The sequence below is a fragment of the Cornus florida genome, unplaced genomic scaffold (assembly GCF_030987335.1).
Source record: "Cornus florida cultivar Cherokee Brave unplaced genomic scaffold, ASM3098733v1 CherokeeBrave_3.0.0_Hap2_Chr01, whole genome shotgun sequence".
NCBI lineage: Eukaryota > Viridiplantae > Streptophyta > Magnoliopsida > Cornales > Cornaceae > Cornus > Cornus florida.
The window spans coordinates 1,480,235-1,552,323 of NW_026775571.1; the positions used below are offsets into that span (position 1 = coordinate 1,480,235).

Genomic DNA, 72,089 nt, shown 5'->3' on the forward strand with positions numbered 1-72,089 from the left:
ATCATATAATAGCATATAACTTAAATTGATCATGCAATGGGGGATTTAAATTAAGCTTAAAGTCTCTTTTTAGTTTTGGTGTATGGCAGGTTCATTCTTCACATTTTCGACCTGTTTCGGTCGACCGATGGCTTGTTTCGGTCGACCGATGGTTTGTTTCAGTTGACCGGTACATATTTTGAATTTCAATTGAACAGTAAAGTCCAATTCTAGTAGCCATTTTCAGTTTTAAGCCACAAACCGGTCGACTGGTTTGTCATTTCGGTCAACCGAAATGAAGGCTCACTTCCCTTCTTTTCTTGGCTCACTTCCCTTCTTTTCTTGGCTCACTTCGGTCGACCGAAGCGGCTCATTTCGGTCGACCGAAGCATCATTTCGGACAACCGAAATGAGTTGCCTTGTGTGTTTCTGTTGGTTTGTAGCCTAGATAGGTTAACTTTGTTCCATTCATTCCCACTTGACCTTGTTGATCTTGTTCAAGCCATTTAATGGTGTACATAGTCTAGTTTGAACTAGATTTTTGTTCCTTTGGTTGTCATTGGTGCCGTAGAGTGCCATTTGACCCTTTTCATTTTAGCTTTCGTATTAGGTGATTTCTTTGAATTCCGTGACTTCATAGAAGGTTACTCTTGTGTCTTAGGGATGATTTATATCCCTAGAGACTTGGTTTATCTTCTGCTTCCGCATTTTGGATCCGTTATCGAGTCAACTTTCAGTTCATCACTGATGCACCGAGTTGAAAAACTTGGGCTGTCACAGTAGGTAACTGCTTTATTCTCTCGTTTGAGATGACAAAGGGGGAGAAAGATGTGTTCTTATGCTTAATTGTCTATTCTATTGCTTTTTAATTATATATCTTGATAGATTCATATTGTTAGAGGGAGACTTGTAAAAATATCTATGAAATCTAAATGCTCTTAAATGTCTAAAATATCTGTTGTAAAATCAAGCATGAAATGATATTCAAGATATGCTTATTGATAGGGGGAGCATTCTTTCAAATGCAATTCCACGTTGACAATAAACACATCAATGTTTTGTCATCATAAAAAAGGGGGAGATTGTTGGCCTAAGGATTTTATCTAAATGTCAATCTTATGTTTTGATGATTACAAACCATTAATAATGTTTAAGTACTGATATTTTCGTTGAGTAATATATAGTTGATCAATATTCAACCCTCAATGTTGAGCTAGAAGATCCATTCCAAGCATTCCAAATACTCAAGCTATGGATTCAAGGAAGCCTCAAAGTTGCAAGAAATTAAAGAAAAACTCGGACTTCAAAGATCATTAAAGCTTTTCAGCAAGTCTTCATCAAGCCTAAACGATCATGGTCAAGAAATGAAGAAAATGGTAGATAGGAAGGTGAGATCTTAAGATTTAATGTCAAAGTTCATTTGAATATATTTTGAAACTTAATGTTATAGTTCATGCATAGCATAGCATTCTCGTTTCATTTTTCAAAAAACATAAAATTAGCTCATTAAGTTTTTGAACACATTCACACATGAGCCACACATCATATGAAGTGTAGATAGGACTTAAATAAATTCATTTCAAGTCTCATACAGCAATGGAGAAGGCTCCATGAAAAATAGAGAAAGCTCTATGAAAGTCAGAGAAGGCTCCATGAAAGATAGAGAAGGCTCTCTGAAAGACATAGAAGGCTCCATGAAAGACAGAGCATGCTCTCAACATTCCAGTAGGCTTTTTAAACGAAAAATTAATTCTTCCAACCAAAGAGCAGGCTCCCAAAATAGGGAGCAGGCTCTAAGAGGTTGGGAGCCGACTCCATGCAATGGAGAACCGGCTCTCAAGGCTAGGGAGCCGCCTCCTCTTGTTTTACAAGAGCCGGCTCCTTCTAGTCAATTAGTGACTAACACTTGTTACCAACACTTTATATGAAAATTATGACTAAATTCATGAAGGAATAGCTGCAGAGGACGAAATGTAAAAGGGGCAGTAAGCTTTACGATAATTGAGGTTTGTATAATTGGTCCGAACAACTTAGAAAGTTCCTTAGGTGATAGTTGATTTTGCACCTTAGGAAATTTCTAACTGTAAAAAATGAGACCACTAATTGATGTGCATATAATAAAATGAATGCCTAGTAATCTTGATCTAAAAGCAGCCAATAATTGACATAGTATATAATATTTAAATTATACAAATATATATTTAAATTATTTATCTTGATCACATGGTTATCATTATATTGAGTTAAATATCATATGAAATGAATATTTACAAATGATGAGTGAATTGATTCATTTGTGTATTCTTCAAATTTTTGTTTTTGAATATTTTTTTATTTTAAAAAAATGAAATATCGAGTTTTATATAAAGTTTATTTGTTATATAAAATGTTTATTTCATCACGTGCATCGCACGTGAATTTTCTTAGTAATCACATAAACATATAGCCAATTAATTAAATAAAATACAAATAAAATAATTAAATAAATCCTCTGAAAATTAGGGGTATTACGCAAGGACCCTCTGAATTTTTAGTTGAGGCGCGCACACAGAGCTTTATTCAATCGCCGTCGCCACCAGTTGCCCCACCGACCGAGACGAAGCTTTTAACTCATCCAATAACCAATAATTGTGTTTTAATTTGTATACTTTGTTGGCATATATAAGCATTTTTTGGTTTAAGGGTTCGCTTGCGATCCTTTTTGCAATAGTCCCCAATTCACCATTGCAGATCTAGAGGCCACCACACACACATAAGGGTTGGTTTAGTGAGTTTGAGACCAAGTTTGAAGGGAATTGAGTTGACTCAGGTGAGCATGGTGACGATGATGGGATCGCCGGGTAAAGCTTATTAGTGGTTTCAATGTGAGTGAAAGGCTGTCTCGATGAGGATGAACTCGCCATCAGTGTCCCATATGCGAATCGAAAGGTCAGAAAAACGATTGGAGATTTGGAAAAGAAAGAAGACGACGAACCATTCATCTTCAAGATTGTCACCAAAGCGGAGGTGGTGGAAGAGAGAGAAAGATTGAAGGGTTGGTGTTGCCATATGTAGTGAGTGGTGAGAGGAGAGAGAAATTGGAGATTAAGAGTGTTGGTGGAGGTCAAAACAGAGGATGATGAAGGAAGTTGAGTGTTTTTGATGTATGGTTTGGGTTGCAGATAGAGAGAGAGAGTACAAATGGAGTGAAAGTGATTAGGGATGGGTATTTTTGTAATTTAAAAAAAATAATTTTTAGTTGTAAATTTAACATTAAATAGTAAGGTTAAATTTGTCATTTCACACTCCGGTTAGTAGGTCAGACACGGATATTGGGACAATGTGATTGCTTTTTAAAAGTGTTGGGATTTTCTAAAACAGGTTGGGGTTTTATAATCAAAATTTGAAAGTAGTGAGGGTTTATGATTTTAACTCTATATTATAGGATAAATTACATAGACCTCTCTTATAGTTTGCCATAATTACAGAGACCTACCTTGTGGTTTGAAAATTTACTAAGACCTCCCTTAAAAATGAAACTATCCTACATGGACCTCCCTTGTTAGTGACGAACCGTCAAAAGGACTAACAGACTTGTCTAGTTTACTGAAATACTCTCAAACTACTCTGGTAAATCACTGAACTACCCATAGGATTATATATATATATATATATATATATATATATATATATATTGATGTAGTATGGTCTGATGAGGAACTGAAGATATGAGTTTCAGAGAATTAATTGATTTGTTACGGTTCGATATTGATAATATTTGATTGATTTGTTTCAAATGACTAGAATTAGAAAACAGAGAAGTATTAGTTTAGAAGAAATCAAATGAATATGAAGTGATTATGTTATGTTTATCCCTTTTTGTTCTTAAACTGAACAATGGAAGATTTGCCATAAATTTGAATTATTTCTTAAGTTTTGCAATTTTGCTCTAAATGAGGTCACAATTAGAGAAATCTCAACCATTCTCAAGCAAGACAATTGGGAATTGCTCATAGATTCAACAAACCTGCCTAACAAACTAAACCCAGATGTGTTCGATCCATTCTTCACCCAACATAATAAGAAAATTGACTCAGCTCCGAGTCCTCGGCCTTCAATCTTCGCAACAACCGCCTCTCCGGTCAGATTCCCTTTGATTTTTCAAATCTAAAGCTTATCCGGCAACAACTTCACTGGCACAACAATCTGACCAATTTCTTCTCCGGCGACAAGCGCGTCTCACCAGTTCTCCGCATCGCAGCCTTCAAGCTCATCGGCGACAAGGAATCTAACACGATTTCGCAGAGTACATCCCCACCACCACAACAGAGATCTCATCCGCGGTGATTGTTGCATTTATATTAGCGGAGCACTTCTCCTCTTTATGTTTTTAATTCTCTTCTTGTCTGTGGCAGTGGCTAAGGTGGGCACGGGCCTCTCCATCACCTTCGTTGCTTACTCTCTCTCTAAAGCGGAGGCTTGAATTGTTGAATTGTTTGTGTGTAAGGAAGGAAAAGAATGATGTGGCATATGAAGAAGAAAGAAGAGAGAAAATTAGGTTGCTATATATATATATATATATATATATATAGTTGTATCCAGATCAGTTAAGAAGGTAAGGGTAGGGATAAGTCGATTGTAATCCTAATAGTTATATAATTATAATATATATATATATAATGGTAGGGATAAGAGTATTATAGGCATTTTACTTAATTTGGTACATGACGTCAGCACAATTTTGCCATTGATTGATGTTAATTCTAAAAGAAGGAGAACTGTGTAGGATAATTTCATTGTTAGGAGAGATTTAAGTAAATTTTCAAATTACAGAGAGGTTCCTGTAATTATGGTAAATTATATGGAAAGTTCGTGTAATTTATCCTGTATTATATATGAAAAATGAGAGAAAATATTTCTATTTCATAAAAATAAATAAGAGTATTATATATATATGTGTGTGTATATATATATATATTATATAAGAGTATTATATATAGAAAAGAGAGAAAAATGAATAAGGGTTATTATTATTATTTTTTTGTCGTTTAGTAAGGAGTAGTTTAGTTAGTGCAAAAGGGTAGTATGGGTATTAAAGGATATTTTTTAGTTACATGATCCGCACATGCCACTTTAGGAGTTAGAAGCCCTTATTTGCACACTTTGGAAACTATAGGGGTGGAATTTGAATTCGGAAGGTATTATTTGTTCACTTTTGAAATTGTTCACTTTTAAAATTATGAAGGAGTTTTTTACACTTCACCCTCTTTCAAGGTGGGGTTGGAGAAGAAGACCAGTAAAGAAGGGATTGAGGATATTGGACAGAATAAAGGGTATTCCAATGAAGGGTATTTTGGATAATAAAATTAAATAGTCACTTATTGACGATCATTTTTTAAGTTTGGTTACTATTTAACTTTTATTGAGTTTAAGGTCAAAGTTTTTTTTTTTATTTTGGTCACCCAAATTTAATTTTTCCTAACCGGCAAGTTTATTTTTTCCCTAAATAAAATAAATTAACTAGGTTTTACATCCGGGATAATTTTGGCATAGGGGATTATAAATAAAATAAAATAGTTAAGTGGGTTTTATACAATTAATCCCAAAAAAAAAAATTTAAATTTGAAAACCCTAACCATTATGAGCTGTTGAAGCAAATTTGAATTTGAGAAAAGGAAGGGGGGGGGGGGAGAGAGAGAGAGCGGGGTAGAATTGTCGAAGCATGAAACCCCTCCCGGCATCGAGTTCGTCTTATAAAAATCCCGTCAAGTTCAGGATGTAAGTATAAGTCTTATTGTTTTAATAAATTTTCTCAGCTGAAATATATATTAATTTGTGTATACGTACCGTTTTCGAAGAGCAGACCAACGGCCGACAATCTAGTTCCAATTCGTCTGGACATTGAAATCGACGGACAGAGGTTCAGAGATGCGTTTACATGGAACCCATCCGGTACTTGTTTGCATCACTTCATTACCTTCTTCGTTTTGCTCTTGCTTTTTCTTGTTTTAATTTTCATGAATTTATAGCAATATTTCCTTTTTTTTATTTTTATTTTTATTTTTTTTCATTATTTTCAATTTTTTATTTTATTTTAGTAATTGGATACAATGCGCTTAGCCTGAGGCAAGAGTGAAACTTTGTTTCAGAAAATCAAATAACTTGCTTCATGGTTTATTGATTTCCATCTAGCCACTGAAAATCAAAAGTCTCGTAAGAGGATAAGCACTCATCATAGTAGTATATTACGCCTAATATGTTTGTGTTTTATATGTGGATTACTGGGAATCAATAGCATATAATCCTTGTTCTGTAACTGAAGTATTGCAATTCATTGATTAAAAATCAACAGAGAATCAGTTCAATCATTGAGGGTAATCCTATTGAGGCGTGGTTGGAAGTGTTTAGGGATGATTGCATGTCTTTTTGTTTCTTTTTTTTTTTTTTTTTTTTTTGATAAGTTAGGGATGATTGCATGTCTTTTTGTCAAAGTTGTCTAATAATTGATGATGACTAAGAAGTTGCATGATGATTGGCGCAAAAGTAATTTTATGTATATCTATAGAAATAAGGGGAATATTTTATCTGTAAAATATTGTAGTGTCAAATTAATGAGTATACCATGAACCTATGGGAGAGAGAGATCTAATAGAAATTAAGATGTGAAACAGCAAGTTAGAAAGTCAAGATGGACTTATGTCGGGAAGGTCAATAATGAAATCTATCTATTTTTTGAATTTACTAATGGAAAGATATAAAGAAAGAAAGAAAGACATTAATATGATTTTTATAGATTTAGGGAAGTTTAAAAAGCGTGACGGAGTAATGCCGCGTGAAGTTAGAAGACCCAAGGGTCGTGAAGGTGTGAAACTGCAATTTAGAAAGTCAAAATGGATTTATGTCGGGAAGGTCAACAATGAAATCTATTTATTTATTGAGTTGACTAATAGATAGGTATAAAGAAAAAAGAAAGATATTATAAAAAAAAAAAATGATTTTTATAGATTTGGGGAAGTTTTAAAAGCCTGACGGAGTATGCTGTGTGAAGGTAGAAGACCCAAGGGTCATGAGCTTCTTTTCTAAGAGAAGAAGAAATGACGGTATTTGGAGAAATAATCATCAGACTAACTCTGTGATTGTAGACACAATAATACAAAGGATGCAAGGGTTATTTGGAATGATTTGGCTTAATGCGTATATTCCTCATTTCAGTCACTGGGATCCAGTGACTGAAATCAGCAACAAATTAGCTGAATAAAGTTAATAAACAACAATTCAGCTCTAAGTAACAATTGAGCTCTATTTTGGTAACTAAAATTCCCATGAATAATAGGATCGCAAAGTTTGGTGTGTGTGTGTGTAAAACCTTAAAATGAGGACGGGCTTTTTTTTTTTTTTTTGATAAATAAAGTTGTATTAAGAAGCGTTCAAAAGGAGAACACATTCCTTAAAAACTACATAAGGCCAAATAGGGCCTCTAAACTCTCGAGGAATCCAAAAAATCAACTATTTCATGCATAGATTTACAATTTTTCCCTAGAACCCAACAAAACAGTGTTAATAATGGAGAACTTCAGCGCGCCAATAAGGGTCTCCTTCCCTTCAAAAGATCTTCTATTTCTCTCAAGTCATAAACACCACCAGACGCACAAAGGCATGACCTTTAAGAAATCACGAACTTGGGCCCCCACTGGACATCCTTTCCAAGCCTCAACCAATCCTCTGGAAGGCCTGGGCATAACCCACTGAACCCTCAAACAAAGTCAGCATCGGCATCCAGGTCCAACAATCCCACCTACTGGGGAATGCAAAAGAAGATGATTCATTGTCTTCTCATTTCTTAAGCACATGCTACAACAGTTGACCACTACTTGTCCCCTCCTATCTTGGGTCAAAATCTTCCCCAACACCGATGTCTAGGCGAAAAAAGCCACTTTAAGAGGTGCCTTAGAATGCCAAATAGCCTTACATAGGAACGAATTCCCTGGAACATCCGTATGACACCTATAGAAAGACCGAACTTTAAAAGACCCTGGGACGAAGGAACCCAAACAACAGAATCAGGAACTTCATCCACAATCTCCCGGCGATACAATAACTCCAAAAAACCAAAAGCATCCACAATATCCCAATCATGAAAGTGCCTTTGAAAGCGCACATCCCACCATCGAGGCGACAGTGGTCAAACCCCAAGGTGCGTCTGTCCGTAGCAATCCTGAAAAGTGTAGGGAAAGAGAAGGCAAGAGAACGGTCACCACAACAGATATCCTCCCAGAAACAAATCTTGTTGACATCCCCAACTCGAAATTTGATGTGTTTAGAAATTCATCCCACCCCTTTCTGATGGATTTCCAAATCCCAACTCCACTTGGAATCCTTAGATCCGAAGAGCACCATCCACCTCTGATCTTCCCAAATCTACTGGCTATCACCCTCCTCCACAATCTATGCCTCTCCACCCCAAACCTCCATAGCCACTTCCCCAAGACGGCCTTATTGAGGGCGGGCCTTGGTGCAACGGTAAGGTTGCTCCACTGTGCCCTAGAGGTCACATGTTTAAAACAAGGAAACAATCTTTCTGGATGTGGAGGTAAGGCTGTATATATCTGACCTTCCCAGACCCCACAATGGTGGGAGACTTGTTCACTTGGTTAGCCCTTATATATAACCTTAATACAAATTAGTAACAAATCAGTGGGTTTCGGTGTGCTTGTTTATATGTGTGAGAGAGGGTATACACACGTATGGTCCAAGAATTGGATTATTTCTTTAGGCAACCAACCAAGAAATAAATTTTATCACCAACTTACTTTTAGAATCCACATCTATAATAGTGCACGTTACTAAGACTGCATTTTTATACTTTTACTGTCTAATATAGGTGTTTGGGCTAAGCCGTTAAATATCTTTTATAAAGGGTAATCTTATATGAATGATTTGTCATTGAAGACATACAATCTTTTCTTGTTTGTCTTATGAACTATTTGCATGTCTATTTGAATGACATAGATCCAGATTCAGAGGTGGTGGTGTTTGCAAAAAGGACTGTGAAAGACTTGAAGCTTCCTCCAGCATTTGTTACGCAAATTGCTCAGTCTATTCAAGTAAGTTAAATAATTAGCCCATACCTTGACTTTCTTTGTAGGACATTGCTATTTCTTATATTATCCCACTATATCACTTTTTGGTACTTCCAATATTTGACATTACTTAATCATGGGACGAGTTTAGAAAATTTGGGTAGCATGGGCGTGCAATTTATGAATGGCTTTATTTGTATGTACCAATGAGATAATATATACACGTGTATATGCATCCACAGTTATCATTACATGTGTGTGTGTCTACATGATTCCTACCGAGAAAAATATTAGAATATAAAACATTTTAGCATTCCTAAACCTGTGATACACTACCTCGAACTTAAACTCTTGATCTCTTAACTTGATTTCCCTTGGAAAGCTATTTGGACACTGATTGAGCTGTGATTTTACTTAACGAACTTAAGCTTTTTGTTGCTCTAAAAGGCTTAAATGGTCTTCCGTTCGAGACTGAGGCGAATCATGCTCATGAACTGATGACGAATGTTACGGATGATCCTGGAACAGAGCTGGATATGCAATTAAATATGTACCGGAACGGTGAAGAGAGTGAGGGGGAGGAGTATGATGATCGGGTTTCTTCTCAACAAGTCTGTCCTCATGATTTTTTTCTCCTGGGGAATGGATCAATCTGATGTGAACATAATGGAACCTCTGGCAGTTGTGTGCCCTGATTGCTTAGAGACAGTTAACGATTCGAGTATGGACATATTGGCGTGGTTAGTGAAGCTTTGGGTGTCTCTTCGGAGGGTGATGATGACCGAACTCAATCCATTCTTCATGCTATTGTGGCAGGAAACGACAATATAGAGAACTATCAAAGCACAAAAGTTGTTAAAAATAGAAAACATTTATCACATCGGAAAGTCAACTACGAGGGGAAGGATGGGGTGACTAAAGAAAGGGGAAGGACCAGAAGTGGGAAATGGGGAGAAGGGGAAATGATCATTTTTGGTTTTCAATGAAGATACGAATTATTACATGGAACGTCTGTGGTTTAAATGATCCGGACAAAGAAGGGTGGTCAAGGTTGCTGTGAGGAAGTGGAATGTCCATGTTATTTGCTTGCAAGAAACCAAGATGGCCTCTATTACCAATGAAGTGGTTAGGAGTCTTTGGGGAGGCTGGTTCGTGGAATGGGAAGCGTTAAACGCCTCCGGTGCATCGGGCGGAATTCTTATTATGTGGGATCGAAGATGGCTGTCTAGAACGAACTTCTGGAAAGGGCTCTTTCCTTTGTAATGTGTGTTTCAGATGGAGGATGACAATTTCAGTTGGGTCTTTTCTGGAGTTTATGGACCCGTTATTGATTGTGATAGACCTGTCTTCTGGGAAGAGCTTAGATACGTTAAGGAATTGTGGTCGTTGCCTTGGTGCTTAGGCGGGGACTTTAATTCTGTTAGGTCTCCATTCGAGAGATCCACAAGGGGTAGGTGGTCCTCGGAGATGACCCAGTTCTCTGATTTTATTGATGGTCACTTTCTTATTGATCTGTCATTGGAAGGGGCAGCTTTTACTTTGTCTAGTGGCAGAGATCCAGTTACTCTTTCAAGGCTGGATAGAATCCTGATTTTTGGGGATTGGGAAGAGAAATTCCCGGATGTTACTCAGGCAGCTTTGGTTAGGGTAACGTCCAATCATGTGCCCTTAGTTCTTGATTGCGGAGGAATGAGGTCTAGACGCATACCATTCCGCTTCGAAAATATGTGGTTGAGATCTGAGGACTTCCAAGGGAAAGTCCAGTCTTGGTGGGGGGAGGCAACTTTTACAGGATCTGCTAGCTATGTGCTTGCTAGGAAGTTTCAGATTCTCAAATCTGAGCTTAAGAAGTGGAACAAAGAGGTGTTTGGGAATCTTGAATGGAAGAAGAATGGAGTTCTGGTTGATATTGCTGAACTTGATCGTCTAAATGAGCTGGGGCATGATGCGGAGTCCTTACACTCTAGAAGAGCGTCTTGTTAGGTGATTTTTGCTGAGATTGCTGATATGGAGGAGATTTTGTGGTGTCAGAAATTTCGGGCATTGTGGCTAAAAGAAGATGACCGTAACACAAAATTCTTCCACAGGCTTGCTAACGCTCATAGAAGATGCAATCACATCGGGCGTATCCGTGTGAATGGTTCAGAGTTGTGGAGATAAGATGAGGTTTGTGGGGGAATTGTTTCTTTTTATTAGCAGCTTTATACCAAGACTTTGGGATGGAGACTTAAAGTTGATGGCTTGCAATTCGATGCTATTTCTACGCTGGATAGCGATAGGCTTGAGGTTCCTTTCACTGAAGAGGAAGTTCTCAAGGCGTTGTCAAGTTGTAATGGTGATAAAGCTCCAGGGCTAGATCAATTCGCCATGCGGTTTCTTAAGGAGAGTTGAGAGGTGGTGCGCAGTGAGGTGATGGGCACCTTTCAGGACTTTCATTCTCATGGCATATTTGAGAAATCATTGAACGCATCTTTCATTGCCCTTATTCCTAAGAAGGGTGACGCCTTTGATAGTAATGACTTTTGGCCAATCAGCTTAGTGGGGTGTATGTATAAGCTTATTGCCAAGGTCCTTGTTCTTAGGATGTGAAATGTTTTGGATGGAATTATCTCAGAGTCACAAAATGCTTTTGTTGGAGGACGGCAGATCTTGGATTCCGTTCTTATCGTAGGGGAACGTGTCGACTCTATGTTAAAGAGTGGAGTTCCTGGCGTCTTATGCAAACTTGACGTCGAGAAAGCCTATGATCACGTTAATTGGAAGTTTCTTCTTTACTTGCTTCGGAGGATGGGGTTCGGAGATAGGTGGATAAAATGGATCAAATTTTGTATCTCGCCCGTTATGTTCTTTGTACTTGTGAACGGATCTCCTGTTGGTTTTTTTGCGAATTCGCGCGGTTTGAGACAAGGAGATCCCTTATCGTCTTTTTTATTCCTTATTGTTATGGAGGGATTGAGCAGATTAGTGAAGAGAACGGAGGATCTGGGTTATATCAGGGGGTTCACAGTCGGTAGAGATGTTGCTCATCAGATTGAGATTTCCTATTTATTGTTTACGGACGATACTTTGGTTTTTAGTGATGCTGATGTGTCCTAACTCAGATACTTGAGGTGCATTCTTGCTTGTTTTCAAGGGTTGTCCGGACTTAAAATCAATGTTGGAAAGAGTGTGCTTGTCCCAGTGGGGGATGTTCCAGATATTTCCTCCTTAGTTGCAATTCTTGGGTGTGGAGTGGGCGCTTTTCCACTTCCTTATCTGGGATTGCCTTTTGGAGTTTCTTCTAGGAGAGTGGGGAGTTGGGATGCGGTGATTAACAGGTATGAAAAAAGATTGGCAAGATGGAAAAAACAGTATCTTTCGGGAGGGGGGGAGGGAAGGTCACTCTTATTAAGAGTACCCTCTTGTCCCTTCCCACCTATTTCTTATCATTATTTGAAATCTGGTGCTCTGTTGCTGAACGGATCGAAAAAATTCAGAGAGACTTTCTTTGGGGTGGAAGAGGAGAGGAGTTCAAGTATCATCTTGTTAATTGGGAGTAAGTTTGTAAACCTTTGAAATTAGGCGGTTTAGGTATTCGGAAGCTGGTCCCTTTCAATAGAGCTTTATTAGGACAGTGGTTATGGAGGTTCGGTAAAGAGTGTCATCAACAGTGGAGAAGAGTTGTCTCGTGTCGTTTTGGGGAGGAGAGTGGGGGTTGGTCCTCTCGTCCTGTTTCTATCATGGGAGGTGTTGGCGTTTGGAAATTCATTCGGAAGGGTTGGGATGTGTTTTCCACCCATATTAGATTCAAGGTTTGTAATGGTAGGTATGTTTGATTTTGGGAAGACTTATGGTGTGGTGATCAGTTGTTGTCTCTTTCCTTTCCTCGTCTTTTTAGTATTGCCGAGAACAAGCATGCTTACGTAGTTGATTGTATAGCAGTGGGGTTACGTAAGGTCTGTTTCAAGCGTTCTTTTCAGGATTGGGAGATGGCAGAAGTATGCGCTTTTTTGGATTTGTTGCATAGACGGAAGGGTGTTGGCAGAGGTTGTGATGATATTCTGTGGGTCCCTTCCACTCATGGTAAATATGGAGTACGATCCATGTTCTTGTGTTTGTCTAATTTCGTTGGCTAAGAATTCTCATGGAAGCCTATTTAGCGCTCTAAAGCTCCTCCTCAAGTTGCATTCTTTGTTTGGACTGTGACTTGGGGAAAGATTTTGACATTGGATAATTTGAGAAAGAGAGGTAATACCATTGTTAACTAGTGTTGCCTATGTAAAACAGACGGTGAGTCCGTGGATCACATTCTTATGCATTGTCCTGTGGCGTATGATTGTTGGAATCTTATCTTCACGTTCAGTGGGTGATGCCTAAGCACTCTATTCAATTAATTAATGCATGGAGAAAATGCCCAGTTAAAGGTTATGCTCGTGATTTTTGGAGGATTGTCCTACATTATGTTTGGTGGTGTATCTGGAGAGAGAGAAATAACAGAAATTTTGAAGGGAAGGAAACGACTATAGCAAATTTAAAATCTCTTATTCTTCGTTTTCTTTTCTGTTATGTAAGAGAAAGCGCTTGCTCCTCAATTGCTGATTTATTTGATCTTTTGGACTCTATTGGTCCTTGGGGTTTTCGTTCTTGTGTATTAGGGACGCGTTCTCCTTTTGAACACTTTTCTATTATATTTTACTTATCAAAAAATAAGGTTTTCTAATTTGACTGAATTCTTTACATGCAAATCCTATTCCCCTTCCTCAATTCTAATGGGTAATGCTTATTTTATACTTATTTAAAATACAAAAATTTCTGCTGCTAATTGAGTTCCATTTCCCCAAGAATTAACCCTCCTGCTAGCCAGTTACTTTGGACTCCCAAATGCACGCAATTGCCTGCAAAACCATACTACATAAAACCTATTTCTATTCACTCAACTAACCCAACCCTCAATTTGAATATATTGGTGTAATAATGTTGTACCATTTGTCAATCTTAATTCCTTAATACTATATTATCTTCATTGTTCTGATTTCTTAGATCAGGGGTCGTTTGGCTTTGCTACTGTTTCCGTGAAAGTGTTTTGAAGCAAAACACTAGCAGTTGTGTGTGTGAGTGTTTTGTTTTGTTTTTGTTTTTTTGCTTCTGCTGTTGAGAAAAATAGAAAGCACGTTTGGCAATGACAAATGGTGTACAGAACCAAGTGTTGCAAAAACCATATACAAGATGCTGAAACCTCATAACGATACATGCTAAGGTTGACGCTTAGCATTCTGAATTTGTGGAATTACCAAAATAGTCCTTCATATAGATGTGCCTGAAATTAAGGGCTGTAACAATGCTAATTCAGTTTCTCAGCATCTTGGGCTTCCTAAAAGAAGCCAATTGGAATCGTAGGACTTACAAAATACACCTAGGGCTCTCATGTTTCCTTTTATCTTCAGAACATGATTGATAATTGTGGTGAAATGAATTCAATTATATTGAATCTGTTAATATTTTTACAAGAGCCTCTGTTGGGCTATATATAAGTAATTACAGAGAGAAAAATCAGCAACTAACTAAAATTTGAAAACCCTATAATCAGGAATCCCTGATTCTCTATCAATCAAATCCCTAAACTCTAGGAAACAAATATTTACACAAATCCCTAAACTCTAGGAAACAAATATTTACACAATTCTAGTGCTAACCTACCACTAATCAAGGAGACGAACTAGTATTTTTCCACACTCCTCCTCAAGCTGGTGAATAGGTGTCAACCATTCCCAGCTTGGAAATAATTTCTTGGAAGATAAAACGGTTGAGCTCCTTTGTAAGAACATCTACCATTTGACCTCCCGTGGGAACGTATGGTGTGCAAATTAATCCGCTTTCTAGTTTTTCCTTGATAGAATGCCTGTCTATCTCGATGTGCTTAGTTTGGTCGTGTTGCACTGGATTATGTGTAATGTTGATTGCTGATTTATTGTCACAGTAGAGTCTCATTGGCCCACTCCATTTAATCTTCAAGTCTTCCAGTATAATCTTCAACCATAACAACTCACAGACACCTTGTGCCATTGCTCTAAACTCGGCTTCTGCACTTGACCGAGCTACAACATTTTGCTTCTTGCTTCGCCATGTTACCAAATTGCCTCCAAGGAATGTACAATAACCTGAAGTAGACCTCCGATCCATAGGGGACCCTGCGTAATCTGCATCTGTGCAGGCTTCAAGGACAAGCTCAGAGTTTCTCTTGAACATTATCCCCTTCCCAGGATTAGCTTTCAAGTAATGAAGCACACGGTAGGTAGCTTGAAGATGAATCTCCTTGGGGTCATGCATAAATTGGCTGATGACGCTAACAAAATATGCTATGTCCGGCCGGGCGTGGGCAAGATAAATGAGTTTTCCAACTAATCTCTGGTACATCTCTCCATCTACTGCTTGATCTCCAATAGCCTGTCCGAGTCTATGGTTTGGCTCTATAGGTGTTGCAGCTGGTTTGCTTGCGAGCATTCCTGTTTCCTTAAGAAGATGGGTGACATACTTTTGCTGCGAGATGGAGATACCTTGTCTAAAATGAGCCACTTCTATCCCTAGAAAATACTTCAATCTTCCCAAATCTTTTATCTCGAATTCTTTGATCAAACATTGTTTCAAGGCTTGTTTCTCCTCCTCATCATTTCCAGTCATAATTATGTCGTCCACATACATTATCAAGGCCGTGACTTTCCCTGAAATTGAGTGTTTGATGAAAAAAATGTGATCTCCCTGACTCTGCTTGTATCCTGTAGCTAACTCACCTTAGTATATCTCCCAAACCATGCACAGGGTGATTGTTTTAAACCGAATAAGGCCTTCCTTAACTTGCATACCTTGTTCCCTTCAACTCCTCCAAATCCTGTCGGGATGCTCATACAGATTTCTTCTTCCAGGTCACCATGTAGAAAGGCGTTCTTCACATCGTACTGCTGTAATTCCCAATTAAAATTGGCTGCTAACAAGATCCTCACAGTGTTCATTTTTGCAACTAGAGCGAAGGTCTCTTGGTAATCAACTCCATATGTCTGAGTGTACCCCTTAGCAACTAGCCTTGCTTTGTAGCGCCCTAATGATCCATCAGCCTTATATTTCAAGGTAAAAACCCACTTACACCCTATTGACTTCTTTTCTTTTGGTAGATCAACCACCTCCCATGTCCCATTTTTTTCCAATGCGTCCATCTCAACTGTCATTGCTTTCCTCCATTCTTCATTGGATAATGCCTCAGATAAAGTGTTTGGAATAGAGATTTCATTTAGACTCGTGAGAAAACTCCTATGGGCTGGTGAGAATTTCTTTAAGGATACATAATGAGATAGAGGGTATAATGGTCGTTTGGTACACTCTCGAGTTCCTTTCCTCACGGCTATGGGCAAATCTTGGTCAATTATTTGAGGTCCAGGGAGCTGGTGTTCTATAAGTGGAGTAAGTTCAGATACCGTTACCTCATTCTCAGGAGTCAGGTTGGAGGTTTGGGCTTGCACCGGATCAGGAGCTGGACATTGCTTCCTCGAGTACACCTTCCCTTTCCCATACTGTACGTGATCAAGAGTTATATTATCCTTCACAGGAGACACAACAGGAGACATAGGTGACAAAAAAGGAGATTCAGGCTCAGGTACTGAGTTGGATTGAGTGTTTGATACAGGTAAGAGAGATGGTGAACGAGGCGAAGACGGTAAAGCGAGCTGGAAAAAATCCTTATCTTCCATGATAGACGACTCCCCCTGAAGATAAGGTTCAGTAAAATGCGGTTTCCCTTCCGCAAATGTGACATCAGCTGAGATATAAAGTTTCCTGGTAGGAGGATGAAAACATTTGTAACCTTTTTGTGTGGACGAGTATCCTACAAACACACACTTAATGGTTCTAGGATCTAATTTGCCCCGGTTGTTGCTATGGACATGAACAAATGAAGTGCACCCAAATATCCTAGGGGTAAGGTTGTTTGTGGCACTAAGGTCGGGGTAGAATTTAGAAAGGGCTTCCATTGGACTTCTTGACCCTAAAACCCGTGAAGGAAGTCTGTTTATGATGTAGGCAGATGTAAGTACTGCTTCCCCCCAATAGTGTTTTGGTACATTTTGATGAAACAAGAGTGCTCTAGTAGTGTTTAGGAGATGACCATTTTTCCTTTTGGCTATTCCGTTTTGTTGTGGAGTATTAATGCAAGATGACTCATGAATAATTCCTTCCTTTTGAAAGAAGGGTGACAAGACTTGATTGAAGTAATCCCTCGCATTATCAGACCTAAACCTCTTTATTTTGGTACCAAACTGATTGCGGATCATTGTATGGAAATTGAGAAAGATATTACTCACATCTGATTTGTTTTTGAGTAAAAATATCCAAGAGACTTTAGTGCAATCATTGATAAAGAACACAAACCACCGTGAACCAGAAACATTTGGGATTGTGGAGGGTCCACATATATCACTGTGAATTAAATAGAAAGGGGAGGAACTTCTTTTATTGCTAATGGGAAAAGCTACACGAGTGTGTTTTGCATATTCACAAATATCACAATGAAATGTCCCAATATTTAATCCCTTAAACAAAGAAGGAAACATGATTTTTAGAATTGCAAAAGAAGGATGTACAAGACGAAAATGATGCAACCATATGACATCTTTATTGGAAGAAGAGAGAAACGAAGAGGATAAATTTGTCTTGATCATACTTGGAAGGCTCAGTGTCTCAAGGTAGTAGAGTCCTTCCTTTTCCTTAGCACGTCCAATCCTCCTCCCCGAATCCTGGTCCTGAAATTCACAGTAAGAGGGATAAAACATAACATGACAATGTAAGTCTCTAGTAAGCTTTTGAATGGACACAAGGTTAGCGGACAATTTAGGAACATGTAGAACATTTTTAAGAACAAGACTAGGGGTGATATGGATATCTCCTACACCAGCAACCGTGGTTGTGGTTCCATCAGCAACAATGATTTTTCTATTACTAGGACATGGGGTATAAGTGCTGAACTGGTTTGAGGCATGTGTCATGTGGTCTGTGGCTCCCGAGTCTATGATCCACGAATTCACAAACAATTTATTAGAAACATTTAATCCAAGGGAGAATAAAGACTCACATGAGAGGGCTAAAGAACAAGCACTAGAAGATGGTTTCTCAAGGTTCCCAGTAGGTTTCTTAACTTCTCTATTTCTTCACTGTCGAATCCTCCATATTCTTTTGCCTGGTCCTGACCCACCTGTGAGGTCATATGGGCTTGTCCTTGTTGTCGTTGATGCTGTCGTCCTTTGTTTCCCCATTCTCGGTTGGATGTGGGTGGTTTCCCGTGTAATTTCCAGCAACGATCCCTGGTATGTCGCGACTTTTTACAGTATGTACACCAGATATTATCTCGGTTTGTCCCCTTTGATGATTCCGCCTTTCCATGTTCAGCATTTTGCGGTTGTTCTAGAGTGAAACCCCGCTTCTTGTCACTAGAGACTACGAGTGCTGAGCTGTCAATCGACTGAGGTTCAAGCATGATTCCTCTCCGATTCTCTTCAGCCCGAATCAATGAAATCACCTCATTAAGAGATGGTACCTCCTCCTTGCCCAAAATTTGAATTCTGACTTGATCAAATTCAGAGTTTAGGCCAGCGAGAAAATCGTAAACTCGATCTTTTTCAATGAAATTTTTGATAATTATAGCGCATTCGCTGCATTTCAAATCAATCACCCGGTAGTAATCCAGTTCTTGCCACTTGTTTTGCGGAAAATTGGCATACTCAGTCACGGACTTGTTCTCCCTGTTTTGTAGACACTGTCTTTGTCTTGATCTCGTATACTTGCGCCGCATCACGAACCTTGGAGTAAGTTTGGTTGAGAGCATCCCAGATGGCCTTCGCAGTTGGTAGGAACATGCATGTATCGCTGATTTCGGGTGTCATGGAATTCCACAACCAGGATATGACCATTGAGTCCTCCTCGTCCCACGCTTCGAAACCTGCATCACCTTTCTTTGGTCCTGTTCCCAGCAAGTGACTTAATTTCCCTTTTCCTTTCAGAAAAGTTCGAACCATTTGAGACCATTTCAAGTAGTTTCTTCCATTAAGTCGGTACGCCGGTTGAATATTCTGCAGTTCACTTGTGGAGCGCTGAACCTGCTCTTCCTTGGGTGATTGGGAACGTTGAACAGTAGTTTCTGACATTCTTCAACAATCGGCTATGAAGGCCGGACAGATTGGTTATGCGAAAATTGGCAAAAGAAATTGCCAGAGAATGACTGCAATGAAGGCAAGTCATAGAGAAAATTGGCTATGAAGGCCTGAACAGAAGAAAAAAAACTGCTGATTTTTTTTTTTTTTTTCAGGAAATCCAAGCCTTACGGCTCTAATACCATGTGGTGAAATGAATTCAATTATATTGAATCTGTTAATATTTTTACAAGAGCCTCTGTTGGGCTATATATAAGGAATTACAGAGAGAAAAATCAGCAACTAACTAAAATTTGAAAACCCTATAATCAGGAATCCCTGATTCTCTATCAATCAAATCCCTAAACTCTAGGAAACAAATATTTACACAAATCCCTAAACTCTAGGAAACAAATATTTACACAATTCTAGTGCTAACCTATCACTAATCGAGGAGACTAACTCGTATTTTACCACAATAATTGCTTTATAAATTTATAATTTGATTTAATTAAATTTGAGGTGGTGTTAAGCTTCCACTGAAATTCTCCTCCCTAACTTACCGACCCCCACACAGATGTAAAAAAGAAAAATATAATAGTAAAGAATTCAATTGATGGCAACTATTAAACCTCTTGAACAATATGGATTGTCTCCATTGTAGAGTGCATAGATTGAGGTGAACTGTTCTTGCTAACCAATTAACAAACTTAATCTGATATTTAAAACTTAAACTACCTTTAACTAAATTTCAAATTTCAACTAACTACTAGGCATGTAAATCATGATGATGCAGAATATGACACATAACAAATATAAACATCCGCACAGGAATACACAATTTTTACGTGGAAATCCCATAGGGAAAAACCACGGGACCTAATCCAGGCATATTAACTTCACTATGGAGGTATTATAACTAGGTTAACCAGACTCTAATTTAAGAATCCTCTAGTTAACTCTGATTCTGATTGACGTCAGATGTTTTCTTCGAATTGTGTTGTTGCTAGTCAATGAATCCGCTTACACAGCCATCTTTTCCTCAAGTACTTTGATCCCCATTGATCCTTGCGGTGTTGATATCCTTGTAGCTAAATGATTGTTGATGTTTATCACTCAAAACACACTCGGTCTATATGCATGGACAATGAATGAAAGAAACAAAGCCTATAATTTGATTTCTATAATGCACTCTAAATTGCCTCACAAAATTTGATGAATATATGCTTTATTTGCTTGTTATCTGCTTGCATAAGGTTTTTGAAAACATGGTAAGATCATGGAGGCTGAATGAGATTTTGGTTATTATAGTTCAAAACCTGTTTGGGAACTCCTTTTCCGCATGTTATTCTTGATCCAAAGTAAGTTTGATCATTTGAAATTGGTCCTGTAGGTTTCGGTTGATCCATTGATCGATAGATTCCCATGTATTTTTTTATTTGAGGATGTCGAAAATAGACAATTTCTAAAACAGTTTTATGCATTCTAGAACAAGATTTTATAAATCAAAACATGCAATTGGAAAAATCTTAACATGCTTAAACAATTCAATGAATACACACGGACTCTAATTTTTGGTGCATGATTGGGTGTTGATTTACCTTTTTGCTCTTGCTTGAATCATTGATTTTCCAATTTTTCCTTGGACAAGGGTAACTCAACTAACTAAACAATGATTAAAAACTAAAATGAACATATAGACTTTAGTTTTCAACAAAAAATTCCCACTAAGTCCCATTGACATCTTATTAGTGTTCCTTTTCAAATTTTAATTATTGCAGTCGCAGCTGACAGATTTTCGATCATTTGAAGGGCAAGATATGTACACCGGGGAGAAGATTGTTCCTATCAAGGTTGGTTTGTCAAATTTATCACGTGATGTTAATTATTTATCGAATTTCTTTACTTACTAGTTTTTTTTTTGGTCACATTTCCTATTTCATTGTCAATATTAACATATAAATAGATGATATTTTACTTTCTTCTTCTTTACCCCAGCTTGATCTTCGAGTGAATCATACTCTCATTAGGGACCAGTTTTTATGGGTAAGTTTGATTAGAGAATGGGTGTTTATTATGATGGGAAATAGGGCACTTGAATTTAATAATGAATATATGATGCTTTGCGTTTTATTATGTTCTTTTTTGTTCACTGATATAACGTGTTTTGAATTAAATGAATTTCAGGACTTGAACAACTTTGATAGTGATCCTGAAGAGTTTGCAAGAACCTTCTGCAGAGATATGGGTGTTGAAGACCCTGAAGTTGGGGTAAGTTAATAAAATCATATCATTTGAAAACAATCAAGATTGTTGTGTTGATTCAGTAGGTATTTGTGTATACTGAACATTGCAAGGCAGCAATCAGCATATCCTTCTGGCAACAGAAGAGACAAACAAAAAGATCAAAGCAATAAAAATATATGCTATCACTTTACATGCTGAACTAGGATTTTGGTTGCCTTGTTTTGTGGTAGATGGTATGCATTTTTGGAGGTCATGCTGAGTAAACAAAATTTGTTTTAAATGATTCCTTTTTAAGTAGTTCCCCTAACCAAACTAGATATGTTTATTTTTGGTCACAACTTGCACTGTATTCCATGTTATTTCACCAATATGTAGTTTCAGTCAGTAGCTTACCTAATGACAGTGAACTTTTTGCCTGGTGGTCGTTTTATTGAGTATAATTGTGTATGCTTAAGAAAAAAAAAACGAATGCAACTGTGCAAAACTTTGCTTCCACTTGTTGAGATCTCACCCTAACTTGGCTTTTGAAGGACTTTCATTTGATACATTTTTCATGTTGCTAGTTTGTACCTCTATGCTTTTACTAAAAAATAAAAATAAAAATTTCAATTTTTCCTTTGCACACGAAAGAAATCAATTTCTGAAGGTCATTGAAATGTTAACTTTAAAGTCAAACTGGTTAAAGGGGCAGAGCATGAGCCTCACCAACCATCGTTGTTGTCACCATCATCTCATTCTCTCTGCTTTGTGTGTGCACGTGCGCCTGCACGTCTCACTGTTTTTGCGTTTTGGAATATATATTTCCATTTTGTGTGCCTTTCTTGAATTTTCTATTCCCTATGTGCTTAATGTGAAAATGCAAGAGTAGAGAGAGAGATATAGAGATGATACAGTGAGAGAGTGCAAAGATGGAGGCGCTGCCTCTGTATATTTTATTCATCAATTCAACCCTAAACATAAAAGGGTAAATATACAATACAAGAAAGGCCTATTTGCATAATGGCCACAAACCCTATATCTAAATACAATCTGACCCCAACATAAATATATATTTACATATAAATATTTCGAACACTCCCCCTCAAGCTGGAGAATATATATCATATAATCCCAGCTTGGAACAAATCGCTTTTAACCAATTATGACCAAGAGTCTTAGTAAACATATCAGCTAATTGATCTTCAGACTTCACAAATGGAGTAGAAATGTTCCCGCTCAATATTTTATCTCGAGTGAAGTGATAATCAACTTCAATATGCTTGGTTCTCGAGTGAAATACCGGATTGGATGCAATGTGAACAACTGCTTGGTTATCACAGAACAATGGAATATGAGTCTTGACTATTAACCCAAGTTCCTCAAGAAAGTGTTGTATCCATGTTAACTCACTAGAGGTATGGGCCATCGCCCTGTACACTGCTTCAACGCTAGACCGTGCTACCATTGTTTGCTTTTTACTTTTCCATGTAACAAGATTTCCACCAACAAATGTGCCGTAGCCTGTAGTAGATCTCCTATCTGAGGAAGAACCAACCCAGTCAGCATCTGTGAAACCTTCTACCCTAAGATGTCCATTTGGTTTATATAGCAACCCAAAACCTGGAGCTTGCTTGAGGTATCGGATAATCCGAAGAAGTGCATTCCAATGTGGCATCCTAGGAGATCCCATGAACTGACTTACAACACTAACTGCATATGAGATATTTGGTCAAGTGATAGTAAGATAAATTAATTTCCCAACAAGCCGTCGATATCTGCCAGAATCATCAAATAGATTACCCTTATCTGACAAGAGTTTTGTATTTGGATCCATAAGAGCATTAACAGGACGACCACCCAACATACCTGTTTCTTCTAATAAATCCAACACTTACACCTTCCGTGGATCTAGCAACTTCAATATCCAAGAAATATCTGAGTTGACCCAAGTCTTTAGTGTGGAACTGATTTTGTAGAAACAATTTCAATTTAACAATACCTTCAGAATCATCACCTGTGATCACAATGTCATCTACATATACCACAAGGAAAATGAAACCAGCTTTAGTGCGCTGGTGAAACACTGAATGATCTGTCTGACATCTCTTAAGACCAAATGCTAATGCTGCCGCAGAGAACTTTCCAAACCAAGCCCTTGGAGATTGCTTCAATCCATACAGGGCCTTCTAAGGCGACAAACGGTATGACGATACTCCCCCTGAGCAACAAACCTAGGTGGTTGCTCCATATAAACTTCTTCAACTAAGTCGCCATGTAAGAAAGCATTTTTCACATCTAGTTGAAACAACGGCCAGTTACGATTAACAACAATGGAAATAAGGACCCGTATAGAAGAAATCTTTGCAACAGGGGAAAAAGTCTCATCATAATCAACACCATAAGTCTGGGTGTACCCCTTTGCAACAAGACGAGCTTTCAAACGCTCAATAGAACCATCGTGGAGATATTTGACAGTGTAGACCCACCTACAACCAACCGGTTTGGAACCAGGAGATAAGGGAACAAGATCCCATGTCCCATTATGATGAAGAGCATCCATTTCGTTGATCATGGCTTGTCGCCAACCAGGATGAGAAAGAGCATCCTGCAAAGTCTTGGGAACAAGTATAGTGGACAGTTTGGATAAAAAACAAGATAAAGTGGGTGAAAGATGATTATATGAGACAAAGTTAGAAATAGGATGTGCAGTAACACAAGATCGAGTACCTTTGCGTAAGGCAATAGGAAGATCATCAGCAGCAATAGGAGCCTCAATAGAAGTAGACAATTGGGGGGCTGCTACTCGTGGTCGTCTACTATACACTTGAAGTGGCGGTGACACTGGAAGAGGTTGTGGTGTGACAGACTCTAATGAAGTAGACACAACCGGTAGTGGAAGCAACAATTCCGTACCTAAAGATGAACCACGGGCAGAGAAATAAGGAGTGTCCTTAAAAAAGGTAACATCCATACACACAAAAGCACAATGAGTGTTAGGGTTCCAACATTTATAACCTTTTTGAGTTCGAGAGTACCCAATAAAGACACATTTAATGGCACGAGGAGACAATTTATCAGTGCTAGGACGTAAGATGTGAGCAAAGCACACACACCCAAAAACACGAGGCGTAAATGCAAATAATGGTTCAGTAGGAAAAACAACAGAATAAGGGCATTTCCAGTTAAAAACGGAAGATGGCATACGATTAATTAAATAGCAAGTAGTTAAAACTGCATCGCCCCAAAATGGCTTTGGAAGATGCATATGGATCATTAAAGTCCGAGCTATTTCAATTAAATGCCTATTTTTCGGTTCTACGCCATTTTGTTTAGTATAAGAACAAGAAGTTTGGTGCAAAATACCACGAGACTCACAAAATGTAGAAATAACACCTTTGACATATTCCATAGCATTATCAGATTGGAGAATTTTTATAACACAGCCAAATTGGACCTCAATTTCTTTAACAAATAATTGAAATATGGAAAAGAGTTCAGACCGGTCTTTCATTAAAAAGAGCCAAGTCATCCTTGAATAGTCGTCAACAAAGGTAACAAAATATGAAAAACCTGAATTACTCACATGACCCCAAATGTCAGTATGTACCAATTCAATTAAAGAAGACTGGCGGTTAGCAACTCGGGGAGGAAACGAGACTTTATGGTGCTTGCCTAATTGACACGACTCACATTCTAAAGTAGACACTGACCCAAGAGAAGGAACGACAGACTTTTAAGTACCTTAAGGATGGATGACCCAATCGATAATGCCACTGGTGGGCATTGGCAGAGACCTGTGAATGGCTGGCAGTACCACCAGTAGGCAACTCACAATCCAAGTAATGGAGACCATTTTTCGCAATGCCTTCACCAATTGTCTTCTTTGTTTGAGATCCTGAAAGAGACAAAATGAGGGGTAAAAGGTCACGGAACAGTTGAGTGCCTCAGTAATCTTACTCATAGATAATAAATTGAAAGGAAACTGAGGAACAAATTGCACATGAGATAACGAGATGGAAGGCGTTAATTGAAGTGTACCCTGTCCAATAATTGGACGAGTCCTGCCATCGGCTAAAGTAACAAAAGAAGGAGAATTAAACTTTTGAAAAGCAGAAAATAGAGATTGATTACCTGTTATATAGGTAGATGCCCCAGAGTCAAGAATCCAAGAGGAAGAGGAAGACTGGAATTCCGAAAAACACACAACATTACCTGTTTGGGCAAAGTTGGCAACATTGTCAAGAGATGTGGGTTGTGTGGAATGGGCTAAAGCATGGAACTCGGCTCGGGATATTGCGACGTTGTCATTAGGCAGCAATACAGAAGCCTTAGGAGGTGAATTGCCGTGGCAAAGAGAGGGATAAAAAGAGTCTGACATGATGAACCGAGGAGAAAAAAAAACTTACTGTCCCGAGAAGAAATAGAGTGCACCGGATCCCAAAACGGGTCAGATCCCAAAACCGGGTTGAACCAGAACCGGATCTCTGCAAACTTGGTTTTAGTAAACCAAGGTTGGGATAACTTTACGCCTGCAACCAAACACCACCCAACCACTTCTTCTTCTTCAACGAAAGCTGCAACTTCTGGCCAGAAACAAAAGAAACGAGTCGGCAGCCATTGACCAACAAATGAGTAGCGAAGCTGGGGACACAACATAGGGCAACGACTGCAAGGGAACTCTAGCAATAGCAAAGGATGAGTTCACGACACGAAGAAACAGATTGGAAATTTCACGATCTGACAGAAATTTCAAGGGCTGGGCAAACCTAAATCAGACGGTGATCGATTTCGTCGGCATCAAACCATGACGCCGCTGCTGCTGCTCTCGGGGTTCTTGAGAGGCGACGGTGGCGAATCTTGTGCACAGTAATCGCGAACCAGCTGGCGATGAAACTCTGCAACTTCACTTTCGTAGTGATAATGAAGTCAACGGCAACAGCACTAACGAGTATCACCGACAAAGCAACAGAGGAACAATTACTCCAATTAAAACTTGACGGCCGCAACTGATTCTCGAAGCTAGTACAAACCCTAGCGACCGATTATGCAACTCGCAACAGCAACGGCACTATTCGGACCGATGACGCTCTGATACCATGTGAAAATGCAAGAGTAGAGAGAGAGATATAGAGATGTACAGTGAGAGAGTGCTAAGATGGAGGCACTGCCTCTGTATATTTCATTCATCAATTCAACCCTAAACATAAAAGGGGTAAATATACAATACAAGAAAGGCCTATTTGCATAATGGCCACAAACCCTATATCTAAATACAATCTGACCCCAACATAAATATATATTTACATATAAATATTCTAACACTTATCATTTGAATGTCTCTATCAACTATTGACTTGCAAATTAAATATCAATTGGTATTGACGCGGACGAAACCTTGTCTCTGCAGCCTGCAATTGCCTTTGCGATCAGGGAACAACTTTATGAGGTAAGTATCTTACTGCATAGATGAACTTTGGTCGTCATAAATTTATGTTCCCTTAGTAGTCTTTTATTTTGTGTGAATATCATGAGAAATTGTTATTTTACTTTCCTTTACTCCTTTTTAGTATTTTATTTTCTAGATTGCAATTCAAAGCGTAGCTTCAGCAAGGGAAGCCAGAATAAGCAAGAAGGGTCGCAGAGGGACTGAACATGCACCTGCCAGGTTTGTTTTCTTTGTTCTTTTCTGTGGAAAGAGTGTCATCTGATAAGATAAATATAGATGTAAATAAATGTCTAGTATTCATTGTTGCTTCTCGCTAATAATATTGTGCATATTCTCTCTCTCTCAGTAAGACTGGTGGAATTGCTGTGGATTTGATGAAGTTATTTGGTCACAGATCAAGTGTCATTCGGTAAGACTGCATTTTCTCCCATTTTGTTATGGTTTTGCGTTGGCTTGCATAGGCAACATGTGTTTATTGTTGACCTTTGGGGAGGTCAGTGAGTATGAACCCCTTTAGAGATCATTGATAATTTAGTATCATCAAGGAGGTATACTGGTCTAAAAAGAAAAAGAAAAAAAAAAAGTAACTTTAGAATCAGTCATTGATATAAGCTGGAAACCTGTAAATTGTCTTCCCAAATGGTTAATACTTATTTTGATTTGTATATAATTCATTCAACGAGGAAGTAAAAACTGGTAATCTCTTTGTTTCCCTTCAGAAAAAGAAAGGAGTGGGATGTATATGAACCCATTGTCGATCTTCTGTCAAGTGAGGAAGTGGATGCTCTTGAAGCAAGAGAAGAGAGGAATGCTCGATGAAGTGGAGCAGCTGTTCATGTAAGATGTACTTAAAGGTTTCTAAAGGAGCTGATACCTGTCGTCCTGTAGTTGCTTTGAAATTAGTTCATTTTTGCTTCCATTTTTAAAAAACCAAAAGTAAAATCTATTATGTTGTTTATATTGATTTTTCACATAATTGCTGTTTGCTGATAAATGATTATACCAGACAAGAAATAAAATTTTCATCCTTACGAAACTTTAACTTAATAAAAGAAAAAACTACAACCCTAAATAAAAACAGGAGAATAAACCATCAAAAGGGTGTGTTCCCAATCATTTATTAGGTTGTCAACCAGAACTTTTAGGGAAGTGTATCTAATTTAATTTTCCAAAAATAATTTCAAGAATTCTGAAAAAGTTTTCAATATTTCTGAAAGCATAAATTGTTTTTCAAAGAATTGAAATAGATGTTTTCTAAAAATGTTTTATATTTTGTTTCTTTATCTTTCGTAATAAAAGTCAAGTAAATGTGTTTCAAAACTATTTTATATTAAAATAATGGGTAAAGTACAAAAAAATCCCTTTCTATATAAAAAAAAATGTGCAAAAAACGCTCTTGCTACGTAGCACGTGCATATAAATCCCTAACATTTGAAAATTTGTAGCAAATTGCCTCCTAATCTTTGTTGACCATAATTTTGACCAAATAAATTCATAAAGACCCCAAAATACCCTTAAACTCTCTCTCTCACTCTCTGTGTTCTCTCTTTCTTTGCCGCGTTTGTTCCTGCCGATTTTCAGTCATTAAATCCGACAACCAAACACCACCCACGGTCGATTCCGACGAAAGGAAATCGAAGGCTGTAGCAGATTCCGCTGAGTGAGATTCCAGCGCCATGGTGGTGGTGGTGATGACACGATTCCTGCAAAAACGATTGGGCTGTAGCTGATGACACGATTTCGGCGTTGTGGTTAAATTCCGACGCCCGTAGCAGTTTAGGTATTTCAATGTGATTCACCATGAACACCCACTAAAATAGTTCAGTGACTTGTATTTTTCCGGTATGTCCTTAATAGGACCAATTACTATAGGATGGGACTTGCTACTTACCATGGGAGGTCCCTCCTCAACACTGGAAGTGATCGTGTCATCCACGTGGACACAATTGGATACTGCCATCATCCTTCAAATGTTCATCCAAACTGCCATCATCCTTAAACTCTTCACTCCCCGACCATGTTTATTTTAGATCCAATTGAGAAAAATCCCATACCAAATGGGTAGAGTTAACGATTCATGGATGTGCAGGCGATGGTATTGGTATTGATCTTTGCTGCTGTGAAGAGCGAGAATGAGAACGATATCAAGAGCGAGAACAAGAATGATAGCAAGAACTGGAATGAGACCATGTTTATTTTAGATCCAATTGAGAAAAATCCCATACCATATGGGTAGAGTTAACGATTCATGGATGTATAGGCAATGGTATTGGTAATGATCTTTGTTGCTATGAAGAGAGAATGAGAACGATATCAAGAGTGAGAACAAGAATGATAGCAAGAACTGGAATGAGAACTCCCGGAAGAGAACTCCGGGAAGACGCTTCTTTTAATGATCACTTGGCATAAGGACGTGCAAAATATTCACAGATTCTATTCAGCCATTAAATCCGGCAACCAAACACCACACAAAGATAATTCTATTTTTTCTTAAGGACATTTTAGGTATTTCAGTCTTCAATTGACAAAACGTCATTATTTTTTTTTTTTTTGCACTTTACCCTAAAATAATAAAAAACTATAGTAAGAAAACTGAATTAGACATACCCAAGGTTTGTAATCCTCATTTTAATGGTCATTTTGGGCTAGTGTACTGGAAGTCAAGGATACACACACACACACATGCGATGGACAACCTCTCTTTCAGTCTTTAGGAAACTTAATGTTAGCATTAGCATAGATTTAATTATGCATATGTTAGTATATATGATAGCCATAATTTATGAAATGACTTACCATATTAATGGAGATTTGATTTAGTTTCTTTTCTTGTAATATGAGCATGTGTTCTTATTTTATCTATAGGGAAAAAATCACATAACCCCCCTATACTATTATTTTCGTCCAAAAAGCCCCCATGACAATTAAACACCCTCTGAACTATAAAAGGTTATCACATTACTCTATTTCCGTTCAAATCCGTTAACCTGCTGTCCAAAATGGAGCACGTGACCAACACGTGCTCATCACAATTGTTTTTTTCCTGAAATACCCCCACACCTCCCCATTCCCTTTTAGTCTGTCTTTATATATATATATATATAAGCGCCTGTGTAACTGTCTTTATATATATATATATATATATAAGCGTGTGTGTGCAAGGATCCATGAAAGGGGAAGAGAGAGACACAGTCACAAACTCCTTTCCACAGCCCAATCGTCTCCGAATCCCAAATCCCTCGTCAAAAACTCCTCTCCACGGCCCAATCGCCACTAGAATCCAGACCCTTCGCCGTAGAATTTTGTCAGATTCTCGGGTCAGAGCTTGGTTGCCGGAGAATTTGTTTATAAAGGTTCCATCACCGTCTCTTTCCTTTGCTTATTTGTCACTGTTGTTCCCTGCATTTTGGTGTTGTGGAAGAAACGGAGGTGGCGTCGAAGTTCAGTACGATCACCTCTGGTGGAGGGTTCTCTTGTGGGATAGTGACGAACAACCATGTGTTGGTGTTGTAGTAAAATTGGAGCTGAGATTCAAAGCCAATTTGTGAATTTCACAATGTTGAGTTTGGTTGCTGATGAGTCTCATGCTTGTGGTGTCACAAAGTCTGGGACTTTTATCTGTAAAGGAAGATGCATCTGCACAATTTTGAAATTTAACCAAATAAACAAAAATTAGATATTATAATCTGAGACCAAAAAATAAAATTATATTACTCTTCACTTTCTTTAATTTTCTTAGAAACCAACCAAAGGAATAAGGAAAATTCTTTAAAATCAAAAAAACAAAAGGGCAAAAGTGCAAAATACCCCCTTGAAGTTTACTCCATCGAGCAAAATATTCCCTTAAAGTAAAAAAGTGAGCAACTTTGTTCTAATAGTTCTCAAATGGAGCACTTTGCCTCCCTTGCAGATGCCGGAATCATGGTGATATGTATAAGTGCAATTACATATATGCTCTCTATAATTATCATTTTAGAAAAATAAAAAAACATAAAAATACAAAGTGTCGTATATACCCTTAATAGTTTTAAAGGCATGTTTGACTAAGCCTTGGTTAGTTATATTCATTTAGGGTTAGAGATTAAGTTTTCACCCCATTATTTTACAAATATAACCTTATTACACCATTTCACCTCATTAAAATCAAGTATATTAATGTAATTTCCAATAAAACCCCAAACCCACAATCTCTCTCCATCGTACTGTCTCTCTCTCAACCGGTATTCTCTCTCTATTTTCTCACGAAACTCCATTGTCATTGTTAGATCACCGCTGCCGCCGTCGTCAACCATGGCGCAGTGAACTTGTTACCATGATCCAGACCATCGCGGTTGTCTTCAACCATGGTGCCTTGAATTAGTCGCCGTGAATCATGCAGTTGGCAAACAGCTGCTACCATAAACACACCACTGCCGTCGTTCTTTAACCCAGAGAGAAAATGAAAAAATAAAGGAAAAAAACAAGAAACAACCAAGAAAATTGATGAAAAATATCAACAATTTGGGATTTGAATTTTGAGTTTTACTGTGGGAGTTCAAGGGTTGTGAAGGAACATATGATTATGGGGTTACGGATTGGGGATTTGAGAGATACTGTATATATATATGTATGTGTGTGTGTGAATTGGGTTTGATGTATTGTTCCTCTTGGTTCAATTAGGTTCGTCGTGGGTCGGATTGGGTGGTGATTATGGTGGTAGAAGTGGTGCTGGTGATATATATATATATATATATGTATGTACATAAATCGAACTGATCTGGCGACGGCTTCCTTCATCAAAATGGTGAAAGCCCAGAAGTTTCTAGAGTGAACAAATCGAAGATTCAGATCCGGCTGCTGTTCGGCGGTCAGCTTCTTAGTCTCGACAAAGGTTATCTCTCCATTGACATTCTTGGAGACAAAAACTCAGTAGTTCACCAGTGTTAGGGATCCCGGTGAGGTTGTGGTAATTGAGGGGTTGTTTGAGTGTGTGGTAGAGGAGGAGGGAGGTGGAGGGACGCGGCGGGGCGTGGTGAACTTGGCGGTGGCGAAGGGGAAATACTGTGCTAATTTGATTTTTTCTTAATAGTTATGCTAATTTGATTTTTTCTTAAATGGAAAGAAAATTAAAGAAAAAATTAAAAAGAAAATTATCAATCTTATACTTATGCTAGTTTTCTGTTGTTTTTGTTTTTAAAAATAATAAAAACTTGTTTAAAATTAAGCTCAGCAAAGCGTTGCATTAGATATAGTTTATTTCTGCATCTTTGTTAAGTAAATAAAACTAAAAATAAAAATTTGTTCTTTATAACTTTGTGACTGTCACCTATTATTTTTAATTTATTAGAATTAAAAATTTAAGATGATTAATCATATATATTCTCTAATTATTAATGCACTTTAATTAATTATCCAGATAATATAATTCTTTTCAAATATTATACTTTTTTTCTTTTATTCTCTATTAATGTCCCAAAATAGAAAATGAAAAAAAAAAAAAAAAATTGTTCTTAATATCCTTGTGACTCACGGTCTCACCTGCTTTTTTTAATTTATTGTAATTAAAAATTTGAGACGATTTATCCTATATATTCTCCAATTATTTATGCACCTTAATTGTTTATTCAGATAATTTAATTCTTTCAAATATTATCCTTTCCCCTTTTTCCAAAATTTCCAAGTAGTAGCACAGATTTGTGAGGAATGTTAAGAAGGGAGGGAATAGATTAGTTGCAAATGGGTTTGATATAAAGTTTGAATGCAAAAGTTTTTTTTTTTTTATAGGGAAGGGGTATAATCATCGTATTGAAGGATAATTTTGGAATTAGTTAAAAAGTTTGAGTCACATGCATTACCATATTAAAGAGGATTCCGGCGTTTATAGGGGGGGTGCTCCATTTCAGAACTACTACGACTAAATTGCTCACTTTTTTTTACTTCAGGGGTATTTTGCTTGATGGAGTAAACCTCAGGGGAGTATTTTGCACTTTTGCCCAACAAAAAAAATGAAAACATAAAATTTCAAACATTAATCAAAAGGGAACATCAAAATTGAAGGGGGATAACCATACTTGTTAGGAACAATGAATTTTTCGGATCATTTTAACTTTCCCAAGAAAATTTACTCCAATTTTATTTTTTATTTATTTATTTATCTTTGATAAGTGAAAATTTACTCCAATTTTGCCGGCCACCATCATTCTTTCAGCTCCTCCGGCGATCCCTTCCGAGGAAGTGGTAATGACTCGTACTCAACCCCCACACTCTCTCTCTCTCTGAATCTGTGCATCCACCGACAATCGGTTCTGATTATCTCTAAAACATGTTTGTTATCCACTTGTACAGCCTTGACTAGTTTCAATGAATTGGACATGACAAACCACATGAATATACCTTGTGCTGTGGTGGAACGTGACATGTAAAGCCCTTGTATGGAGTAGTTGGTTTTAGATTGCTCAGATTACAGAAATGTTTGTATGTATGTACACAAACTTACAAATATTGCATTGAGATGTTAGAATTGATTATCTAATTTTTTTCATGCCAAGGATTAGCAATGATCAATTGGCTAATACGACGGAAGCCTAAAGTGATTTCTCTTTCAGCTCATTTGGCGAGGGTTCTTGGTGTGCTTCAATGAAAAATCACAGAGCACCCAACTGCAAAAATAACAATTATTTCGTATTTAAATTTCATATTATATTATGGGGGTATATTTATCATTTCATACCAACTTAATCGATTTGAACGAAAATGGAACAATGTGATGACCTTTTATAGTTATGGGGGATGTTTAATTTTCATGGGTTTTTTTTTTTTTTGGACGAAAATGATAATATATGGGGGTTATGTGATTTTTCCCCTTATTTATAAATATTAGAAATGTGTCCTTTACACAATTCTTACTTCTTCCTGTTCTTTTTCTTTTTCTTTTTTTTTTTTTGTTTTTGTTTTTTTTTGTTTTTTAACACAATCTTTATGCTAACATATGCATAATCAAATTTATGCTAATATGGTAAGTTATTCTACAAATTATGACTATCCTATGCTAACATATGCATAATTAAATATATATTAATATGATGAGTCATTCCATAAATCGTGACTATCGTATATGTATAATCAAATCTATGTTAAGTCATTCCATGTACAGTGGCTAGGAAAATGATATTTATGCGGCTCACCTATGACAAGGACACAGCAGCCTTTGCAACTCTCTCGGCAATAGAGAAGAACCAATCGATGGCAAAGGACCAAGCAATCAGTCCCAAACGAAGACACAGATCACAAAAACAGTCACAAACGGCAAGTACACAACTGGCGACAGCAGCAGAGTGGTCGTTGGTGGTCTTCGATGGGATAAACAGCACTATTAGTCACTGCAGGCTTCTCGGCGACAGGAAATTGAAAGTCGTCGGTGAAAAACTGGCAATCGACTTTGTTCCTTTCGGCGCAAACAACTCTGTTCCGAGAGAGGGATTGTTGAGGCGATCCAAATGACAACAAAGATTAGAACAATGAAGAACCGAGGCCATTAAACAGCGAAGCCCCAAACAAAGAACAACCAACAACAAGTGATGGCTCCGTCGGTGGCAAACAGCGATAGCTCGATCTCTGCAAATTTTTTTTGAATCGCAACCCAAGCTCGCCGACGCACGGCGATCTGAAATATCAAGATCGGCACCTCTTCAAAATTTGAAAGAAATCTAATGGCAGTTTAACACAACAAAATCTCTGCACCTCTTTAAGCAAATCAAGCCCACTAGTTAGTCCAGCAAAATCCCTTTTCTTTTCCCTTTTTTAGTTGTTTGTCAGCCTTACCAGCTTTATCGAAGAAATAAAAAAGAAAGTTGCTTAGGTGGGCTGTCACATCTATTCTGCCAAATCATCGGTCCATTTATGACGATCTTCTTTCCATTATCATGAAATGACAAAAGTAGACTCACTCAGAAGAAACAAAAATAAAAATATTTTGCTAATGACTATTATATATGCTAACATATGCATAATCAAATCTATATTAATATAGTAAGTCATTCCATAAATAGTGACTATTATATTTGCTAACACTTGATAATTCTTTTAATTACCCTCCAATTGAAATGACAAAAGTAGACACCCACTAAAAGGAAACAAAAATAAAAATATTTTGCTACTAAATTTGTCAATTTTATTCAGAATCAAATAAAACACTGGCAATTAGTCTCTTCTTCGCGGAGAATAAAACTAGAGATTATCATAGTTAGCTGAAATTGTGCATGTATTATAAGATATAAGCCATTTTTCAGATTTGAATTTTTAATTTTTTATCAAATAGGATCACAATTAAAAAATAAAAAATAGGTTTGTTTTTGGATATAATGTTACAATTTTTAAGATTTGATTTTTGTTTTTTTGTTGCATAAGAAACATTCTGACTCCTCTAATCTTTGTGGAACTCTAATTTATAGGTAATATAGGTTTGACTCCCTTCATGTACGACAGTCCTTGTATAAAGCAGAAGAAAATTAGGGAAAAAAAGTAAAGTCCTATACATCGCAACCCTAAACAAAACAGAAGAGGAAAGAACGAGGGGTTTCTAGGCCTGTAAAATTATTTAAGTTTGACAGAAAATCAATTAAAGTCTAAGATGGTTTAAAATTATTTAAGTTTGACAACATATTGGTACTTCTTTTTACTCAGTTCATGGTTAATCTGACCTCTTTTTTTTTATTTTTTATTTTAATTTTTATTTTTATGAAGTCATGTGTTGTGATTGTAATCTTTAGGGCTGTATCATCTGTATCCTTTATTGTTCATGTGCTCAAAAAACGTGATTTAGAATTAAGTTTAAAGAACACAGTATCTTAAAAGAACCCTAACCATCAAAACCTCAACCACAAATTCTTGTAATTATTAGTGGAATGGCATCGAAATTGGTGAGTATTTTTAGTGTAATTCAGAGAACTCTTTTTAGTGTAATTCTTGTAATTTAGATTTTTTTTTTCTCTCTTCTTCACACAAAGTACACAATAATCTCTAATTTTATTTTCTGGGAAGAAGAGACTTGCTAATTTTTTATTTGATTCCGGAGTGTTCAATTGCTAGAATTAGTTGTAAAATATTTTTTGTTTTTGTCTCCTTTAAGGGAGCGTCTACTTTTGTCATTTCAACTGGATGGTAATTGAAAGAATTATTAAGTTTCCTAAAGACAGTGAAAGGAAGGCTATCTGTCAGATTAGATCCTAAGGCCACCATTAAAATTGAGCATACAACTCTCTACCCATTAGGGAATAGTTGAACACAACTGTATATGTATATATATATATGTATATCAATTATAACATCAGTAATTCATTTTCAACTATTGATTCCTTAAAAGCTTAATCAAAAATAGGTCCAATAATGTATATCAAGTTCCAATACCAATCTAAAATTAAGTATAACAAAGTGAAAACTTGCACGCCAAATCAGGGAACAAATGTGTATATGGAGAGTTAAACCCATGTTATTGCCCTCCAAAAGGTTATGCTGTTAGAGAAAGTGCGCAACAATGTATACCAAGCTTCAACATTTCCGCAATTCAAAATCAGTGTCCTTAATTTCTGTATTGTAACTGCCTATAAATTTGCACTATATTCCGTTTATTTTGTCTTTTATATTGTCTGTTACTTCATTAGAAGGTGTAAAAATGGGGCAATATTCATAAATGCAGGAGTCTTCTCCAAGGTCAAACGATTCATATTTAATATACTATTCTTACAACTTAGAAATCTTGAAAAGACAAATTCTTAACCTCAGAAAGTGAAAACAGAAGTAAACTAGAATGAAGAACAAGTAATGAACGATGTTACGAAGGAATGAATATTTTTAAGGAATTTTTATAAATACATAGGCTTAAGGGTTCCTGTACGCCGAAATAATGTAATGAATGTGTGGTTCAAGAAAAGCCTTTTACGTAATTATCCCTATTTTTAAAAGGGTTTCTGGTTCTCACAGTCTAAATTAGGTCCAGTGTCCACATTAAAAAGCTTGGTATATCTCTTGAAATAGCCTATCCTATCGTTAACCTGGCTGTTGTTGGGCATGCCACATTCAAGTCCACCATTGATTATGTTAGTCACCAGGCCGTAGCCAGCAGTCCGATTTGCTTCCAAGTCGGCTTGTTTGAGTACGTAGCGTCCCGTCATCACGTCGTGACAGGAAGGTTTTGGGCTTTGCTTTGTCATCCAAAACCAGAGAGCCGTTTTGAAAGCAACCAAGGAATTGTTGGAAACTATTTCCGGATGTTTAAGCCCATTGAACCCCAAGGCCTTGCTTGCCGGACCATAGTTATAGTTCCTGAATATATGTGAAGCAAATAAAAAACAAAGAAAATAATTTATTATTATTTTTTTTTGTATGTGTATATATATATATATATATATATATATATATGTGTGTGTGTGTGTGTGTGTGTGTGTGTGTGTATGAATATTATTACCAAGATAGTTGAATGGGTCCTCTTCCATGGTAAGATTTGCCAGGGTAGCAAGGCCATTTCTTGTTGGTGGAGTTGCAGTAATTGCTGCCAGGATTGACTTCGTCTTTGAAGCAATAACCCCAAGCATATGGCCCGTCGGGTGCTGTTGCCCATCCTCCTGCATCACATAGATATAGTTGTGTATATATTACATCTCGCATGCACACATGTGGGTAGATGCATAGCATATACAGACATGCATGAAGTTATATATACAAGTAAACAGATGGATGGTGGGTATTATAGAGACATGGGAACAGTAAAGTACCGGTGGTTTCATGAGAAGTTTGAGCGAGAAATGCTGCAATCTCCCGCTTGCGTGTAGTTATATTTCCGGTGTTGCCAAAAGTGGGAAATCTTTTCGTGGCTTTGATGAAAGAATGATATGTATAGAAGCCCTTGGCGGGGCATGCACTGTCATCCTTGTGTGAAAAGATTGCAGTGAATAGATCTTCACTTATCAGATGATGGAGAGAGGATCTCTGAGCATGGGCTTCGAAGGTTACAGAACAAAGCAGACATGACCAAAAAGCAGAGATGAGGACCAGAAAGTGGATTGTCATCCTGGAGCCAAAATTTATGAGTGGGAGAGCCGGAAGTACGTTTTGTTTGTTCCCTTTGGTGCCTAATTATAGGAAGTAGCTTGGTCCACCTTTCCATAACTTGGAGTGAGGAAGAGGGTCGTCATTGCTTTTGCCACAGATACATATATATTTTAATACAAGCCTTGAACCTTTAATTATCTTTCCATTCTCCAAGCAACCTCCCTCCATATGTTGCTGGGCGCATGTTTTGACTTGTAATCTATACTTTATCCATATCTTGCTGGGTTATGGGATTATTTATATGACTCATTTATGCGTTTGAAATAATGAAGTTTCATCTTATTCATTTGTCTGTTTGATTCTCATGTATTGGATTGGTGGAGGGCTTGACAAACGTTAGGCACACAACCAGCCACAAGTTGTAGTATTATTATTATACTCTCATTATAGTTGAGTTTATTTTTCTTTTAGATCTAAGGATCATTGTTAAAAGTATTGACTTGGATCATTGTTAAAAGTATTGACTTGGAGATGTTTTGAATGCGTCCATGTGCAAAATCGGCTTGTAACCAGAAACGGTTTCTTATTTTCAGGTCTACATGAAGGGAGTTCCAGCCAGGTGTGTAGTTCTTTATGTGTAGAAAACTGATTGGTGGTCAGTGTCACGTGGAAATTTTCTTATTGTAGAATTTAAGTGGCCTTACTTCAGATTTCGTGGACAATATTGTTGCTTATTTTGTAACTCTCTGCGTCTAATTCGGATTTGTAAAGCTCCTCTCTCCACCATTTTAATCATAGTAGTGGCCCCTGTAGAGTCGCAGATTTTTCTGTCTGCCCAATTCATTATGGTTAAGAAGGTTATATGTGAATAGGTCGGTCTTCCTTCCCTCTCTAGATCCCCCCATACTACTCTTGGACAATTTGGTAATGTTTGCCACCATATATACTTGAGACTATTGAAGGCTAGCCCTTTACGTTATCAAATTTCTTCTTATTCTGCTCTAAAGTCAATCACTTGATCCTACTAGGGCTCCAATATTTTGGCAAACTTTTTTTATTTTTTTATTTTTTCTTAGTTGGTACTCACACACACATCTCTCCACTGAGACTTTAACCGCTGACTTCCTTTGAAAAGTAAGAGTATAATACGTTAGGTCACTTGCTCGTTAGTTTTTGTCAAACTTCTATAAAACAAAGTTCAAATCTTTTTGGTTGGAGCTTGGGCATGGGGGAGAGATGTTTCATAGGGTGGTATGCCAAAAATCTCAACTTCTCGCCCTATTTATGTTGCGAAAATACCATAATAAATTTATATTTTATTAAAGATATTTTAAAATATAGTACTTGAGTATCTTATTAAATATAGTATTTGAGTTTCTTGATTCTCTAAGGGGAGGGAAGCCATAATTGTATCTTGTAGAGTTGATAGACGAGTATTATGTTACTTATCAATATATATATATATATATATATATATATATATATATATATATATATACATACATACATACATAAGAGTATTCTGTTAAATATGTCTCTCGAATATAATTTGTTTAATAATCGTGTCAGGACCTTTGAATATGATTTTTTTAATAATGGTCTGATTTGTTTAACAAGTTTAATGGCACCACTTGTTTAATGACATGTTTAACCCATTTAAATTAAATGGGTTGTATAACTCGTTTATTAACTCAATTATAAAATTTAAATATAATGAAAAAGTTTAGATAATGAAGGACTAAATTCATGAAAATGAGACTACTCTACAATAGATATAAAAAAACCCAAAGGAGTTAAGTGGTATCTTGGGTTGGGTACTTCGCAATCAGACTTGGTGAGACAAAATAAATAAATATATAAAAAGAGACTAAGTTGTGCGAGACGGTATTGATATGCTTGTATAGCAAAATTCTTTGTGCCCATTGCCATGTGACAGAGAGACAATTTTGAAAGTGAAAGGAGAGTTATTTTAGAATGAATTGTCTTACTGAATAATTTTTAATTGATTATTTAGATTAAATGTAACTAATTGAGAGTTTTACTTCTTTATTTGTTATATAATTGACCAATTTAAAAAATAAGTCTTATAATTTACTGTACCAATTTGGTGCAAGAATCATTTTCTTTTTAGAATACCTCAATGTAATTTTTTCTTTTCTTCTCTATTTGCTTAAAACTTTAACATAGGATTTTGAGAATTAAAACCCGAGGGCCAAATCCAATAGGGGTACACCGATGCCATATGTTTTTGGACCCTCCTTGATTCTCTATATCATCAGGTCATACTTTAAAATTTAAACCCAACTGGCCTGTACACAATACTTGCTTTAGTTAAAATGGATAGGGTCGATCACGGGAATATGCTTGTACTGGTACAAATGCAATCTCTGCCTTATTATTATATTATTTATTTATGTGATCAAATGGAATCCCACAACTACACAATATACCACAAAGAACACTCTCTCTGCTCTATCCATTGTGATTTGATTTTATTTGGATCTCTTCATATCTTTTTATGAATTATTGTCTTACTAAGGAAATTCAACATGTCTAAATATATGGCGGCTCACAAGGTGTTAAACCAGTTGACATATAAATAGGGCGTAGAGGAAGAAAATGAGATAGATTCCATTTGATTGCTTGATTTCACGGGTTGTTTAATTATTATATTATTAGAATAGTTGTGTCATCTAATAGGCTTAAATTCCAATGTTGACCAATTACAAAAAAAAACCAAAGAAAAGGAAATGACAGGTGACAGAGAATAAGACAAGAATGTAATATGATTGTTCATGAAATTGGACTGCGTGACTGTCCAATTTCAGTTTCATCCATAAATTATTTTAAAATTTATTTAATGTAACAAATAAGGAGAATTATATTGTATCATCGACAATATAATTCTCCTTATATATGTATTCTGTGTAGAAAGATTTGGATCCTCGTCTGCCTTATCTCTAAACAAAATATCTAGCCCTTGTTGAAATTAAATCTGACGGTTGAAAATGTGTCACGTCATAATTTCCTTAATAATATAATTCACACGGTTATGAATAATGACTCTCTGCGTCTAATTCGGATTTGTAAAGCTCCTCTCTCCACCATTTTAATCATAGTAGTGGCCCTGTAGAGTCGCAGATTTTTCTGTCTGCCCAATTCATTATGGTTAAGAAGGTTGTATGTGAGTAGGTCGGTCTTCCTTCCCTCTTTAGATCCCCCCATACTACTCTTGGACAATTTGGTAATGTTTGCCACCATATATACTTGAGACTATTGAAGGCTAACCTTTAAGTTATCAAATTTCTTCTTATTCTGCTCTAAAGTCAATCACTCGATCCTACTAAGGCTCCAATATTTTTGGCAAACTTTTTTTATTTTTATTTTTTCTTAGTTGGTACTCATACACACATGTCTCCATGGAGACTTTAACCATTGACTTCCTTTGAAAAGTAAGAATATAATATCGCTAGGTCACTTACTCGTTGATTTTTGTCAAACTTCTATAAAACAAAGTTCAAATCTTTTTGGTTGGAGCTTGGGCATGGGGGAGAGATGTTTCATAGGGTGGTATGCCAAAAATCTTAACTTCTCGCCCTATTTATGTTGCAAAAATACCATAATAAATTTATATTTTATTAAAGATATTTTAAAATATAGTACTTGAGTTTCTTATTAAATTTAGTATTTGAGTTTCTTGATTCTCTAAGGGGAGGGAAGCCATAATTGTATCTTGTAGAGTTGATAGATGAGTATTCTGTTACTTATCAAAATATATATATATATATATATATATACATACATGAGTATTTTGTTAAATACGTCTCTTGAATATAATTTGTTTAATAATCGTGTCAGGACCTTTGAATATGATTTGTTTAATGGTCTGATTTGTTTAACAAGTTTAATGACACCACTTGTTTAATGACATATTTAACCCATTTAAATTAAATGGGTTGTATAACTCGTTTATTAACTCAATTATAAAATTTATATATAATAAAAAAGTTTAAATAATGAAGGACTAAATTCATGAAAATGAGACTACTCTACAATAGATATAAAAAAAACCCAAAGGAGTTAAGTGAGTGGTATCTTGGGTTAGACTACTCTACAATAGATATAAAAAAATCCAAAGGAGTGAAGTGGTATCTTGGGTTGGGTACTTCGCAATCAGACTCGGTGAGACAAAATAAATAAATATATAAAAAGAGACTGAGTTGTGCGAGACGGTATTGATATGCTTGTATAGCAAAATTCTTCGTGCCCATCGCCATGTGACAAAGAGACAATTTTGAAGGTGAAAGGAGAGGTATTTTAGAATGACAAAGAGACTCATACTGAACATTTACAGTCTCACTGAATAATTTTTAATTGGGTATTCATACCAAGTGCAACTAATTGAGAGTCTTACTTCTTTATTTGTTACATAATTGACTAATTTAAAAGATAAGTCTAACAATTTACTGTAACAATTTGGTGCAAGAATCATTTTTCTTTTAGAATACCTCAATGTAATTTTTTCTTTTCTTCTCTATTTGCTTAAAACTTTAACATAGGATTTTGAGAATTAAAACCCAAGGGCCAAATCCAATAGGGGTACACCAATGCCATATGTTTTTGGTATATCATCAGGTCATATTTTAAAATTTAAACCCAACTGGCCTGTACACAACACTTGCTTTAATTAAAATGGATAGGGTCGATCACGGGAATGTACTGGTACAAATGCAATCTCTGCCTTATTATTATATTATTTTTTTATGTGATCAAATGGAATCCCACAACTACACAATATACCACAAAGAACACTCTCTCTGCTCTATCCATTGTGATTTGATTTTATTTGGATCTCTTCATATCTTTTTATGAATTATTGTCTTACTAAGGAAATTCAACATGTCTAAATATATGGCGGCTCACAAGGTGTTAAACCAGTTGACATATAAATAGGGCGTAGAGGAAGAAAATGAGATAGATTCCATTTGATTGCTTGATTTCACGGGTTGTTTAATTATTATATTTTTAGAATAGTTGTGTCATCTAATAGGCTTAAATTCCAATGTTGACCAATTCCAAAAAAAAACAAAGAAAAGGAAATGACAGGTGACAGAGAATAAGACAAGAATGTAATATGATTGTTCATGAAATTGGACTGCGTGACTGTCCAATTTCAGTTTCATCCATAAATTATTTTAAAATTTATTTAATGTAACAAATAAGGAGAATTATATTGTATCATCGACAATATAATACTCCTTATATATGTATTCTGTGTAGAAAGATTTGGATCCTCGTCTGCCTTATCTCTAAACAAAATATCTAGCCCTTGTTGAAATTAAATCTGACGGTTGAAAATGTGTCACGTCATAATTTCTTTAATAATATAATTCACACGGTTATGAATAATGACTCTCTGCGTCTAATTCGGATTTGTAAAGCTCCTCTCTCCACCATTTTAATCATAGTAGTGGCCCTGTAGAGTTGCAGATTTTTCTGTCTGCCCAATTCATTATGGTTAAGAAGGTTGTATGTGAGTAGGTCGGTCTTCCTTCCCTCTTTAGATCCCCCCATACTACTCTTGGACAATTTGGTAATGTTTGCCACCATATATACTTGAGACTATTGAAGGCTAACCCTTTAAGTTATCAAATTTCTTCTTATTCTGCTCTAAAGTCAATCACTCGATCCTACTAAGGCTCCAATATTTTTGGCAAACTTTTTTTATTTTTATTTTTTCTTAGTTGGTACTCATACACACATGTCTCCACGGAGACTTTAACCGTTGACTTCCTTTGAAAAGTAAGAATATAATACCGCTAGGTCACTTACTCGTTGATTTTTGTCAAACTTCTATAAAACAAAGTTCAAATCTTTTTGGTTGGAGCTTGGGCATGGGGGAGAGATGTTTCATAGGGTGGTATGCCAAAAATCTTAACTTCTCGCCCTATTTATGTTGCAAAAATACCATAATAAATTTATATTTTATTAAAGATATTTTAAAATATAGTACTTGAGTTTCTTATTAAATATAGTATTTGAGTTTCTTGATTCTCTAAGGGGAGGGAAGCCATAATTGTATCTTGTAGAGTTGATAGATGAGTATTCTGTTACTTATCAAAAAAAAATATATATATATATATATATACATACATGAGTATTTTGTTAAATACGTCTCTTGAATATAATTTGTTTAATAATCATGTCAGGACCTTTGAATATGATTTGTTTAATGGTCTGATTTGTTTAACAAGTTTAATGACACCACTTGTTTAATGACATATTTAACCCATTTAAATTAAATGGGTTGTATAACTCGTTTATTAACTCAATTATAAAATTTATATATAATAAAAAAGTTTAAATAATGAAGGACTAAATTCATGAAAATGAGACTACTCTACAATAGATATAAAAAAAACCCAAAGGAGTTAAGTGAGTGGTATCTTGGGTTAGACTACTCTACAATAGATATAAAAAAATCCAAAGGAGTGAAGTGGTATCTTGGGTTGGGTACTTCGCAATCAGACTCGGTGAGACAAAATAAATAAATATATAAAAAGAGACTGAGTTGTGCGAGACGGTATTGATATGCTTGTATAGCAAAATTCTTCGTGCCCATCGCCATGTGACAAAGAGACAATTTTGAAGGTGAAAGGAGAGGTATTTTAGAATGACAAAGAGACTCATACTGAACATTTACAGTCTCACTGAATAATTTTTAATTGGGTATTCATACCAAGTGCAACTAATTGAGAGTCTTACTTCTTTATTTGTTACATAATTGACTAATTTAAAAGATAAGTCTAACAATTTACTGTAACAATTTGGTGCAAGAATCATTTTTCTTTTAGAATACCTCAATGTAATTTTTTCTTTTCTTCTCTATTTGCTTAAAACTTTAACATAGGATTTTGAGAATTAAAACCCAAGGGCCAAATCCAATAGGGGTACACCAATGCCATATGTTTTTGGTATATCATCAGGTCATATTTTAAATTTTAAACCCAACTGGCCTGTACACAACACTTGCTTTAATTAAAATGGATAGGGTCGATCAAATGCAATCTCTGCCTTATTATTATATTATTTTTTTATGTGATCAAATGGAATCCCACAACTACACAATATACCACAAAGAACACTCTCTCTGCTCTATCCATTGTGATTTGATTTTATTTGGATCTCTTCATATCTTTTTATGAACTATTGTCTTACTAAGGAAATTCAACATGTCTAAATATATGATGGCTCACAAGGTGTTAAACCAGTTGACATATAAATAGGGCGTAGAGGAAGAAAATGCGATAGATTCCATTTGATTGCTTGATTTCACGGGTTGTTTAATTATTATATTTTTTAGAATAGTTGTGTCATCTAATAGGCTTTAATTCCAAAGTTGACCAATTCCAAAAAAACAGAAAGAAAAGGAAATGACAGGTGACAGAGAATAAGACAAGAATGCAATATGATTGTTCATGAAATTGGACTGCGTGACTGTCCAATTTCAGTTTCATCCATTAATTATTTTAAAATTTATTTAATGTAACAAATAAGGAGAATTATATTGTGGACAATATAATTCTACTTATATATGTATTCAGTGTAGAAAGATTTGGATCCTCGTCTGCCTTATCTCTAAACTAAATATTTAGCCCTCGTTGAAATTAAATGGTTGAAAAGGTGTCACGTCATAATTCTCTTAACAATATAATTCACACACTTATGAATAATGACACAAAGTAAATTGTAAGTGCTGCCGAGGATTTTTTTTTACTAATTCAGAGAGTGATTTGGTTGTAGATAGAATTTCAACTTGTGGGTCCAAGTGATCCAACATCATGTGGGCATGAACAAATTGAGTTGCCAAAATCAATTCAAACAACCAGACACATACATGCACACATATATAAAGAGAAAATTAAGTATGACATTGATAATGAAAAACAAAAAAAAAAACAAAATTCCATTTGATTAAATATCTCACCATGATATTCGTTTATCATAGGGATTCCCTAAAAAAAAAAATCATAATACAATGAAAGATGATACATCTACAAAACAAGTAAAAAACCCAGGTAGTTGATCCAAATCTATTGAAATATGATGGAGCTACCAGACTCTTACACCTTGAACTAGTGTTGGTCACTTGATTGATCCCTCCTCTATTATATGTATGTATATGTGTATGTATATATCTAAGAGCTCACGTTGCAGCTTCCGGATTTGGACTTGTCCAAAATTGACCACATCACCTGAACATCCTCATAAGCACATGCCATCACCTCACCATGCAGATCCATCACACGATTCTCATCCCCTACATATACATACATTAATTAATTAGAGGATTCACATCAACCACAATTGAATGCATATATATATATATATATATATCTATGTGTGTGTGTGAGATACTAGTGTACGTACACATACATACCTTGTTGAGACTTCTTATTATCCCTGGGCTGCTGGTGATTGAAGAAAGTACAAGCTTTTCTGAATGGAGAAGTGATTGTTCTAACCCAGGAAGTCATTCTTCTTCTTCTTCTATATATGATGTCTATCTCTCTCCAAGCTCTCTCTTTCTCTCAATGGCTTTCTACTTTCACCTACATATATATATATATATAGGTATGACTAATTGCGACTTGGGAGTAATATAATATATATATATAGAGAGAGAGAGAGAGAGAGAGAGTAGAAAGAGAGAGGAAGGAGGGCGGCAACATCCGTGAGATGAGCTTTGATGGGTAATATATGTTGAGTTATGAGTCTCTCTCTCTCTCTCTCTTTCTTTCTCTCTCCTCTTGTTATTGGGTGAGTAGTACTTACTGCAGTGAGCACATGGCGCATGCTCCCAAACAGACCTTACACGTGAAGTGAAACCCTTTCCTTTGTTTTCAATGTGACGTTAACCCACAAGCTTAGATATGTTTTGATATATAGATATATGGATAATATAGCCCACTCCTTCAATGTCATATATGGTCCCCTGCTGCCCCATATAAGTTTAGGGACACCCTTTTCCTCCATCATATTATTATCCACGTTCACTTTACTACTCCTGTTTTATCTATCCAGGCCCAGTAGGTCTAGCATGTCATGTCATATTCATAATCAATCAAAATTTAACATTTCGTATGGCACGTCATTACTCTTTTTAGTCAATAAAAATGGCATATTACTACATTCATTACCCACTTCACTTTAGTACTACTGTTTTGGTATTTTTATTCAATAAAAATGGCATATCTATCACCCGTCTCCTTTGGGACTGGGTCTAGGGTGAATCGAATATGTTTTTGGTACTTTTGGCCAAGAAAAATATATTTTCTTTGTTTTGCAGAGACGGTGACTTATGAAATTATGAATCACAATTTTTAAAATGAACAAGTATTATAAGACAGAGGAGTAACATTTTGTAAAATTGATGCAATCCACTTATAAATACAGCTTACAACAATTTGAATGGTGTATTTTCGTACCACATGCTCCCGCTCAACCTAAATCCACTCGCTAAATTATAATTATATAAATTCTACTAAATTTTTTTTTATTTAGTAAATTATGGGAAGAAAAACTCGAACACGGATACACTAATTCGAAGAGCTGAACACTTTACCATTGGTAAAGCAATATAGATCAATTGACTTCCTTTTCATGTGTATTTGTATTAGCACTAGTTTGATAATAATATAAACACCCTTTATATAAGTTTCAAACAATTTGGAAGGTTTTAGTATTTGTGCACCATAGACCAGCCCTGATTTTCTGTCATATTTCATGTGCCATTCACATGGTCTCACTGGGGAAGATGACCTTGTAACTCTGCCATATGAATGTGGGCTCAGCATGTTCTTCTGACACAGTAGTGTATATATATATATATATATGAGATGAAGCATATTAATGTTACTAATTAATTATCCACTCATACATACATGCATGTATTAGTTCTATGATTACTGCAGTTGGTGTCAATCATGGTTGGAATATATATATTACAATTAATGTACTTGAAGTGACATATTTAATTAGATTGTAACATCGATTTATCATTTTCATGCAACATTACATAATCTCTTCTCACACGGTCTTCAATGTTTTGTGCAGCATTTAAAGTAAAATAAAGATGTATGCCCACAGAACAAGGAATGGTTTCAAGTCAAGGTTTTACATTCCTTGAACTCATAAATTCCATAATTTTATAACAACTTATATGCATATATGTGTGTATATATATATAATAGTTATGCTTGAGCATATGGTATAATTAATTTAACTTTCATCTGGGGAGATGTAGTGGTACATCCCTTGTTATGCTGCTTGGTTAAACTAATTCTTGCTCATGCCATTAATTCACACACACACACATATATATACACACACACTTGGGTTAGTTTATTCGTTTTCACATTCTGAAAACCTGACAATCGGTCAGGGACATGTTTTTGTAGTAAAACCATCTTCAGATGAATAAAAAGTGTTAATTGCAACAACAGAATAGATGCTTGTTGGGTAGGTTTCCCACGTGAGAAGATAATTTATAATATACCATATTTATCGCATAATAAACTACTCCCGCTTCTTGTATTTCATTTTTCTAAACTTTTATTGCAGTATTATTTTAGTAGTTTTTTTATGTTATATTTGGAAGTATCGAATTAAAAATTTAAAATAAAAATAAAAATAAAATTATTAAAATTTTGAACTAAATATCTTCCTATTCTTAATTTAAAGCAACAATTCTTCCTTTCTAAACTAACATCGTTTTATTCAATTCATTAGGAATTTTTTTTTTTGACAAATAAGCCAAGTCTCTTATTATAGCATTGTCACTCATTATTTTTTCAGGTCCGATAAAGTTTTTTTATGTGGTTTGATTAAATAGATAACAAATTAGTAATAAACCGAAAAATTCGAGTTTCTATCTCATTCAATAGAACATTCAATTCATTAAGTTGTTCCACAATTCGAAAATAGCAGCTCATTTCCTGATCTGAAAGACATAATTGGCTTCACACTTGTTTTCCAATATATATATATATATATATATATATAACATAATGTTTTCCACTTTGAATGTGGTCTTTTTGCAACTGTCTAGATTGGAACAAAATTATAATGGTCCCTTCTCCAACCACTAGTCCCACCAATATATTATGAGCCTTTTTGGAAACTGTTTCGATTTTATATGAATTAAAAGTAATGTTTTTATTGTGCTGTCATTTATTTGGAAACAAAAACATGTTTAATAACTTTATTCCACAATGTTTAAAAAAAAAAAAAAAAAAAAAAAAAAAAAGAAAGAAAGAAAAAATCTAACATTATATTGGCGTTTTTAAAAGAATTTAGCTCTACAGTTGTTCAACTACAACAATAGCACCCGAAATATTAATTTTTGGTAAAATTTGATAAATGCTACCAAACATATTTTCATATTTTCATCATTTGATAACAAAAATAGGAAGCAAAAACAGTGTATATATTAATGACATTATAATATACTCAGTTCTCTTTGACAATTACGGAAAGGACTAAGCCGTATTAAATTAATTTATATGTATAAACAAATGTTATGTAAATTAAGCACAATACATTCACTCGTTTCCGAGAAAAAAAAAAAAAAAAAATCCAAATAATACAAGAGTTAAATATTTAGTACATTACGTCACCCAATACATGAAATTTTATATAAAAATCATATAAATACTCAAATGACAGCAACACATAAATGATACCAGAGTTCGCTTCGATCTCTGTTGTAATCCTCACTGACACAATAATTTTTAACACATTATAATTGTTTATTTGAATGTAAAATTATTATTTCTTAAAAAAAAATCTCTTTTTACAGTTCTTAAAAAATGGACATTTTTGTTTGGAATAGAGGGAATATTTGTTTATTTTGGGTAAAATGCAAAAAACAATTGAAAATAACCTCTTTGAAAGTATTTTTTATACTATATATATATATATATATATATATATATATATTTTAAATGAAGTATAATGAGTTTTATTATAATAAATTAATCATTTTAGAAAATAATAGCTACTAATTTATTTATTATTTTCTATTTTTATGATAAATTGATAGTAATTATAAAATTAAGGTAAATAGTGTAATTAATTTTTGAATAAAAGAAAATATAATAAGAAATAACAATTTTAATAAAAAGTGATAAAAGAGTCTTTTGTGATGAGTTTGTCCTTAATTGTAACAAACTAAAAGTTTAGAAGGATAATTTTTAATTCAGGAGAGTTATTTGTAAAAGGACAATATTTGAGGGGATTTTTTTTTTTGTGTATTTTATCCTTTATTTTTTTTTATGTTTGGTTGTCCAGAAAATATTTATAAAGAAAATAAATATTAAAACTTAATAAAAATAATTTACCTTATTTTACATATTTTGTCCAATAAATTTGATAAAAAATAAAAATACTTTACAAGAAAAAAAAAATAGAAAATTCAAGTGGAAGAATGGTAAGGACGCGTACTGTGTTACGTAGCCAGAGAGAGACAAAAACTGCCCGTCCCAAACAATGGTTTTACGCGACCTTTCTAAATACTACAATAATTAAAGAAAAAAAAAACACGTACAATAATTGAATGCAAGTGTCCGTCTTGTCCACACAACGTGCCCCTTGTCTCTTTAAAGTCAAGTAAGTGGTCCCTACAATTTAGTTATGTTCTCTTGGGTTTATGTGTGTGTAATATATAAATATATATATGGTTCATTAATTCAGTGTCGGTCCCTTTTTGTTTTGGTAGGATTCATTTTTAGTTAATATATGAGCCAAAACCATGTAGTAAGTGTACTGTTAACTATTTTATTAGAACAGGAATTTAAAAGGACACGGGCATTCCACGTTATATGTTAATTATAAGTTACCCGGTGCAAAAATTGTTAATTGATTTAGTTGTTATTAAAATTTTAAATGATCTAGATAAGATTATTAAATTAATTTATTTAATTTTTATAATTGATTAAATTACTCACAATATGATTAATTAAACATCTATAATCACAAAAATAAACCTTAAAAAGTAAAGCAAGTAAAGTTAGAGAGATGATACTAAGATTTTAGCGAGAAAATTAATTGGAAAAACCTTGGGATTTTGTGTGCAAGCGTAAAAAGATCCATTATGTATGAAACAATATACGCCGAACTCTGACTTAGACTCGAACCCCTTCGCTCTACCTAGACTCAATCTGCTAAATGTCTCTGATTTTGTGACTTCTTGTCCAACAGCTCTTGATGCCTTGAACCTTGTAGAAAGGTTGCTGGTAGATCAATAACACTCTGTAAGTGCTTTGATCCCTTTAAAGTGTGATCTGAAAATTCCTTTTATCTGAATCTAAATTTGATGTAGAAGAAGTAGATATGCTTTTTAGAAATTCTGAATCTTCAATTATGCTCCAATTTTGATGAAATAGAGAACATTACATCTAAATCACTCATGTATATATATGTGTGTGTTGATCATATGGACCTAATCCAAATACAATCTATTGATTTTGATGATAATAAACCATTAATAGGGTTCATATACTAATGTCTTCATTGAGTTTAAATGAAAGGTAAAATGAATGACTTTCCGTGGAGGCAAACAAGGTCATTTCCAAGGAAAGCAAGGAACTCAGCATCAAAGAAAGAAATGTTTAAGAAAATCAAAAGCAACAAAGAATCAATCATTTAATTGCAAAAGACATTTAAGTACCTCATGACCAACAATTGCCTTGAAGAAAAAGGGCAGTTAAGATGGTAAGTGTTATAGGAACATTTGTCAAAATATTGATGAAGACATTGAAGCTTAAGTCATTAAGCCATGTATACACATATGTTTTTACTCATATACAAACGTATACAAAACCCTTAATGCATCATACTATAAAGACAGAGTAAAGAAAGGACCAAAAATGCAGAGAGATGAACTTTACGTCGACTGGTTTGATGAACACGTCGACCGGTATTGACTCAGTAGTGAATTTCAACAAAGCAAGCCTCACGTCGATCGGTTTGCAGGACACGTCAACCGATTTGTAACACATATCGATAGGTTTGTACAAAACCATCGACCGGTTTTAGGAACATGTCAACCGGTTTGTTCGCAGGTCTACAGAATTCAAACACAACGGATATATTGTTCTTGGGATCCGTACTCTTCACTTCTAACAACTATATTGGCCTGTAAATCTCTATAAATACATGAGGAATGTCTGAAGATAAGATACACAACTTTGAGAGAGCATTCCATAGCCTTGAAAGAGCATTAAAGAGCACCCATTGAGCATTCATTCCATATTTAATTCTCATATCATCTTAGAGACTTGAGCTTCATATATATTTTCTATACTCTAGTTGTGAGCTGAAATTTGTATATCTATCTTTGTGAGAAATCCATTGTACTTCATTATTCTATTGTAAAGGGTTGGTATGATCCAAAGGAAGACTAGGAGAAGGTTGTTCTCTTAGCAAGCAAAAAGAGCAAGGTCTTACTTCATGTGAAGGTTTGCTTTCCACCCGTAAGGAGAAGCTATTGTGATTTGGGGAAGTCTCAAGAGGGATCTTGAGCTGAGGAGTGGGAGTTTCCAGACCTAACAAAAATCACCGAGTCATTTTTTGTAATTTTTCTTCCATATCTCTCTTACTATTATGCTTTAAATTGCTTATCTATTTCATTTGATTATTGCATATTTGTTTTAAGAAGCTAGCTAGAAATTGTTGGAGTAATGTGTTTCAAATTAATTAGTTATTAATTTACTAAAACTCCAACAGATGTCTTAATGAAGTTTTAGTAAGCTATAAATAAAGTTTTCTTCATCTGATGTATTAACTTACTTTAATTTATATGTTATTTATGAAAATTAAATATTTTCATTAATACTAAGTTAATTACATCCTCACTACTACTAGTATAAATAGTAGATTTATGAATCCTACAAAATACACACTCTTAATACAAGTACGAGAGAAAAAAGAGATTTGAAAAAGTGTTTTCAAACTATTGAGTTTGAGTGTGTGAGTTTTATATTTTCTGTTGATCGGACGGAGATAAATACACAGGTTCATGAAGAAGAAGTGCAACTTTCATGAACGCACATATTTGATAGCTGGACTTAGTTGAATCCTGGAGATAGTGTTGCCATTTGTCTTCCGTTGCAAGTGGGAACGGTTTCAACTATCTTCAAGAAACGATTACACGCCTCTAAACCTCAATATTCACCATTTTAAATATATCCGGTCCAACAATTTGAAGCTAGTTTTCTCTCCAATGGATTCATTTTTGTTGTTGTCCAACACTAATTATTCGGTTTCTCAACCGAATATATATATAAACACCAATGGCGGAAAGGAAAATTTTATTTTTCCTTCGACAATTAAAAATTGCTTTTGTCATGACTAAGCCATGTTCAGCTGCTCTGGGTGACAAAACATCATCTGATCAAGTTTAATTTGATCAATGAGAAGATCACAAGGTGGATTTGATGTGCATAAATACCACTATAAAAGTACCACTTATAACAATACCACATATATATCAATGTAGAATAAGGCTTTTATAAGAGTTTGTCGAATCACAAGGAATGCTAGCTTATGGAAATCAAAAATGTAAGATTAATTTATGGTTTGATTTGTGAAAAATAGTTGTTGGATTGTTTTGTTTGTCACGTGCATAAACTGAAATTAACTAAAATTACTAAAACAGAATTTGAATATAAGTAAATGAGATAATAAAGATAAGAGCTAGGGAAATGACTTCACCACAAGCCTTATAAACATGTCTAATTGCAATCAACTTGGGGAACAACTTATACATGTAACCATAATATGTAGAAATGCAAGACAACTACAATATCTTCCAAAAAATCATACATTTCAGGACTAAGCATAACCCATCTTTCATTGGCATGGTTCATATACCTCAACTATGTTGTGGTATGAACCATCTTCCCTGGGTATGGCCTATTAAGGTCTTTCAATTGTATGTTGCAGCACATGAAATTCAATCATGTATCATAAATTATCTTCATTTGGTATGGACCATCTACCTAACTAAATTAATCTAAAGGTGTAGCATGGTCCATCTTCCTTAAGTATAACTTATATAAATTCTCAATTAACATGTCAATATGACAATTGCATAATCTCATCCTTATTGTCACTCTAAGAATGTAAGTAGCATAATCATGAAGAAACAATTTCTAAGATAAGATAAGAGTCTCAAAAAGATTATATATAGAATGAAGCACAAATAAATCAAAGTGTAATCTCTAGATTATACAAGTTGTCACAAATATGTAAAGTTCCCCAAATTTAGATACAATCAAGACATTACTTGGCAAGGGTTACATCAAATCCCTAGGAAGGGAGTTAGCCTCTCATGTGCAAGGTGTAAGCCTCCATTGATGATGAAGACTCCATCTCCATGAACTCAGAATTCTGCCTCCTTCTTTTTCCTCTCCCTTTCTCAATATTTCTCTCTCTATCTTTTCCCCCCAATTCAAAACTTAGAGATAGATAATGATGGGTGGTTGATATATAAACTGAAAATGCCCTCTAAAGAGATCACATTTCGTAGCCTTTCAAATTCTAAAAGAGTTGGAGACATCCCTAAAATCAAGAAAACAAACTTTAACTAAATCAAAGTGTGACAACTCAGCATTTTGGTAGAAATTAGCATGTTATTCTTCTGTATTTTTGACCTATCAATTGTCCAAATTAGACTTTCCTCTCAACATAGAAAATATATTGCTATGAGTTAGCTTTCCAAATCATCAAACCATTTAGCAATTGAATTTATAACCCGAGAGATATAGTCAAAATACCACAGGAGTGCAAAGTTGAGTTCTGCCACCTGGCAGCATGTTGGTGTCCTCTTGCTCTCTATTTTTGACATCTGAAACGTGGGAATTAGACTTTCATAAAAACATACTAAACATAGAGTTCTGAGTCCTTTTTCATAGAATCAAACGGTTCACCATATGGAGTTTGGAGTAGAAAGTTATGGCCTTTTTACCAAAGGTGCACAGAGCTGATGACATATGCACTCGCGAGACAAGGCCTCGCGTCGAGACGCAAGATCTAGCGTCGGGACGTAAGAGCTCGCGTCGGGACGTAAGAGCTCACGTCGGGACGCTAAGTGCTGATGCATGCCCAAATGCAACTGTTTTGCATTTCTTCAGCTTGGACCTTTGAGTCCTTCTTTATCCAAATGTGTTGCTGAGAGTTTCCATCACATATTTGGGCCATCTCTTCTTGAAAACCACTTGATGTTTAGGCCTGATATGCCTTGTGTTCCAAAATCCTTTAAAACCTTATTTTTATTCCATTTTCACAATTAGACCTGCAAAAACATAAAAACATAAAAGGCGATAATATATATACAAAGATCAAATAATGGGCTTAACTCATGCAATTAAGGGTGCTTAAATATGCAATATTTGACACTTATCAGACCCCTAAACTTATATTTTGCTAGTCCCTTAGCGAAACAAAAAGTGAAACACAAATTTCTCCTCTTTTGTGGGAGTGACGATTGCATTTAGCATATGCAACAAGCCTTTTAAACCCCTAGGTATCCCTAAAGGACGAGTGCAGTCTCGTGAGGGTTTACCAGAAATGATACCCACAAATACTAAGCAACAAGGCTCATTCTAGTGTATATTGAAACATGTGACTTTGGGGAAAGACTTTATCATGGAGACTATAACAAGTATGCATACAATGACATCTCAAAACAATATTCAATTCCTAGCATTCATGCAGCAACAAACTAGTCCACATACATGATCTTCAACATCTCATTTATAATAGAATTTCATCTCAAGTTCCTTAGAAGTAAACCAAAATTTCATTTTCTTTTAAAATGCACTTTTAACCTTTTTATGGCTCATACAATGTCTTTCATATCCTTAATTTATCTTTTGAAATCATAATCCAGGGCATGAATTTATTTGAACACATTTTGTGTTGCCCTTTTTTATTTTTATTTTTTATTATGCATGACCATGTGCAATGTCTAAGTTCCTTAAGCTCTCTAACCACCCCATGTAACAAGCGTTGAGCCAACGACTCCCAAACCAGATAGTCTTAGGGCGTTAAGTGTAAAGACACTCCTAAGGGCATAATGACTCGGCATGGTTAGGCTACAAACTCAAACTAATCGTACATCTTACATTCTTTCCTTATCTTCCTTTTTAATCAGTTGACATGTTGAAAAAATATAGTTTTATTCATCATTTTTTTATTATTTTAATGCCAATGGTTATTTCATTCATCCGACTTACTAATTCAGGGAGCCAATTAAGTAAAACCACAAGGAAGGGAATGCAATTTTCGGTGTGCTTAATGTGCATTGTGAAGTCACTTAGAGATGAAAGACTCCAAAATAAAACATTTAAATCATGCAATGGACCTTTTTCATTTGAGCAATCATGCTAGCAACTTTCAATCATTCCTTGATATCCTATATAAGCGTACAAGTTGTATTAATCACATAAACCCTCCCCCAAACTTAGTTCCAATAACACCAAAAATCATTTGCCTAAACATACAATTTTTTTTTTAATTTTTTTTTAATGTAAATAATAATGTAAATAATAGAAACACATCTGACAATGACAATATGCAAATGAATGGTTAATTCTCAACACCTCCAAACTTAAATGATATATTATCCTCAATGTATGAAAAAAAAGTATAGAAACTAAGCATGCATAGAAGTGTAAAAAGAGAGAAACGACCGAGTGCGAAACAGTGACCCATTGCATCCAGTCGTATTCAAAATGCCAAGGTTCTTTATCCAAACTTGTACCTGATAATCTATCCACATAAACTAGGTACCAAACATAAAAGCATAGACATATTTAAAGATATGAATATAAAATAACATGTCATGCTTTATTAAAATCCGGGAATGAAATCAAAACTGTGTACATCAAAACGTGCACCCACAATTGTCATGCCAAACATGACCCAAAACATGAAATTATTCAAGAGGGGGCAAAAGGCGGACGGAAAGCTACTATGAAAATTCTTTTTTTATTTTTTTATTTTTTTAAATGCATAAATGTACAAAAGGAAAAGAAAATAAAAGAAAAAAAATAAACTTATAATAAATTACAAATTAAAATTGTTTTTTTTTTTTTTTTTTTTTTTTTAATTTTTAATGTAAACATTCACAGCATTATGTCCGGACTGTGCCTAGGGAGTAATGATCAACATATGAAAATGGCGTCCGGACACGAGATTGCCCAGTTGTTGGTGTCCGGACGCGAGGATTGGCGTCTGGACATGGGCCTGCTCATGTGATAGCGGCCGGACGCGGGTAGTGGCATCCGGACTCGAGAGTGCCCAGTGGTGTGCGTCCGGACGCAAGGATTGGTGTCTGGACAAGGTTTTTCCCAGGTATTTTCTAAAGATGAGCCCGAAAATTCCCGAAGATGTTACCGAAACCATAATAGGACTATCGAAACCCACGATGACCACTGAAATAGAAATCTAGAGGATTCCAAGTGGATTCTCTACTTAGTCATGTTCAAAAAAATTTGGTTTACGGTAACAAAGATAAAAAGAAGCTTGGAATAGAAAGAATTGCTTTCTTGGAGTGCTAAATTTAACGTCGATAACTAGATAATATCGGAATCCCAAAGTAAGGTTTACCATATACCATGTCTCTCTAGAGAGTCATGCTTCCCAAAATAAGAAAGTTCTTTTACAAGTGGAGAAAGTAGAGCTTGAAGATTAAAAATAAGAAGAGGTAAAGGAAAGACCTCAACCCACTCTTCTTCCTCATTTAGGAACTTTGGATGATGGAGTTGATTTGGATTATGGGACGTTGATCAAGTGAGGGCACATCAAACAAAGACTTGTGAAGGATCATATTTAGAGCGGGAATTTCTACAAAAATATCCTTCAAACTCTTAACATCCTCCTCACACTTATTCGGTGGTTCGGGCTCAACATATTGAGGTAACTCAAGTAAGGGAATGGGAAGAGATGCAAGTTCCCAAGAGAGGGATTCATTTGGTGCTGCCTAAAGAGGAGAGTGAATGGGTGGAGAAATATTAAGCAAAGAATTTACCTCCCAAATAGATTTGTCAACTTCAAAATCTTCACAATTAAAATGAGACAAGCAAGCTTTTAGAGGATCTGTGACGGCCCAAGTTTTTCAACCGGTGCGTTAGAGATGACCCGAAAGTTGACCCGATAACGGATCTGAAGTGCGAAAGCAAAAGACGAAACCATAGTCCCTTGAGATATAAATCATCTCTAAGACACCAATGTGACATTCCATGAGGTCACGGAACTTAAAGCTACTGTAAGACCTGCTATATGCCAAATGTGTTAAGGTTTAACCCATGCTTCAAATCCCCTCATGAATTGGTTCAAAAATGAAAGTTTAAAATTGATTTTTAATAAGATTTGAGTATGTGAGCATGTCAACAACCTTAAAATAAATAAATGAATGTATTACAACAACTTATGGCCTTATACATGTTCATTACAAGAAATTTATATGCCAAACCTCCAAAGTTGGTTAAAGTGCACTTTAAAGCAAAAGTTTGATACCAAGTGAATATAAGTGCAAAAGTAAACATGCTTATAATGTCAAAAGTAAATACGTAAGTATCATTACATATCAAGGAAGTTACATTAGCTTCCAAAATACCATACACCCATGGTATGCAAAAATATAACATCAAAAGTAAGGCATGCTAAACACTTGCATGTTAATATACAAAAAAATGCTTCAAATTGCTCATAAGCCCTTAAGGATGATGAGCATCTAAGAACATAGTCTCCTTAACTGTAAAACAACCCAAACCACTAGGGTGAGTAATTAAGTTACTCGTAGGAAGAAACATATGCGTATACTCTCAAGATTTAATATCATTGCAAGATCAATATAGATGAATACAAGGGAGCATTCCACTTAACGTCTATGTTTAAGGTATTATAAGGGATCATCTTAAGCTAACTTAAATGATTCCTTAACAACACATATCAATATCAATGTACTTAACAACATCAATTTGCCAATAAGAAAAATCACAAGTTACAATTAAACATTGGTTGTTAACTTGGAATTGAATGCGAAATCAATTAGTGGAAGACTTGGACATCACGTCTCGGACTAAACCAACATCAAAATGGTTATTCCGGGCATTAACCCGCTGGGAAGACCACCCTAGTGCGCACTATCTCAATTGGGGAGAACTCATATCTCCCGCATTAGAGCCAAACTCTAGTCATATCACTTGTAACAATGTCCCAAGAGAATCCAAAATCATAATCAAGTTCAAAACTCATACATAAATGTTAAGGCATATAAACCACCTTCCATGCTCAAGTATTTTGAAACCACTCAAACCATGTCTTAGGGTTCCAAGTCTAGAATGGCATAATAAATGACAAGTTTTTAACATGATATAATGTGCAATATAATACCACTAACTTATCAATTTAAATCATGCCTTAACAATAAGTTTCATATACTAGATTACAACATTATAGTATCAAGCTTCTAAAATCATTACAATTACCAATAGTAATCAACTAGAATGTAGAATTATCATCACAATAGTATAGTAATTCAAATCAATAAGAGTTATGTACAACATTAATAATCCTACACAAGATACATACATAAGATACATGCTTAAAATCAATAACCCTAAGTTAGTCATCAGGATTTCCTATAATATGCAAAACTATCATATTAAAAGCATGTACACAATATATATTAAACCCCAAATGATTTTAGAACACTTAAATTATAAACATACTACCACCCCTACCTCAATAAAGAATTGAATCTCTATAATCCAAGCAATCCAAGCTTAAAAATGGAAAACAATTTTAGGGTTTTGAAGAGGAGAGCAAAAGGAAACTTTTGTCTCCTAAGGTTTTTAGTCTAAGATGAGTAGAAGGAGGCCAAAATAAAGGAATAAGTTATTAACCAAGCTTTCCTCCAATGGTGGCTAGGTTTAGGGTTACGAAGAACAAATGAAATGAAAAGGATAAAGTGTAACATGGTGAATGGAAAGTCTAGAAATCCTCCACTCACTATGTGTTCTTACACTACTTCTCACACACACACAATGCAAGACTTATTTTGGTGCCTACACTTATCACAAATCAATGGCTCCTTCCTAGGCATCTTAAGTCTACACTTGTCAACCATCTAAGCCAAAAAGTGCTCAAATCCTAGGCCAACAAATGGGTGAATCTCCACCCTCAAAATATCAATAGATTATCCTTCCAAGTCTCCCCACCCAAATGCCAACAAGTGGCACCATGAGAATGTGACACTTGTCACATTTTTCAAAAATTGCAAAAAGGTCATTTTTCAAAATATCTTCCAAATTGAATTGCAAAATGGTTCCTAAGACGAAAAATAATTATTTTTCATAATTACACTAAAACCCCAAAAATCAAGAATAATTACAATAAAGTATGCATTTATGTCTTTAACGAAAAAGTAAGCAACTAGAATGTATTTGCTATAAAAGTAAAAATACAAATGTCATGGAAATCAATTATCATGAATGCATGCAAAACCGGAATAAAATCCGAGCACAAAAAGTGAGGTTATGTAAGGAAAAATGATAAACGGGACAAAGACGAAATAAGGAAAAGACAAAATAGGAAAAAGACGAAAAAAGAAAATCACCGAAGAAGGAAAGGGAGGAAAATGACCGGGTCATTACAACCTACCCTCCTAAAAAGGATTTTGTCCCCGAAATCGAGTCGTACCTGAAAGAGAGAACAAATTGGGATACCGAGAGCGAACCTCCTGTTCGAGCTCCTAGGTAGCCTCCTCAATACCGTGATGTCTCCACAAGATCTTAACCAATGGAATGGTCTTGGTCCGCAAGACCTGCTCACGTGAATCAAGAATCTGGACTGGACCCTCCTCGTAGGTCACGTCGTCATCAACAATAACGTCTGTCCACCGTAAAACATGCCATGGATCCGGCTCGTACTTCCTCAACATAGATACATGAAAGACGTCGTGAACCCTATCCAGGTCTGGCGGCAACGCCAAACGATAAGCAACTTCACCGACGCGCTCCAAAATCTGAAATGGTCCAATGAACCTAAGAGACAACTTGCCTGTTTGCCGAAATCTCAGAAGTCCCTTCCGTGGAGAAATCTTGAGAAAGATGTGGTCCCCTATCTTAAAAGACAAAGATCTCCTCCTCTTGTCAACATAACTCTTCTGCCTGCTCTGAGCTGTAGCCAATTGCTGCCAAATCAACTTAATCTTTTCTATAGTCTCAAAGACAATATCGGGACCCAAGGTGACTGCATCACCTACCTCGGTCTATCAAACTGGAGATCTGCAAGGTCTGCCATACAACGCCTCAAAAGGTGCCATACCAATACTAGTCTGGTAACTATTGTTATAGGCAAACTCAACCAAGGGTAAGTAGTCTTCCCAACTACCCTCAAAATCCATAATGCAAGCCCGTAGCATATCCTCCAATATCTGAATGGTGCGCTCCGACTGACCATCAGTCTGAGGATGGAATGTCGTGCTGAAATGAAGCCCTGTGTTAAGAGCCTCCTGAAAACTCTGCTAAAAGTGAGACGTGAACCTGAGATCCCTATCCGAAATAATGGATACTGGAACCCCGTGAAGCCTGACAATCTACCCCACATACAGTCCACTAAGTCTTTCTGCGTCATCCGTCGCTGCCAGAGGCAAAAAGTGAGCCGTCTTAGTTAATCTGTCAACAATGACCCAAACGGCATCATTCCCTACCTTGGAGCTCGAAAGTCCCATCATGAAATTCATAGTGATGTGCTCCCACTGCCACTCTGCCACTGGTAGTGGTTGCAACAAACCTGTCGGTCTCTAATGCTCTGCCTTCACTTGCTGAGAAGTAAGGGATTTAGCTACTAATTGAGAAACATCCCGTTTCATGCCTTTCCACCAAAACTGTCTCCGCAAATTGTGATACATCTTTGTACCACCAGGATGAATTACAAGTCGAGAATGGAGAAAATCCCGAAGAACAACGTCACGACAAGACAAAGGAACAAACATCCTTCCTCTGTACCTGAGACCACTGTCTGAATGCAAGGTCCAACCCTCTACATTCTCACCGCCTGAAATCCGATTGTGGATGGACTTCATCTCCCTATCCTCTTGCTATGCCTCAATAACTCTGTCAACTAAAGCTGGTTAAGCCATAAAGCTAAACAAGATAGTCGGCGAAACATCCTCATACAACTGTAAACCAAGATCTGCAAGCTCTTCTAGCATCTTCCATCTGTGGATAGAAATGCTAGCAAGAGTACCTCGTGACTTCCTACTTAATGCATCAGCCACCACATTAGCCTTTCCTGGATGATACTGCAACTCAAAGTCATAGTCCTCCATAAACTCAATCCATCTACGCTGTCTCAGATTCAAATCCTTCTGAGAAAAGAGATATTTGAGACTCTTGTGATCGGAGAAAACCTCAAACTTTTCCCAGTACAAATAATGTCTCCACCCTTTCAGGGCAAAGATAACTACTGCCAATTCCAAATCATGTGTCGGATAGTTCAACTCGTGAGTCTTCAACTGTCGAGACGCATAAGTAACCACCCGTTCTGTTTGTATCAAGACACAACCCAATCCTTCACGCGAAGCATCGCAATAGACCACGTAACCCAAACCACATTCAGGTATGATCAAAACTAGAGCTGATGTCAACCTGATCTTCAACTCTTGAAAAACAAAGTCACAACCCTCATTCCATATGAACTTGACTCCCTTACGAGTAAGTCGGGTCATAGGTGCCGCTAGATGAGAAAAATCCTGAACAAATCTCCTGTAATAGCCGGTTAGGGCAAGAAAGCTCCGAACCTCAAACACTGTCTTCGGATGCTCCTAATCCATAACAGACTCAATCTTCGATGGATCCACTGCAACACAGCCCCCTGACACAACATGTCCAAGGAACTTCACCTCTGGTATCCAAAATTCACATTTCTCGAACTTGGCATACAATCGGTTATCCCTAAGGATCTGCAAAACTGCTCTCAAGTGATACTCATGCTCCTCTACCGAAGCCAAGTACACGAGAATGTTATCAACGAACACTACCATAAATCTGTCAAGATAGTCATTGAATACACGATTCATCAAATCCATGAAAGCTGCTTGAGCATTGGTCAAACCAAATAGCATCACCAGAAACTCATAATGTGATACTCCCGAATTTCCGAATGCAGGTTGGCCAGGCCCACGCCCGAATACCCGAGGATATCAAAACAAATTGATAATAAACGAACACAGAGTACAAAAGAATCAAGAAGAATAAATAAAATACTGACAAGAAACTAAAATGATAATCTAATAATAAACCTCATAATATATTTCCATTAATTAATAAACTCTTCTGATACAACTGATCCTCCAAAATACAACTCAGGAATCCATACTGTGTGAACCCCTAGAAAATCCAAACTAAACAAATGACAGTAATCTAAAACAGGAAACTGAATCATAAAGGAACTCCTATGTAGCATCGGAAGAATGAAGTAGACTGATCCCCGCTCAGCACGAACAACCTCTACTCGTGACGAACACCTGAAAAATAATGGTGGGTCAGGCCCACAAACAAGTTCTACTCTACTACAGTCCAAGCAGAGATCCGATACACGTATACATCCTAGTCAATCCAACAGTAACTAGTAGTCCGTATATATATATATATACACACACTAAAGGAACCTCACTAGACTATAGGGTTGTCTCAACCTGAATAGTAGGCAACATGCAAAACGCACATATAGTGGGCATGAGTACCTAGACCTACCAGGGTACACAACTACACTATATCTAGCTACACATCCCTGGCGATATACGCGCCCTAACCATTGATCCTGAGACTCAAGCTCATATCATAGCACCATACTTATATATATATAATCTAGTAACCATCCTATCCAGTATAAATTAATCCTCCATAAGTCATTCAACTTGTTCAGCTGACCTGACTTGAATATAAGTAGGACTTAATATTTTAATTAATCCATTCCCTTATATAATAAATTAATCATCCATAAGTCATGCAACTTGTTCAGCTGACCTGACTTAAATATAAGTAGGACTTAACATTTTAGTTAATCCATTCCCTTATATAAAATAGGTAGGACTTAACTAATAAGTTAATCCATCCCTAGAATGCCACCGTCCCATACCGGTGCATTAAACCACACAATCCAACAATTAATGTAACAATTAAGGAAATACATCAAACATTCCATAAATAACTATGATAAATATAATATCAAGTTATTACATAATAGGAATAACTTATTATTTCTTTAAACTTCCTATATCGTATGTCCTACACAAACTGAATCTTATACATGATGATATTTTATTATACCGTTAAATAAAGATTCTCCATATCCAATTCATCCTACACATTTAATCTCAATTGCTAAAATATTTTAAAAGATTAAATCCATTCGTTTGTTTAAAACATTCAAATAGCAAGCATCATTATGATTGAGTCTATTTAAATTTATTAAAACCCAAACCTAATCCCTATTTAATGTTCAGGAATCTTAGGTATGTTTCTACGTTCCATCATTCCATAGATATGAAATATACATAATTTAAACAGGTAAAAATTCACACAGGAAATCAAATGAAAATCATGCATTTATCAATTCATAACACAAGAACATATATGAACCAAATTCATAAAACCTATGTTCTAATCCAATTAAACATGCATAATTATTTAATTTTATGTGTTTAATAAATCCTGAAATTTCCTAGGCATGTATAGAAACATGAATCAAAGGGAAAGAGATAGAAGAAGAACTTGCCTTAAACTTTCGGATTGAAAGTTAAACTTCTTCTTCTTTAATTTTCTCTCTAAAGGGTTTTTTTCTCATTCCTTCCTCTTTCTCCTTCTCTCTCTAACTCTCTCTCTTTAGAATATATTACGTGATATATTTTCACTCCTTTTTCAACCTATAGTTGTGTATTTATAGACTAAATAATAACCCTATTCCTTTTCCCAATCCAAGTCAACTTAATAAAGAAAAATAAAAAAAATGAAAATATTAAAAAGGTAACTTAAAATATGTTACGTATATAATCTATATATATCCTTATTAATTAAATAAAATATATACATTAGATTATTTATTAATACTAAAGTTACCATAATATTAAAAGGTAACTTAAAACATGTTACGTATATAATCTATCTGTATCCTCATTAAATAAATAAAATATACACATCAGATTATTTATTTATACTAAAGTTACCATAATATTAAAAAAGGTAACTTAAAACATGTTACGTATAAAATATATGTATATCCTTATTATATAAATATATAAAATATATACATCAGATTATTTATTAATACTAAAGTTACTATAATATTAATAAATTACTTTTCTTTTTATATATATGTATATACATATATATCTATATATATACATATACAACTATCCATGGGTAATTATCCATACCCATCCAACTTCCTATCCAAGTAGTTCATGGGACCCAATTAATTAGCCCATTACCACTAATTATAACCATAAAATAAAATAAAATAAAACATTTAATCATTTAATTTATAATTAGTTACAATTAATCAAATACATCATTTAAGCACACAATCTAATTAAACAAATAATACAAATAACACCTAGACAAAGTACAAATAACACATAGATAAGTAGCCAATTTATCAAGTAACACTTAATTCAATTAAACACATAAACAATTAGTCAAATAATCAAATAAACAATTAAAAAAATACAATAAAAATAAATAAATAAATACCGAGATTATCCTTTTAAAATTAGGGTATTACATTCTTCCCCCCTAACAAAAGGAATTCCGTCCTCGGAATTCGCCCTTACTTCCTTCCATTATTCTTCCATTATGCTTGGAAATTGTGAGCGAAAAACATCCTCTTATTCCCAAGTAGACGCAACCTCACTATAAGGGCTCCACTTAACTCCAATATACCAAGTGGTAGACAGGGTTCCTATATTTTAAGAAACACAATAATCATACGATGCGTAGGTTGTATCAAATAACAACGTAATCCTCCCATCGACAAGGGAATGATCTACATACCTCCAAGTGCCAAAGAATATACGTACAAACTCCTATGCACCCAGCGCTAATAATTTGATAACGCTAATTCAGAGGCGACTGTCTCAATTGCGAAACACAATCTTCTAAAAGTCAATGTAATAAGTAAAATTTACCTTTCTCCAAAAATCGCCTTCTTCCTACATAGAAAACAGAACGAGCAAATTACTCCCTGATAGAAAAACTCTAGTATACGAGTTCAACTATTTACAACATCCTACTATTGCCTCCCAACCACGCGCAGTTCAATACAAAGGGAAGTATCTCTTTCCGATATATTTTTAAATGAAGTCAAGGTCTGATTGTACAACCCATACTTCCATTTCCAACCAACAAATGAGAGGTATGCATTGTGAAAGATACAAAACCTCCAAAGTTGTCACACTAACCTCCTTGTGCCAACAATATCACAGATAAAATTCCGACAAGTGAAGTAAACACTTCCAACTGTCCATGAAAATCTAGGATATACACCTCAAACATATCCTTTATGGTCTAATTTAATCTCTCAATTAATTCCTCCGTCTACAGATATGAAGTAGAGCTTCTGCTCCAAAATCTTCATAAAGCTTCTTCAAAATAGTACTTTACATCCACTAATATGGACATCCACATACTATAACACCACTATCACTGAACTATAAAACTACTATGAAGTTCTAAAATAAGTATCACTCAAATTTATGTCCTCAAGCGATCTTTCTCAATCCACCACTCAGATTCCATATGGAAAATTGAAATTCCAAATCAATGTCGATCATTCCCACCAACTATCACTCATGTTTAGTTCAACTTCCATATTTGTTATAGGAAGTGGCTAAAGATTCCTATGATATCTAATGATCAACTTTCCACCTTTGTAGCAGGTTTTACACTTAGGGCAATTATATACACGTCCCTATCCGTACCTGTTCACCAAAACTGACATTTGATGTCGTGATGTACCTTCTAACCGTCTGGGTGTACCAAGAAAAATTATAAATTTCCATCTCAGTCGCCCGACAGTCATATCACTATTTATAGAAACTACTAACTCCTCCTCTAGTACCTTAAACTCCATTTGAGTAAGGTAACACCTTCTCTAGGGTCAGCTCCGATATTCAAAATTGACCTCTTGAACTACCTTGGTAATAACAAGTGTTATTATTCACACTTTGCATCCATCTAAGCCGTCTCGTGATCCGTTATATTCGTATGAACTGATATCTTACCAGCTCGATCAAAATAGACAAAATGAAACTGATTTAATTTTATCAGTCAACCAATATCCCATCTAGAATCTTGACCCTTGCATCAAATCAGCAATCCCTCAACTAAATCCGTGAAAATGCTCTGTCATTTCCACTTCAGTATAGAAAATAGCTGCAAAAATCCAATGATCTCTGATGGTCCATCTCTACTATTTAATAAATATTAGACTTAGAGAAAAAACACTATATTTCTCTTCCTGCCTGTCCTCCAAACATCTGCTTCATACTGTGAAGCATCATATTTCTACTAAGGTGAATAAAGAATTAAGAGTTGTGAAACTCAATCCTTGCATCCTCCATCAAATTTGTCTACAGAAAGTACCGTTAGTCTGATACCACCAGCTTTCGTCTATACCCATTGTTTAAATTGGAGCATCTTCAAAAGCAAATTCTGTAACTAAATCTATCCACTACTGATCCGTGATAAACTTGCCGATATTAAAAATCAATCGGTAATTCAATTTATTAATAGTTAACTATGATTTTAACTCAACAAAAGTCAACAAACTACAACTTTTCCATACATACCATACACCTCATCTTTATATAAGTATTTGGTCTCACCATCTTGTCTTTAACACACCCTGCTTCTTTAAGACAAGTTAATGACAATCCGACTTCTTTATCTAACTTCAAAAGAATATGAAATCTTCCCATCCTCTACATAAGTCATCAATTTCCTTGCAACAGCTAATTGTTGCAAATTGTGACTAAAAAAATAATTCTATTTTATTTATGGAAATGAAGAGACTTAGTTTCCTCCTCCATGTGCAACACCGGCAAATTCCTCCCAATGACACACCCTCTTGAATAAATTCTTGATTAAGAATTTACTGATGAGTATTTATTCAGTCTCCTATCCTCACTCGGTGTCATTCCAATAAGTACTTAATCCAGTACTAAATCCTCCTTCTGACTTGGTAACAACTTCTGAAATTTTCAAGAAGATGTTCAGTAAATCCAGCACCTCTGATATATCATCATGGCATTTTAGTGATATTTATTTACCACTACCTCACGCATACCGAAACATTAACAATCACCAATATCATGACGTTGTAATATGATACGAATCCATACCTAACGTAAAGTATATCAAATTAATCGTTCTAGATTGTTTGACTCGTAGTGATGGTTTAATTATCTCATCCCAAAACACACCATAATGACACATGTCCAGGTCTAATAGATTGGTTAGATTTATGTGTATGTACCAAATCCTATGATCGTATGCTTACAAATTTAGCGTAAATAGCGCTATGACTCCATGTTATTAAAACAATAATTGGTTGATCACACACTTATGTCCCCAACTAAACCACATACCAAATCCCGAGTAATTAACAAAAAAAATAAAATAAAACACGTATGATAAACACAATAGAACAAAATATACTCCTACTTAGGACATCGTTCTTTCTAGAAAAGAAAGTCTCATTTGAAATCAACCTTACTAGATTGTTTCAAAATTTCCTTTTATAGTTTCGTAAATAATCATTCAATCTCGAAACATATCCTTTAAAACATCGCTTAAAAGCACAAATGTTTTCCTAAGCAAATACCAAGGGCTTAACCCTCATCCTCCTTATATGCGGAATGTAAACTGTCTTACTTGAATTTATAAATCGAATTAGAACGTCACAACATAATACCAATGCCTTTTTGTATGTGATTTAAAAATTATGTATTTCGTTCTGAGAAGAACACATCCGATCCCCAAACTCCTGAACAATACTTCTTATATACCTCTTTTAGAGATGATAAGAAAAATTTAATTATTTGTAGATTGATCAACCCCAATTATACTAATAACATTCGCTATACTTCTGGCAATTCAGATCACCTCGCGCAATCATCCCTCTTCAAGATTTAGTACCCTCTCTATTGGATACACATAAATCTCCTCCATTAGGATCCTCTTCGGCTCCTACTCCTAGCTTGTCTCCTTTTTGAGATCAACTAAAGTCGTGTTGGTCCTGATATGCGGTGACCTATCACGTACACCTAAATCCTTCCTTGGCTTATACTTTTAAAGTAACGCCAAACGAACCTAAACCATCAATCCTTAACTCTGCCTTCTGGCAACGAAATCGATAACATACTCCTCTACTCCTTTGGGTCTTTATTGCTTTCGCCTTGAACCCATCATTTTTCTAGTGCCAACCATTCTATGACTACAGAATATAATTGACATCAGCTCCTCCTAACAAATCGTAAATAAAGTACAACGAATCCTAATATGGGCTTTAAGTTTTAAGAGACGCAACGCGGAAGTCACATAACGAAAGACACTCCTAAGGACACTTGAACCTGGCTTGCTCTGATACCAATTGTGATACCCCCGAATTTTCGAATGCGGGTTGGCCAGGCCCACGCCCGAATACCCGAGGATATCAAAACAAATTGATAATAAACGAACACAGAGTACAAAAGAATAAAGAAGAATAAATAAAATGCTGACAAGAAACTAAAATGATAATCTAATAATAAACCTCATAATATATTTTCATTAATTAATAAACTCTTCTGATGCAACTGATCCTCCAAAATACAACTCGGGAATCCATACTGTGTGGACCCCTAGAAAATCCAAACTAAACAAATGACAGTAATCTAAAACAGGAAACTGAATCATAAAGGAACTCCTATGTAACATCGGAAGAATGAAGTAGACTGATCCCCGCTCAGCACGAACAACCTCTACTCGTGACGAACACCTGAAAAATAATAATGGGTCAGGCCCACAAACAAGTTCTACTCTACTACAGTCCAAGCAGAGATCCAATACACGTATACATCCTAGTCAATCCAACAGTAACTAGTAGTCCGTATATATATATACACACACTAAAGGAACCTCACTAGACTATAGGGTTGTCTCAACCTGAATAGTAGGCAACATGAAAAACGCACATATAGTGGGCATGAGTACCTAGACCTACCAGGGTACACAACTACACTATATCTAACTACACATCCCTAGCGATATACGCGCCCTAACCATTGATCCTGAGACTCAAGCTCATATCATGGCACCATACTTATATATATAAAATCTAGTAACCATCCTATCCAGTATAAATTAATCCTCCATAAGTCATTCAACTTGTTTAGCTGACCTGACTTGAATATAAGTAGGACTTAACATTTTAATTAATCCATTCCCTTATATAATAAATTAATCATCCATAAGTCATTCAACTTGTTTAGCTGACCTGACTTAAATATAAGTAGGACTTAACATTTTAGTTAATCCATTCCCTTATATAAAATAGGTATGACTTAACTAATAAGTTAATCCATCCCTAGAATGTCACCGTTCCATACCGGTGCATTAAACCACACAATCTAACAATTGATGTAACAATTAAGGAAATACATCAAACATTCCATAAATAACTATGATAAATATAATATCAAGTTATTACATAATAGGAATAACTTATTATTTCTTTAAACTTCCTATATCATATGTCCTACACAAACTGAATCTTATACATGATGATATTTCATTATACCGTTAAATAAGGATTCTCCATATCCAATTCATCCTACACATTTAATCTCAATTGCTAAAATATTTTAAAAGATTAAATCCATTCGTTTGTTTAAAACATTCAAATAGCAAGCATCATTATGATTGAGTCTATTTAAATTTATTAAAATCCAAACTTAATCCCTATTTAATGTTCAGGAATCTTAGGCATGTTTCTACATTCCATCATTCCATAGATATGAAATATACATAATTTAAACATGTAAAAATTCACACAGGAAATCAAATGAAAATCATACATTTATCAATTCATAACACAAGAACATATATGAACCAAATTCATAAAACCTATGTTCTAATCCAATTAAACATGCATAATTATTTAATTTTATGTGTTTAATAAATCCTGAAATTTCCTAGGCATGTATAGAAACACGAATCAAAGGGAAAGAGATAGAAGAAGAACTTGCCTTAAACTTTCGGATTGAAAGTTAAACTTCTTCTTCTTTAATTTTCTCTCTAAAGGGTTTTTTTTCTCATTCCTTCCTCTTTCTCCTTCTCTCTCTAACTCTCTCTCTTTAGAATATATTACGTGATATATTTTCACTCCTTTTTCAACCTATAATTGTGTATTTATAGGCTAAATAATAACCCTATTCCTTTTCTCAATCCAAGTCAACTTAATAAAGAAAAATAAAAAAAATGAAAATATTAAAAAGGTAACTTAAAATATGTTACGTATATAATCTATATATATCTTTATTAATTAAATAAAATATATACATTAGATTATTTATTAATACTAAAATTACCATAATATTAAAAGGTAACTTAAAACATGTTACGTATATAATTTATCTGTATCCTCATTAAATAAATAAAATATATATATCAGATTATTTATTTATACTAAAGTTACCATAATATTAAAAAAGGTAACTTAAAACATGTTACGTATAAAATATATGTATATCTTTATTATATAAATATATAAAATATATACATCAGATTATTTATTAATACTAAAGTTACTATAATATTAATAAATTACTTTCCTTTTTATATATATGTATATACATATATATCTATATATATACATATACAACTATCCATGGGTAATTATCCATACCCATCCAACTTCCTATCCAAGTAGTTCATGGGACCCAATTAGTTAGCCCATTACCACTAACCATAACCATAAAATAAAATAAAATAAAACATTTAATCATTTAATTTATAATTGATTACAATTAATCAAATACATCATTTAAGCACACAATCTAATTAAACAAATAATACAAATAACACATAGACA

General features: G+C 35.3%; 3 protein-coding genes across 5 annotated transcripts; 1 reads left to right on the top strand and 2 right to left on the bottom strand.

Moving 5' to 3' along the window:
- Nucleotides 1-5,585: 5,585 nt before the first annotated feature.
- Nucleotides 5,586-27,834, top strand: LOC132278208 (chromatin structure-remodeling complex protein BSH). Of its 3 annotated transcripts, none has more exons than XM_059780043.1 (10): nt 5,586-5,736; nt 5,822-5,910; nt 8,968-9,062; nt 20,968-21,039; nt 21,185-21,232; nt 21,374-21,457; nt 26,820-26,858; nt 26,995-27,077; nt 27,205-27,267; nt 27,578-27,834. In XM_059780043.1, the coding sequence occupies exons 1-10, from the start codon at nt 5,681-5,683 to the stop codon at nt 27,675-27,677; spliced, it is 729 nt and encodes a 242-aa protein (XP_059636026.1). In that variant the 5' UTR covers nt 5,586-5,680; the 3' UTR covers nt 27,678-27,834. The 3 variants fall into 3 exon arrangements, with proteins under 3 accessions (XP_059636026.1, XP_059636082.1, XP_059636131.1); XM_059780099.1 differs by having other exon boundaries at nt 20,974-21,039; XM_059780148.1 differs by lacking the exon at nt 21,185-21,232.
- Nucleotides 27,835-36,790: 8,956 nt separating this feature from the next.
- LOC132275106 (chitinase 10-like) lies at nt 36,791-37,901 on the bottom strand. Its single transcript, XM_059776540.1, has 3 exons — nt 37,607-37,901; nt 37,300-37,456; nt 36,791-37,157 (listed from the first exon to the last, which is right to left on the bottom strand). The coding sequence occupies exons 1-3, from the start codon at nt 37,899-37,901 to the stop codon at nt 36,791-36,793; spliced, it is 819 nt and encodes a 272-aa protein (XP_059632523.1).
- Nucleotides 37,902-45,793: 7,892 nt separating this feature from the next.
- On the bottom strand, nt 45,794-46,624 carry LOC132269133 (uncharacterized). Its single transcript, XM_059773267.1, has 2 exons — nt 46,324-46,624; nt 45,794-46,203 (listed from the first exon to the last, which is right to left on the bottom strand). Exons 1-2 carry the CDS (start codon nt 46,418-46,420, stop codon nt 46,082-46,084), a joined length of 219 nt encoding a protein of 72 aa, XP_059629250.1. The 5' UTR covers nt 46,421-46,624; the 3' UTR covers nt 45,794-46,081.
- Nucleotides 46,625-72,089: the final 25,465 nt, after the last annotated feature.

What these genes read in the sequence shown, in the direction of transcription:
- LOC132278208 (XM_059780043.1), top strand. Translation starts at nt 5,681, where the DNA reads ATGAAACCCCTCCCGGCATCGAGTTCGTCTTATAAAAATCCCGTCAAG. An exon ending in AATCCCGTCAAGTTCAGGAT is followed by an intron (nt 5,737 to 5,821) that starts GTAAGTATAAGT and finishes TTCGAAGAGCAG; the next exon opens with ACCAACGGCCGACAATCTAG. An exon ending in ACTGAACATGCACCTGCCAG is followed by an intron (nt 27,078 to 27,204) that starts GTTTGTTTTCTT and finishes TCTCTCTCTCAG; the next exon opens with TAAGACTGGTGGAATTGCTG.
- LOC132275106 (XM_059776540.1), bottom strand. Translation starts at nt 37,901, where the DNA reads ATGACAATCCACTTTCTGGTCCTCATCTCTGCTTTTTGGTCATGTCTG. An exon ending in AACTTCTCATGAAACCACCG is followed by an intron (nt 37,457 to 37,606) that starts GTACTTTACTGT and finishes TATGTGATGCAG; the next exon opens with GAGGATGGGCAACAGCACCC. An exon ending in GGACCCATTCAACTATCTTG is followed by an intron (nt 37,158 to 37,299) that starts GTAATAATATTC and finishes ACATATATTCAG; the next exon opens with GAACTATAACTATGGTCCGG.
- LOC132269133 (XM_059773267.1), bottom strand. Translation starts at nt 46,420, where the DNA reads ATGACTTCCTGGGTTAGAACAATCACTTCTCCATTCAGAAAAGCTTGT. An exon ending in TAATAAGAAGTCTCAACAAG is followed by an intron (nt 46,204 to 46,323) that starts GTATGTATGTGT and finishes ATGTATATGTAG; the next exon opens with GGGATGAGAATCGTGTGATG.